Source organism: Pinus tabuliformis, chromosome 9 (genome assembly GCF_031772625.1).
Source record: "Pinus tabuliformis cultivar Carrire ecotype Pingquan chromosome 9, CPIR1, whole genome shotgun sequence".
NCBI classification, from domain to species: Eukaryota; Viridiplantae; Streptophyta; class Pinopsida; order Pinales; family Pinaceae; genus Pinus; species Pinus tabuliformis.
This window is the reverse complement of record NC_142307.1, coordinates 1874214048-1874286136: the sequence shown is the minus strand read 5'-3', so window position 1 is coordinate 1874286136 and position 72089 is coordinate 1874214048. Positions and strand designations below refer to the sequence as shown.

The following is a 72089-nucleotide window of genomic DNA, read 5'->3' as shown; positions in this document are numbered from 1 at the left end:
CCCTACATTTGGGCTATCAATTTTTCCTTACCTTAATAATCATTATTTAATATTTTCATCCCTAATTCGTTAAAACAATTTAAAATTATATTACTTTAATAATCATTATTTAATATTTTCATCCCTAATTCGTTAAAACAGTTTAAAATTATATATATATATATATATAATTTAACATTATCTTTAATGACATTTGGTTTATGAATAGTTTAAAGTTTCAGTGAAACTCAATTTAAGGTGAATGAGGATTTTTCGATTTTTTTTGTTTTTTAATTGACAGCTTAGATTGATTTTCAAGAAAATATGATTAAGATATGTTTTGTCTGAATAGTTATCAACTACTGAAATGTGACCGTAGTGCGTTAAAGAGTTTGTTAAGTTGCATTGACTTTTAATAAGGTAACTGGCTCCTTCCCATCAATTTCCTAGAAAAATTTGAAATTATTCCAATTCTAATAAATTCATATTGTAATTCATTTTTCTCAAATTAAAATTTATCTTAACCTTTTTATAATCTTTTTTTGGGTCAAATTTATACCTACTCTCTACCCATCATCTTTTTTCTATAATTTTTTTGTCAAAATTCTACTCCTGCTCTTTACACCACCGACTAAAGTTCCGCTCATTTGCTTTACCCACCTCAAGGAACCCCACCACAGTTTAATATTTCTACGTAAAAATAATATTCAATTCACTTTATAGCTCTAGTGCCCACCCACACACTTTAATATTTCTACGTAAAAATAATATTCAATTCACTTTATAGCTCTAGTGCCCACCCACTCACCGAAGCCTAGCCTAACGGTTAGCCCCGTCAGTTACGCGTTGAAAAACGAAGTTGCTGTAGACGTGGACAACGGATATCGAATATTCTTCCCGGTGAGAAGATTCGGTAGCAGTTTCGTCTTTATAAAATTAGAAATCAACTGAAAATGCGGTCACTCACCGAACCCAACACCGTAAGTCGACCGAGCGTTACAGTTCAACTTCCAGGAGCGTATGTGTCTCTGTGTGCTCACTGATGAATAACGGTCAATTTGTACCCAACTCTACCTTCATTCCAAGTTCCAACCATTTCAACACCGTCAACTTCCGACAATGAGGCCTAACCTTTTCCATTTCCAGTGACAGTTGAACTCATCATATTCTGGAGACTTATGAGGAATTGACACGTGCACACAAACATGTGGCTTTCTATTTACTGTATAATATGGCGAAAGTGGACTTGGACACAGTGTTCAAATTTGAACACATCACAGCCCTTCTGAAGCCCTCTAGCATGTCAGAGAAGTGCTCAACAAAATTTATCAGTCAAAAGAAATTTAAATTTTGATTTTTACAAGTTTAAAAAAAAATTAAAATAATATTATAAAATGCCCAATGAAGGGCTGCCTGTCCGTAGGACATTTCAAAAAATTCCAGTTCTCTCTCTGATGTAACACTCTAAAGTCTACAGGAGGTTCTCACAACACTCAAGAAAGTGCAATGGGACGTAATGGAGGTTGTTCGTCCATTCTCAGGCCATAGTCATATGGCAACACTGATAGAGTTAGCAGTGATGATATGAGGTTTATGTTCGCATTCGCTGATAACAGAGGTTTCTTTTCACATTCATTGATAGCATAGGAGAAATAGCTATGTATTGGTATCCGTGAACATGCATGTTTTGAAGGTATCAATGATTTAAAAGAAACAAATGACAAAAGACAGAATTACTGATGACTGAGGTAGATTATTCTGAGCCTGTGAATCTTGCCTGCATTGATTTTTCCAATCCCAACCTTACGACGAGTGCATCAAAAGTTTGCAAGGTATTTTAACTCTTAGTTATAATTTTCAACTTTCATTTCCCTCCCTTTCATTCAGTTCATTGATTTAGGCAGAACCGATTAAAATTATTATGTATTGAATGGTTGATTGATATTTATATAGTCATGTGTAGAACAAGTTCACAAGGTATTTTAACTCTGAGTTTTAATTTTCAACTTTCATTTCCTTGGCCTTTCATTCGATTCATTGATTTAGGCGAAACCAATTAAAATTATTATGTATGGAATGGTTGATTTATCTTTATATAGTCATGTGTAGACTCTTTATTTTTTTTATATCGTCCATCATGTCATCAATGAAGATTTTTTGGACTAAGTCTTTGAGCAAAGTTGATGGTTTTTTTCCCTTCCTGAGGAGGAAAAGATGAAATTGTTGCGAAATGAGAACCATCAAGGTTATACTCGGTATCAAGCAGAATCTCTTAATCTTTCCATTCAACTCGAAGGTTTGATGTGGATTTCTGTCTCCTTATATTTACTTCTACTTGTAATTACATCTTGCTCTACTCAACTCTGAAAAATCAATCCATTGAAGTATTTCACTTCATATTTTTTCATATATTCGTTTTTCCATGGATTGGAAGGGGAGTTATGAAGCTTCTGAAGCGTCGATAAAGGAAAGTGATTTCACGGTCCCAATCAATGGCCTTCAACAGGTATGCAGTGAAACATTTGAAACGATATTTTTCATACTTGTCCAGTGACTAAAAATAGATTAAAGTGACAGTATTGACATTTTTACATCATAACCACATACTACATTTTCTGTGGTATCTCCATTTTCTTTAATTTGTAAAATTTTATTCTTTCTTATCAACTCACCATTCACACAAGATTGTTCAATTATGAGATTACCTCATTAGACTTACTGATTCACAATTTTTTTTTTTCATCTTATAAATAACTACTACCATCTACTACATCTTCGAGGATGTTGAATATATTCAAGTACTGATCATCCTACCACTATGAAAACAACTTCCATCCTACCTTTATGAGGACATATTCATGACATTACTTTGATGTTCCACATAGATATCTTGACATAGTATAATAAGGCCGATATGGTTCCTTACATTTTCCATGAAGACATCATTACTTTGAAACTCTGATGTTCGACATGGAAATCTTGAGATAGCATAATAAGACCGATAGGGTTCTTTATTTAGGGTTTCTTTTTAGCGAAAATCGGTATATAGACAAAGTAATCTGTTTATTAATTTGAGTTCTTATTTTATAGTAATAAATGAATAATTTTTCATTTTATAGTAATAAATGAAATAAATTAGTTAAAGATGTAATTTTAGCATGTTTAAAAATAGATTAAAGTGATAATATTGACATTTTTACATCATAACCACATTTTCTGTTGTATCTTCATTTTCTTTCCTAATTTGCAACATTTTCTTTCTTTCTTGTCAAGCAACCATTAAGACAAGATTGTTCAATTTTGACAACCATTCAGACAAGATTGTTCAATTATGAAATTACCCCATTAGATGGTGGTAACTACACTTAGTGATTCAAACATTTTTTTATATTCTTGTAAATAACTACTACCATCTCTTTTCTATTTTTAGATGATTTCGTTCTTTTCTATTTTTAGATGATTCCGTGACTGACAACCATAATGCTTACAAAAGCCTAGCATTTCTTCCATTTGAACTTACTATAATAAAGCTTACTATTAAGCCTAGCATTTGTAAAATCAAACTTCATTTAAAACAGTGTATTTCTTCTCTTATCTTAAAAATCCTTTTTCTTTACTAACTCTCTAGTTTTTGAAAACATAGAAATTAATGCTATAAAAAAATTTGAGAAATAATAAGTGTGCTTCCCATAAAATTATGTAGAGTTTTGAACCGGGGAGAAGTGTTAAAATGAAACTCCAGGGCTATTTAATAACCACACAACATAAGATTGGTGTGCCTACATGGCTACAACTTAATTTTCTTTTTTCGGTTGGTCTTCCCAAAAGATATAGAATGCCAATAGTTATCCATACAACTACTATTGTGTCTCCCGCTTCATTTTCTCCATTCGACATCTAGGAAATAAGTTGTGTGTGTGGGTGTCCATGTCGGTGCTGCTATGAAGGGTTTTCAAGTTGATGTTGAAATCATAGAAAAATTTTAATGAAAAGAAACCATATTATTAGAAAAAGACATCAACGAAAAGAAACTACATTATTAGATAAAGATATCAACAAAACTTGAATTCATTGTAAGGACCAAATTTGAAAACCATTCTTAAACAACAACAAAAACGACCAACCAAGCCATACAACAACAACACTGCAGATGTGTATTACATATTATAATATTTCCCCAATTAGATGTGGAAAACTTTCCTTATAATTACATAATTTTTTGAATCTATAAAGCTTGAAGTTTTTAATGGAGATGAAAGTCTATTGATAGTATTATTTGATTGAGCAATGTTAAGAGAAAAGTTCAATTCCCTTGGTTGTTGAAGGTATATATTTATTTTTTTGGTTTGCTTTAAATTGTTTCAAGTGAACAAAACATATAGTATAAATTAGAAACAAATGAAACTATTTTTTTTTTTTCCATTGTGCAAATAGATTTATATTTTCAATGATGTAAATTCAAATATTTTTGAATTTTATCTAATGAATAGAAGAAACATATGGTTACCTTTTTTCAATATAATTTGAGAAAAATGTTTGTCTATTTACTAAATTCTATTAAGATTTATAATATTTTAATGTAGCCACTTTTTAAATTTTAAAGATTCACGACACCATTTCATTTTGACATTTTTTTTTATAAAGAGTTTATTTAATATACACTTTTTAATAGAAGTATAATTTTTTTTATAACTTTTCATCTTTGAAGGGTTAGATAAATATATGCCCTTCCAAATAAAATTAAGACCAGCCCTTCAACTTTGATCACTGCTTGGACACTGTCAAAGCTGTTCACTATTGAGCAGCTGTAACTTTTTCTTGATTGCCCAAATTCGTGCAAATGCATTATCCAGAAAGATGTTTATGGCGAATTATGTTCGATGTGGAATTGCATTTGCAGGGATCGAAGCCGCGGAGGTTCAGTGCGGAGGAGGAAAATATGGAGAGGCCGGAAGATATAAAGAAGTTGGTGCAGAAATGGTGGGACATATACAATGACCCCTCTCTCGATCACTCGGGATCATGCGACAAGTGGCTAACAATTCTTTTCTTTCCGCGATGCCCACGTCCCCCAACTCGAAGCCGGTTCTGCCAGCAGCTTAATACATTTGAAATTTTCTAAGTAATTGTTTATGAATAGGATAAGTAATTGTTTTGAATTTTTTTATGAATGGGATAAGTAATGTTTTATTATTATAATTTAAATCAAAATTATATGAAGGTAATTTAATAGAATTATTTATTTGTATTATAATAATGACATAGTTACAAAAGATCACTATGGGAGGATAATAATGCCTATACAATTTTGATTTACTCTTACATTGGAACCTAACAATTTTTTAGAGGACTACATTGCAACTATGATAATCTAGAAGAATTTATTGGAACAATACATTTCTCTCATTCACCCTAACTCTCTCCCTTAATGGTGAATTGTAATTTTTGCAACACTTAACTTGTCTTTTTACGGAACACGTGATTCTTCTTGGCAACAATGTTTATGTCTACTTCAACATAGCATCTTCACCATACTTCTATGATGTTGACATCCATATGAAGGAACAACCATCCACTGGAATGCATGGGTAAACAACCACTGCAATCGATAATCTAATAGGATTTCCTTCATGTACATGGTTCTTTCAACGATTCTTCCAGCACATGTCCTCAACCAAGTACATGTATGTGTAACTCTCCCTGAATCATCATTATTTTGGGTTTTCCTTGGTTTATTCATAACCACACTCTACCATTACAACTTGTATCTTTTGTGGATGACCCTCAACATCACACATCAAGTGGTTTTTGTTTACAACAAACATCACATTAACACAAAGTGGTTTCAACTAACTACAAACCTTCACATCAAGTTCATTCTAGTACCATAAACCTTATGGAAGTACACTTTTCCCATCAAACTCACATTTGATTCAAGTACATAAATTTCTCATACTTCGCTCATAGACATACCAAGTAAATACTCAAACTTTAAAATATAGACTTGTTTACACATACAATGTGTGACTATCACAACTCACAATATTTCAACTTTGATTGTCCATCATTATTTATTTTCCTCTGCTACCATCTCCGTTGTTGCCACAATATTTCCATGTACACATTCACGAACTTTTCTTCTTTCCTACACACATGATCATATCATTGTCTTCACTTGAGCTTTCTTTATCATTGAAATATATTATACAAACTTGCAAAGATTACTCTATCTCACATCTCCCCTAAATTCCACAACAACCTTAAATATGAATCCATTTTCCAACATTGTAACTATTCATGTGGTTGATTCCATAACTTGATGTCCCATATCTTCTATATTCAAAGGAGATACACATGCTACAGACTAATGCATGTAAGGCCGACTCAACAAGGCTTACCAAATATTTGACAAAATCACAACTTTTACAATTTGGACCAAGACTTTTGGGTGTTAGGCACAACTAATCATACACCCCTTACATCATTTTAACTTAGGTACAATAAGCTTTCAAAATTTATTACAACACAAATACTACCATCACTCCCTTATTTCAATAATATGTCCAAAATATAAACTCATACACTTCATCACCATGCGTCACTTATGCTTTACTTCTTAATCTAGAATCTTCCTACTTTTTTTTGGTTTAATATTAAAGTGAATAATTTCAAATTTTTAGAAAATATTAATTCATGAATATCACCTATTGCAGATCCATCAATTAATATAAAAAAATTGAATTTATGGTGGTTTTAACTCAAGGCTCATCAAGTGCATCAGCAACTCCTATAATTTTATTCTTATCAATATGCAATAAAAGAGCTAATATTTTGTTCTTATCAATAATATGCAATAATAGAGCTAATTTCCCATATTTTTTCTTCATAGGAGTCAACCATACCATCATTATGTTGGATAATACTATACTATTCCATTTTGCCATAAATCTTCTACTCTGTCACAAGTCAAATTTTGAGCATCATCATCATTTGACCTAGCCCCCAGAGACCAAGGTAGAGTTCCTAACAATTTAAGGAAAAATTCCTAGGCTTTGGTGAGTCAAAACCAACCAAACAGAGTGGTGTTGTAGGGTATGGAAGTATGAGTACACTTGGCTATTGTTAGCCTTCCACAATGACTCTTTTTTATATTTCTCACATAATACATAGATCATGCCCCCTCTCTCTAGACAAGCGAGAACTTGATAAAGAGAGTTTTTACACGAACATGAGCATAAACTTATTCAAAAAGCTTAAATTGATTGATCCTACATCCATTTCCATGAATTCTTCTTCTAACTCAAGCATAGCACTTCTCTAGAAATCCTTAACACTAAAAAAAATTGTGTGAGAATTAAAACCTTCAAACATATATTTCTTGGGTAGTCCAACAAACAATCACCCACCCTCATTAGATGAAAATCCATTACATAGATGAAAACTAGATTAGATAAATGGAACTCAGCACTCAAATAGGAAAAGTAATATTACAAAGAATATAATGTCTTTCTCACCACACAAGTTTATACACATCACCTCTTATCTACAACTTCAAACATGGACTTTTCTTCTACTCCATGTGACTCCCCTCCTTTCCTTGGCTAATCATGGATTTGGATATGGGGAAATGTGAGATGGATAAAACCAACCAGGTCATATGTTTTATGGTTATTTATATCCGCAAATTCTTCTTACACATAACTCTTAACCAATGTGTTTGCTATTAAATGGATATATGTGTAGGAAAAATAATATTACAAAGAATATATTGTCTTTCTCACCACACAACTTCGTACACAACATCTCTTATCTACAACTTCAAAGATGGACTTTTCTTCTACTCCATGTAACTCCCCTCCTTTCCTTAGCTAATCATGGATTTGGATATGGGGAAATGTTAGATGGATAAAACCAAGTAGGTCATATGTTTCATGGTTATTTATATCCCCAAATTATTCTTACACATAACTCTTAACCAATGTGTTTGCTATTAAATGGATATATGTGTTCATTGTCTAACATAAACTCGTTTCACTCTCCATAGATCCAGAGAAACTAAGGTAACCTTTTCCATTTGTGGGAAAGGCTTCCTTTTTCACTCTATTTTATTGTGGATGCCCCCCATAATAAGAAACTAAAAATATATCTTTTATGTTTTTTCTTTTCTCTTTAATCCTAAAAACATTTTTTAATGTACTATTCTTTTTTTGATGGATGGTATTTTCCCATGGTGTTTTTCATGGTATTTCGTTTTTTTTATAAAAAATAGTAATAATGATGTTTTTCCATGGTATTTGTTTTTTTTAATAAAAAAATAGTAATAAGGTTTTAAGATGATTGGAGAGAGAGTCTTTAAAAGGGGAGGGAGCAAGGTATTGGGACTATCTTGGATTCATTTTCATATTGATTTTTTGTAGAGAACTTGGTGTGGTTAGTTCCATCTTGATCTTCAGATGAAAACTCCGTGGTGATATCTCCTAAGTGGATCCATCCAAGGTTCACAAGTGTGCTTAAGTGTTTCAATTTTGAAAACTCTGTGGTGATATCTCCTAGGTTGATCCATCAAAAGTTCACAAGTGTACTTAAGTGTTTCAATTTAACAATTTAATGAGCAATTGTGTATGCTGTTGGAAAAAACTTCATTCTCAACTATATTGACATGTATTGTTTTCCTACCATTAATAAAATAAAATGGCTTCCCTTTTAAGTTATTTTATGTTCCGTGGTTTTGGTAAGATATGTATTTAGATGCTTTTACTGTAAATGCATGTGATGTAACATGGGGAAAATGGGGAGAATTAGTAAGTAGGGAAAATTATTGTAAAACTTAATCGGAAGAATATTCAACGAAACATTATGGTATTCCAAATATGTTCATATTTTTTTTTATTTAAGATATTATAATGGTATTAGATTTGTGCATCCTACCAGATTTATTGCAAATTGATCTAGAGTTTCCGGAAACTAGTTTTACTGGTGCTCGATAATCCATAATCGTTAATTTCACTGATTTTCGTTAATTTCACCAATTTTCGTTAGCCAACCTAGTTGGCTTATTATTAGGAAGAGTTTTCAATACTGAAGAGAAATCTATTGCAATCGCAATAATATTTTTTGGTATTTCAAGATCTGCCAGATCTAGAGACTGATTGTCTCATTCAGAAAGCTAGTTATTGTTCAAGAATATTTTATATATTTCTGAGAACTATTTTCATAGAATTGTATAGGAAGCTATAATCGATTTTCATATTTTTTGGATTTTCTAGTGTTGAAATTTCTGTGAAAAAATATGAGGTGATTTGTATTATTTTAACTAGTTTTTTAACGATTTGGTACCATGAAAAATTCATAAGGCACTTTGATTGTACCCATAAAATTTGTGATTTCAATAATTTTCTACTAAATATTAAAGAAATTAGACAAGAAAAACTCACCTAAAACACTTACAAAAAATTAGACAAAAACAACTAGATTGCTCACCAGAATTGTAACGGCCTAGAACCATACCAGCGCAAGGATTTCGTACGATGGTTGTACAGGGGTTCACCAAGACCGAGAGGCCTCATGATCGACGTGGACAAAGTTTCTAAGATCGTGGAGGGAGTTGTATCAATTGCAGCGGGATCCAACATAGTAGAGGGCGTCGTATCATTTGCAGTAGGGTTTGGGCCGGAAGGCTTCTTAAGATGTCACAAAGGGGAGCTGCTGAATAATTGCTGAAGTGTTGTCATTAGTTTAACCCATTCTATGAATTTCCAACCTGGATTTCTTGTTACATATTTGCAAGTGCTTTCTTTTCCTATGCGCTCATGTTTTTCAGTCCGATGATTTCTTGCTACATATTGGCAAGGGCTTTCTTTTCCTCTGCGCTTATGTTATTCAGTTCGTTAATGAGCATCGGATTATCAATACCATTTGAATAATGAGAGACTGCTTTGTGGGTTGTGAGAGTGTTGTTGAAACTTGACACTGTCATCCTTTGCAAATATATCCAATAAAGGATTCCACACAGATTGTGAATTTTGACCCTCATCCTCTATAACAATAGAGGATCTAGGATCTGAGACATGAACTTGTCAATTGCCACGCTCATCTTTTGTACCGAATATAGGATTCGAGAGATGAAATTGTAAATTTCGAAGACGCTATGAAGTGAAAGGGCGGATAAACAATTAAAAAGAGCTTAAGTAGTTGTGTGTAAGTTAGCTAAATCTCTTTTATTTGCAAAATACAAGGATACACTCGGCGTTTTATATATATATGAAACCTTAGAGCGGGGTACAGGTAAGACAAGTAGTCCATTTGTACCGATGGAATTGATCACGTTAATTTGAATTTCGGAAATTTGACAGGGTCATAATGGAAAGAAACTCCACAATACTAATTCTAGATTTAAGGAAGAATTTTTGTTGAACGAGTTTGATATTACTGCAGAATCACTTAAAAACTGAGAATCTGAATTAATTTATTAATCAAATACAATTACATATATACAAGAAGGTTGTCTCAAGATAGAGAGACTATTTTAGACACACAATCTGGTGGTTGAGGAAATCTCTCAACCACACACCAAACTAGGAAATGGAAGGAATTCTCTCAACCACACATCAAACTAGGAAATGGATCCTAACTACTACGAACAAACTCCTTTACTTAGTGAGAATCACAGTTAGAGACAAGTAGGAATTAGATATTCCAACACTCCCCCTTAATGAGTACTTGTCTCGATATCACTTTGCAAAATCTAGCTGTGGTCAAATATACCCAAAAAAAAAATATGTTGATGTCCATATAAAGGAGCAACCATCCACTGGAACGCATGGGTTCTAATCGCTGCAACCGCTAGTCTTGTAAGATGTCCTTTGCATACATGGTTTTTCCAACCATTATAACTGCACACATGTACTTGTAAATGTAAATCCCCCTCCATCATTGTTAACCCGGGTTTTGTCGGATTACCCGTAACCATGTTCTGGGTTTTAACAGATCACCACCAACTATGCCACCAAGGGCTCTTAGCCAGCATGGGTCAACTGAGCCACGAAGGCTCTTCATGTTAAAATGATACCATGTTAAAATGAGATACCACTAGGGCACCCCAGCCACCATGGGCCACAAACTTGCCACTAAGGCACTCCAGCCACTCTAGGCCACAAACCTGCCACCAAAGCGCTACAGCCACTCTGGACCAAGGGTTTTGTCGACGAACCCTAAACCATGTTTACAGGAATCTCTATCCCACTTCATTGTTAGATGTGGTTTCTAGCTTACCACAAACCGACACTGCAAATTCAAAGTGGTTTTTAGATTACCACGAACTGTATGGGGGTACACATACCTTATGAGGCTTACATTTCACACTCCAACTCTGGAGTTACCAGGTACACAGTTTACAAAGACCACTATAAAAAACCCTAGACTTGATTAAAATTAAATTGTGTGATATATTATAATCATCATGAGTCTATTCCACAATACACTCAAACTCATACAAACTAGATTGCCCATCATCCTCCAATCTCTAACTTTGCTGGTGCAATTCCTCTTTTGATCACATCCTAGGCATCTTTGTCTTTATCAACTAAATATTGGAACTCCATGAACCTCTAATTTGTTAGAATAGCCAATTCTAACAAAATAACTTCATATTGAGGTGGTTAATCTCAATACATATATCAATTTAAATTCCAAAAAAATACTTCACCAAAAAAAGCATTTACCCAAGTATGCACAAACAACCATGCTTTTTCCTTCAAATCTACCACAAAGTTGTTCTCCTCCTTGAATGAAGAATGCAACTGCTGGTTGGTTTCTTTCCTCAACAACAGAAACCCTTGCCTCTGCATCTTGCTCACCAGCAAAATGAGCATGTTTACTAGCACAATCGTTCACTCTCCTACACCTTCAGCTGCTCACCACGCGGAGATCGCATCACCTCTCAGATATATTACACGCAGGTTGACTCTCCAACCTTCATTAATGCCACACTCAGGCCTGCTCTACACACAAATCAACGGCTCTTCAAGGAAAATTTGATGGCTATAATTGAAACTCTGCAATGGGAATGCACTACAACCACACCCCATTACTCTTTAGCTGAAAGCACGTAAAAAAAAAACAATTCTTCAGCCACTGATCCGGATTTAAACAGGAACGCAATAAAATACAGAGATAACCATAAAGACAGATATGCAACAGAAAGAATACTTCATTTCATTACTGTAAAATACTGAAATATGCTTACAAATAGAAATAGAAATAACCCAGCTAGGGCGATGGTAGCTTATCTCTGAGAAGAGATGTGTCGGCTACATGCCTCTGAACTGTCTTACAATGAGGCTCGAAGGCCTATTTATTGTTGAGAAACAATGGAAAACCCTTAACATTCCAAAACCTAACCCTAGAAGATGAAACGCCAAACTATGGGCCCCGTCTGGGTAAATTGGTACATCAACTTCCCGGGGTCGTAACTTTGGCATACGATCTCCGTTTTACGCGCATGATAGCCCGTTGGAAAGATCTCTCTGAGGACTACAATGAAAAAGAAAATTTTTTACCTATATATTCGCAGAGCTAGATTTCCCAAAAAACGTTGTTTAGGGCCTCAAAACGGCTCCGGAAGTTTAGGACGCGAAAAACTGCTAAAAATAGTAAACTGCGCTATAATTAAGGAAACTGAAAATGTTGAGAGGAACAATGGTGGGGGTCCAGGTGGAATTGGCAGGTGGCCACCAATATCCACCTGGATCATTCCTCCCCCCTTAGGAAGCAATGGTCCCCATTGCGTTGAGTTCCTCCATGAGATGGGGAAACTTTTGCTGAACTTGGTCCCTGGTAAGCCACTTGCCATTGTGAAGGAGTTGGCCTGCTTTGACAACTCGATACAGTTGAATATTCTGTTGGTGAGTATTCTTGATCTGTGTGTCCATGATTCGATCAGTTGCAGCTTGTTCCATGCAATTTGGATTTAATTCTGTGGGTGTGAGATGTTCTGCAATGTTGGATGTATCTAGCAATGGTGGAAAGTATGGCCGCAGGCGGTCCACATTGAACACTGGGTGCAGGCCAAGGAATGGGGGAATGTTGAGTTCAAATGCATTGTCTCCCGCAACCTTAGTAATGGTGTAGGGACCATATCAGAGTGGTCTAAGTTTCCGATAGGCTCTAGTAAGGCATTCCTTTTACAAATGCAACCAGACTTTGTCGCCCACCTGAAACTTGTGTGGCACCTGATGTTGATCATGTCGCTGCTTGTACTTGGCATTTGATTTCTCCAGAATGTCATGGACCTGCTGGCGAATATGTTGGATGTGTTCAATGAAGCTGGTTGCCTTGTCTGTTTCGGACTGGACATGAGTTGAATTTGTGTGAGTAGCTGCAAGTGGCATAGCCACATCAATGGGGCATAGTGGCTGGAATCCCTAGCCCACCTGAAAAGGGCTGTGGCCAGTCGAGCTATGAAGAACTCGGTTGTAGCTATGCTGAACATAGGGGAGGCTCTCGTCCCATGTGCGTGGATGCTTTGAGTTGTACATGCGCAGAATGTGTACAATCATCCTATTGACAACCTCTGTCTGGCCATCAGTTTGAGGATGGAAAGCTGTGGATTTAGTGAGTTTGGTGTCTAGCATTGACCAGAGGCTAGACCAAAATGTACTGAGGAACCGACTGTCCCGATCTGAGATGATAGACTGTGGAATCCCAAAGTGCACCCATAGTCGTTCGAAGAAGAGTTTAGCAGTGTCTTCTGCTGTGATATTCTTCTTGCAGGCTGCCATAATGGCCATCTTCGAGAACCTGTCGACGGCCACAAAAAGACAGTCATTTCCATGCTTAGTGGAAGGAAGGCCTGACATGTAATCCATGGAGATGGATTCCCAAGGTCGACTAGGGGTAGGCAGCGGGTTATAGAGGCCTTGCTTCTTAATGGTTGGTTTGGCAATGGCACAGGCAGTACATGATCTGATATACTTCCCGACATCTTGTCGAAGATTCAGCCAATAGAAATACGTTTGCAGTACTGCCACCATTTTCTCGACCCCGAAATGCCCAGTAGTTCGACTATAGTGTGCTTCCCAAATCATCTTGGCACGATCACTTGAAGGAACACAAAGGTGACCCAGGTGGCATAACAGGGCATCCTGGAGGTGAAAATATGGAACATGCCGACCCTCCAAGAGTGTCTGGTATGTGTGGCCAAATTCTGGGTCGCTTTTGTAGAGAAGTGGCCAATCAGAAGTCTCATGCCCACAAGAGTTGAGCACAGTGGTTAACGCCATGATCGGTGGTCGACTAAGGCATTTTGCAACATTATTGGTGCTACCCTTCTTATATTTGATATTCAAATGGAACTGCTGCAGGTATGTAGACCACTTCTGATGGCGATCATTCTGAAATTTCCCTTGGGTCTGTATGAACTGGAGGGGTCAGTGGTCTGTGTGGATGACCGTTTTCTTCCCCAAAATGTAATGCTTCCATTGTCGGCAGGCCTACATAATGGAATACATCTCTTTATCATAAGTGGGATACTTCCGGACTGTGTCTGAAAGTGTTTCACTGTGATATGCCACTGGATGCCCATGTTGAGTAAGGACTGCCCCAATAGCATAGTCAGAAGCATCTGTCTCGACCTCAAATGGTTGTTGTAAATCTGGTAATGCAAGCACTGGTGCCGTGCAGAGGCGATATTTCAACTCTATGAATGCCTTCTGTTGAGATTCAAACCAAAAGAACTTTGCTTTCGCTCCTCCCTTTGTGACTTGACTCAAGGGACAAGTGATATGAGAGAAACCCAACACGAATCTGCGGTAGAAGTTGGCAAGACCTAGAAAGCTGCGGAGCTCTGTCAGAGTGGTTGGAGATGGCCAATCCCGAATGACTTGGATCTTGGCTGGATCCACATGCACCCCCTGTTCATCAATAATGTATCCTAGATATTGAACCTGGGTCATGCCAAAAGTGCATTTCTCCAAATTGGCACATAGCTTGTGTTGCCGCAGTGTTTGGAGAACCTGTCAGATGTGGTGGAGGTGCTCTTCCCAACTCTAGCTGAAGATCAGAATGTCATCCAAGTATACCACTACAAATGAGTTGGTGAATGGCCACAAGATGTCATCCATTAGCCTCATGAAGGTTGCAGGAGCATTCGTCAATCCAAAAGGCATAACCAACCATTCGAAAAGGCCCTCCTTAGCTTTGAAGACAGTCTTCCACACATCAGAGGGTTCGATTGGTACCTAGTGATATCCTGACTTTAGATTGATATTGCTAAAATATTTTGCCCCCTTTAGTTGGTCCAAGAGGTCATCAATCTGTGGGATCGGGTACCTATTACGGACAATGATCTTGTTTAGCGCCCGATAGTCAATACAGAGTCTCCAAGTCCCATCCTTCTTCTGTACCAACACGATCGGGCTCCCACAAGGCGATGAACTCGGACGGATGTGACCTTTCTGCAGCAGCTCCTGAATCTGCCTCTTGATTTCATCGTTCTCCATAATGGAGAGCCGATAAATTGGTCCATTGGGTAGCGGTGCACTTGGGGTCAGATCAATGGAGTGCTTGACCTGACAGTGCAGAGGGACTCCTGTGGGGGAGCTGAAGATGTCCTCGTATTCCTCCACGACCTTGTCCATCTGTAGTTGTCGTGCAGAAGGGCCCTGCCTGGAGGCTGTGGCCACCGTCTTCTTCTTTCCTTGAGGGCGTATCACCAGGAAAACAAATTTCCCGGTTTTGGAAATGAGATTACTGCATTGTTTTGCAGTAATCAAAGAGATGGCGGTAGATGGTGCTACCTCTGGTATCCTGTATAACTTGTTTCCCAATGTAATAATAACAACACGGGGCCTTGATTCATACACAGCATGTCACTTCCACAAGTATGGTTGCCCTAATAATACATCACAAACTTCAAGGGGAGAAATGTCACACAATACCTCATCCGTGAAGGGCTTGATGTTGTATGGAAGGCGACACCGCTAGCTCACATGAAGATCTCGTCCTTGGTGAAGCCACCCGATGGTGTATGGTTGTGGATGTGCTGTGGTTAGTAAGCCCAACCGCTTCACGACCTCTGCCAAAATGAGGTTCTTTTGGCTCCCGCTATCGACAATGAACTGTAGTGGGGAGCCCTTTACCCACATCTGGGAGTGGAAGAGACGCTCCTCCTCCTCTGGATCTTCGGGTTCATTTTTCTGGACCTTGGCGATAGCAACAGTGGCTTTGGGATCTGCATCAATGATCTGCTTCCCTTTGTCATTCCCCTTGTCGGGTTCTGACTCAGAGTCGGAACATGCATCTGATTCTGAAACCTTTAGCTCAGCCACCAGTGACTGCTTGGCCCGACACTCACTTGTGTTGTGAGTGGAGCTCTTATGGAACTCACACCATTTTCCCGTGTCCTTTTTCGGCTTCGCGACACTGTTCTTTGCTTGCATCTTTGGCAGGTTGTCATGGGCTACCCCGCCTTGGCTTTGTCCTTTGTTCTGTGGTTTAGGGGTACCTTTCCCTTGCTTCTGATTCGCAGATCCAAAGTCTCGCTTCCTTTGTTTAAACTTCTGCTCGATCTTAACGACATATCGATATGTTGTGCCAAGCGAGGAGATGTTCAGGAATTCTATTTCTTCCTGGATGTACTTATGCAGGCAGCCGCGATATTTGAGTATCAAATGCTGCTCTGTATCCTTGATTCCCAACTTTGTGTGAACGATATGGAAAAGATTGGTCAACTCCGGCACGTCTTGGTCCCTTCCCTGCCGTAGCGTGGTCCACTTTATGTATTCATCCTCATAGCTTCCGACAGGGTAGTACTGCTTCTTGATGGCATCTCGGAATGAATTCCAGGTGGGTGCAGCTGAAAATAGTGAGCCGGTATTTTCATCCTTCTGTTCGCAGTAGGTTTCCCACCAGTCTTTGACGTGGGGGGCTGCTTTGAGAAGAGCAAAAACAATCTTTTCCCAACTCGAAAATTCATGAACAGAAAAATAACCCTCTAGCAGATTTAACCATTTATCTACGGCATCCGTGTCTATCTGACCCTCGAATATGGGGATTTCAGAATTAACTTGTACCTTAAAGGGCGTGGCGTTTCCAGAGTAGCTGCTAGAAGCCGATGCGTCGCCTCTAGGTAGCCGCTGAAGGATCTGGGCAAAACTATCCATCATCGCGTTCCATTGTTGCTTGAGGGCTTCTTCGAGAAAGATTTTGATAGGATCTCCTACCCCCTCATCTTTCTTCTCATCCGCCATGGGAGGTCGTCGAGATTTGCGAGGCTGGTCTCGCAAAGGTTTGACCAGTTCAAGCCCTAACTCCTTATATCCCGACCTCGTTGGGGACATGCAAAGAAAAACAGAGAAAAAACAGACTGCTCTGATACCACTGATCCGGATTTAAACAAGAACGCAATAAAATACAGAGATAACCATAAAGACAGATATGCAGTGGATAGAATACTTCATTTCATTACTGTAAAATACTGAAATATGCTTACAAATAGAAATAGAAATAACCCAGCTAGGGCGATGGTAGCTTATCTCTGAGAAGAGATGTGTCGGCTACATGCCTCTGAACTATCTTACAATGAGGCTCGAAGGCCTATTTATTGTTGAGAAACAATGGAAAACCCTTAACATTCCAAAACCTAACCCTAGAAGATGAAACGCCAAACTATGGGCCCCGTTTGGGTAAATTGGTACATCAACTTCCCGGGGTCGTAACTTTGGCATACGATCTCCGTTTTACGCGCATGATAGCATGTTGGAAAGATCTCTCTAAGGACTACAACGGAAAATACGATCTTTTATCTAAAAGATCGCAGAGCTAGATTTCCCAAAAAACGTCGTTTATGGCCTCAAAATGGCTCCGGAAGTTTAGGACCTGAAAAACTGTTAAAAATAGTAAACTGCGCTATAATTAAGGAAACTGAAAATTTTGAGAGGAACAATGGTGGGGGTCCAGGTGGACTTGGTAGGTGGCCACCAATATCCACCTGGATCAGCCACGCCATTTTCCGTTCTTTAGAACAGGCACTCCAAAACCCAACAATAAACACTACCAGCAGCAACATCAGTCACACATAGTTCTTACATGCTCCATGAACAAAATCATGCACCTGACTTCTGCCGATTTAAAGACGTTGGTTGGCTCTGAGTATGACTTATACTGCTGCTGTTTGCTAACACAGATGCCTGTGTTGCTACCGGCATGCTCTCAGTCCCCTGCATCACAATCTTTGGAGGATATGCAGCTTTTCCAGTCCGATCATCCGCAAACACCAGCCACACTTCCACTTCTGCTCCCATCACTGCGGTCATCACCGCCGCTACCCCTTGTTGAGTTATTGAACTCAATCCAGAATAGGCCGTGTAGGGGTAATCCTCCTCGCTGTCAAGTCCACCATTGTTTATGAAATTGATCAGACTGAATAGCATGTTGATAATAACCAATACTGTAATATTCCATTAGTCTAGCGAAGGGAAAAAAAAAAACACAAAAAAATGGATTGGCAAACCAAGTTGTTTATTTCGTTGACCCGAGAGGGGCCAAGCCCACAAGGGGCAGGCCCTCAGGGGCTCTGATACCAACTTAAAAACTGAGAATCTGAATTAATTTATTAATCAAATACAATTACATATATACAAGAATGTTGTCTCATTATAGAGAGACTATTTTAGACACACAATCTATTGGTTGAGGAAATCTCTCAACCACACACCAAACTAAGAAATGGATCCTAACTACTAGGAACAGACTCCTTTACTTAGTGAGAATCACAACTAAAGACAAGTAGGAGTTAGATATTCCAACAGAATCTTATTCAAATATTGGAAAAAATAAAAATCATTAATGTTGGGTGAACTTATTATCGGGGAAATATGCAATGAGAAATAGTTTGGGCATTAAAATAATGATTGAGGAATTTGTTGGGAAAATATCTAGTAAGGGATATCATAGTATTTTTATATATTTCTTTTCTTTGGTATGTGGAAAGATGGGTTTTGAAGAGTCTCTGGAAAATACCAAAAAAAAATTTGGTGATCTAAAGCAAATATGGGGTCTTTTAGGCAACAATAGCCCTCATATCAAACAAAAAAAAATGGTGATCTAAAGCAAATATGGGGTCTTTTAGGCAAAAATAGCCCCTCATACCAAAGAAAAAGTCATAGCAGCAAATCTTTCTCGAAAAGAGTAAATGCCATTCTGCAAGAGAAGCACCTGTGGGAGGTGAGGAAAGGATAGGGAAGAGAATCTAAGATCTTCACACTTTAATCTGAGTTACAACAAACAAAGTCGGTGAGGAAAGGATTGGGAAGAGAATCTAAGATCTTCACACTTTGATCTGAGTTACAACAAACAAAGTCAGTAATAGTCCTTCACAAGTTGGATGAATTAGACACATGCTTATCCATGGTGGGGAAACCAAAATGGAAGAAACTCAATTGGGCTCTCAAGTCGTCCATGCTTGCTGTCATACAATCCAAATTCTAGGAGCATCCTTGTGAAGAGGTCAAGCTCACAGTCACCTCTTGTCTTAGTAAGATGATAGCTTTAACATCACCTCTACCACCTTAAAATAATGATATCATGAGAGAGACATTACGGATGATAGTAGAAAACCTTCAAGGGTTAGAAAACATCATGCATCCTACCTTTAAGAAGAGGCACAAAATTTTAGAACTCATGGCAAAGTTCAATTTTAGAATATTCACGTTGAATCTAGAATGTGAGGACTTAATCTTTCAGATGATCTAGTGCTTTTGCACCAACATTACAATAACTCATCCAGAAAGTGTAAAACAAGCATGCAAAATATCGTGACCTTGTTCTTAGGTGGATATGTTGACATCTGCAAAACACTAGATCCAAATTGTTGGCCATTTAAAGAAAGAAAATAAGTGAATCACCAACAACCTATGAATTAGTTGAGAACATAAAACTTCTCAAAAGGGAGCTAACCAAAAAGGAGCTAAAAAGGATTGATGGAGAAAACAAAAACAAAGGAGTAAAATGAACACCAATAATGAGTTAAGAATGAAAGGATTATTCTTTGTCTACAAGGGACCTTCGGAACCTAATCATTCATGCCTAGAAGTTACAAGGGAGACAACGAGGGCATAATTGGAGGAGTTTCCTTATGACCATTAGGATTCTTCTATAGTTGGGGCCATTGACTTTCAGGAGAGTGTCCATGAAGAATATGAGCATTCAAGTGTAGATAGAAATCCACCAGTGCATCCATGTTCAACAACCAAAAGGGATGAACACTAAATTATCTCCACGAGTGAGAAGGCGAGAAAAAAGACATTCAAGAAGACTTGAATGAGGAACCTGTAGTAGTGAACAAACATAGTGAGCATGACCATGAGGGGGAGCATGACAACCATAATGTGCAAGAAGAAGCATATCCAGAGGCCCAGTGAGAGGTTCAAGTTCGAGTTGTGATAGTTGGGCATCCAGTGTAGAGAAATACAAAGACATTCAGCAGAACACCAAAATTTTCAGAGGACTTCTAAGAAAAGATTAAGAATTTTAAGATAAATATTATGATGTTGAAACAAAGAATCCAAATTGGTCAAGGTTTTGTCTTATAGCAGAACATGAAAATTGAGGAGCTCATAGGGGTATGTGCTAAATCAACGGCCAAACTGTCTAGTGTTGAGGAACAACTCAAATCCCTAGCAATTCAATAAGAGGAATATTCTTGGGAGTCAGATAATATCCCTCTACAGTGATACATCGACAGGGATTATAGCTCTATCATCCTACCATTTTGTATTAGAGGAAAAGGGGCACATTTCTCCAAGTGGATCTTATGGGAGCCCTCTATGGGTTTTATAGGTGAGCCAAGACTGAGCAACACTCTGACTAGTTAGGAACATCCCATTTAGAATCATAGTCATGTAGAATTAACATGGTGGAACTATTTCTCGTATGGATATGTACACACAAGAGATTATGAGTTGGTACCTGACTTATGAGATGATTCTTGGGAAGACATTCTTAGCGGGGGTTATGATATTGTTAGATCTATGGTGCATGGGATATGAAGTTTGGTGGCATTGGGATCTATGAGGATTTGTTGATGGTGAGTTAAGTCAGCAATTGGATTAGGATTTAGGTGGTAGTTCACATGCTAGTGGATTTTTTGGTGAACAGATGATTCAAAGGTTGATTTGGGATCCAGGCGTCAAGAAATCTATCCTTTATTGGGTGATACAGTGAAATGTAGTGATGATTCAAACATTCATATGGGACCTTGGCATTGGTACTCAACTGCTTTGGATAACCAGACTGGTAGACGAATGGGAATTTCATGAGGGCAAGAAATCTTGTGGCTGGATGATTTGTAATATTCCTTTTCTAATGGATGGTATTTTCCCATGGTATTTTCCTTCCTTTTTATAAAAAAATAATAAAAGGGCTTCTAGAAGATTGGAGAGAGAGTCCATAAAGACTTTAAAAGGAGAGAGGAGCAAGGCATTGGGACCATCCTGGATTTGTTTTTCATATTGATGTTTTGTAGAGAAATTGGCGTGGTTACTTCCAACTTGATCTCAGGACGAAAACCCCGCGGTGATATCTCCTTGGTGGATCCATCCAGGGTACAAAAATGTGCTTCACTGTTTCAGTTTAACAATTATTGAGCAGTCGTGCATTCCATTGGCAAGGGTTTCATTGTTAACGTTATTGACATGTATTTTTTTCTTACTATTAATAGAATAAAGTTGCTGCCATTTTGGGGTATTTTATGTTTCGTGTTTTTGGTAAAAATGGTATTTAGATGTTTTCACCATGAATGCATGTGTTGTAACAAGGGTGTGGAAATTTTTGTGAAGTTTTCTAGCGAGAATATTTAGTGGAACATTATAGTGTTCTAGATCCCTTTAGATTTTTCGTGTTTGGGATATTACATTTTTTAGTTGATCATAGAATTTCTTCTCAATTGTTGCAAAAACAACAAATATTAAATGCTTTGAGGTGGCTCCCTTCACATACATAAAATCTTCTCCTTATCAAAAAATTAAAATATTACAAATTGTAGCAACATTCACAAACGTTTGCATCATTTTTATTGTTAAGCTTTCACATAACTAGATCTTTTATGTAAAATAGGAATCACACAGTCCATTCAAGCCGTATTCTCTCAGACAAACTAGGAAACACTAACACACTAATTTTCTCTCATGATGTTCCTAATCCCTCTAGGGATCTACTCTCTTAAAGGAGTCAGAGTAGAAGACCTGCTTTGAAACCAAAATAGAAAAAAATACAACACTATTTTGTTAAATCTGATTTTTGTTTGAAACACATGAGAATATCATATTTATAGTAATGGAATTGTTACAAAATATAACTACAAGAATATGGAGGATAGTGATGCATATGTAGCTCCATCTCACTCTTATGTTGGAAGCTAACAACTTTCTAGAAGACTACATTGGAACTACAATAATCTAGAATAATGTATTGGAACAGTAAATTTCTCAAATTACCTTGAACATCTCATACATCTCACCTCTTATTGTGTTCAGTTTTATTTATAAACGGTAACTCTAAATAAAATTGAATGAGTATACATAGATGGTATCGTTTCATTATTACAATTTATATAAAAAAATATATGGAGATGAATAATAGGACCATTTACTTCCACTTTATAAAGGAATTATATAGATGAAATTCAATTGGAATGATACCTTACATAGCCTATATAGTTATCATATGGAGGGAATTGAATCAAACTATATACTTCTATTATATTGGGTTTTATAATGAAAGCCTTATTTCTTAAATAGTAATTAATCCAGATATTTAAGCAATTCCAATGCCTTTTTTAAAGGTAATAAAAGCATAGTAAAGTCAATTATTTAAAATGTCAAACAACAAAAGCTTTCACGAAAGAAATATAACTTATAAAAATATTTTTCCATAAAAATTATAGTTCTAATGATTGGTCCACATGTAAATTATGATGCAGAACACAATTTGTAAAGAAGGTAAAATACCATTAATTTTTGTTAAAAAAGTGAATGTTTAAATTAATATTTTTTTTTAAACCATGGTAATCATTGGAATAATGTGAGCAAGGCCTAGGATTAAATCTACTGGATACTACTACTACAATTATAAGACCAAGAGTATATCCAACAACCCTCACGCTAGATATATCAATAACCTATGACTTAGTAAGAGTTGCCAATCCAAATCATGGGGGGCTACTCTATGAGCATTATTTTATTTAGTATTGAATTTTTTATGATAAGGAATCAAACATAAGTTGAATCAATTTTGATTCCTAGTGTCCATTGTCATATCTTCATATTAAGTAGGCATAAAGGAGACATGTAAGTAATATTCATAAATCCAAGTAGGTGGAGCAAGTAGTAGATGCAAGCAAGCGGGATAGGTAAGAGATAGAAGCAAGTGGAGTAACAATAAAAATGTACCATTTAGCAAGTGAAGCGATAAGTAGGTACCATTTGTAAATCTTACCACCAAGTGAATGGGGAGTTGATTAGAATTGTAAATGTTTATCTTCTATAAGTAGTAAAAAGATTCATCACAATTAAAGCATTTGACTTTTAATTTCCACAACTAAAATGTAATTTCAATAAATAAATGATCCATACACAAACTCCATAACATTAAGATTTTATGATATAAAAATAATGAAATTTATTTTTTTCAATTATCAGAAAAAGAATTAACATTTTTTGTTTTTTAATAATAATAATAATAATATATTAAAAATTATTTACACTTCATTTGAAATTAAAATATCAATTTTATTTTAAATTTAAAAAAAAAAATCTTACTTTTTAATGAAAATTAATTTTATATTATTTTATAACAGTGACAAAAGCAAAAGGAAATAATGACTTCTTGACTTCAATTTTAAACTATGATGGGTACTCCCTAATTTCTAGGGCATCATAAAGATGATTTAATTGTTTAATTCAATATACATTCATAAATGATAAATATTAGAAGCTTGTAATGTGATGTAACAAAATATTGGGATAATATAAAATTTTACAAAATGTTGAACGGAAAAATTAGTATGAACTCAACACTACTGATTCTCCTTAAAAAAAAAAAAATCTATCCACTGTCACTGGGAATAAAAAAAATCTACCCACTGTCATGACACTGGCTATAAAAAAAAATCTACCCACTGTCATGACACTGGCAATTTTATATAATTCTTATAAAAGGAATTTATAATTTCCCATTAAAATTTCAAAACAAAATATTAAGATAATATAAAATTAGTTTAAACTCAACATATTTGATTCTTCTTTTAAAAAAAAAAAAACTTCTACTCCACTGTCATGAGACTCGCCATTTTCTATATTTCTTGTAAAAAAGATTTATCATTTCCCATTAAAACTTCAAAACAAAATATTACGATAATATAAAATTTACAAAATATTGAGTGGGAAAATTAGCTTGAACTCAACACCTCTAATTCTTCTTAAAAAAAAGGTTTCTATCCCCACTGTCATGACACTTGCCATTTTATATATTTCTTGTAAAAAAGATTTATCATTTCCCATTAAAACTTCAAAACAAAAGGCAAAGAACTGCAAAAGTTCGTAACCATTACCCTTTGGAAAGCTCGGGTATATATATATATATATAAAATTGGTCAGAAGGCAAATTTGTTCGGAGGCATATCATATCCAGCAACTGCAAAAGTTCGTAACAATTATCTTTTGGAAAGCTCGAGTAAGGATAAGATATATATCTATATTTATATATAAATTATAAGGCAAATTTGTTCGGATGAATTTCGTAGAATAAAATTTATGCAGTAGTATTTATCCAGCAGTTAAACAAAATGTTTAAGGTGATATTTTTGTCAAAATTTTAATAATATATTAAAAAAAAAAAAAAAAAAAATCGTATTAAAAATATGATAAATAAATAAATAAAAATATTATAAACAAAAGTGTGTTATAAAGTAGATTATTTTTATTAATTTTAATTTTATAAAATAAATTAACAATATTAAAATTAGAATTTTTTAATAAAAATCACAATAAAAAACAAATAAAAAAATTCATTTAACATATCAAGTAACTAATAACTAAAAATTGTTATTTAAAAATAAAAATAAAAAACACAATTTATTTAATATATAAAATCATTAATCAAAATAGTTATAAATAAGATAGTCAATTTCTATTGAATGACTCAATTGACAACATTTATAAATTGAAGATTGTTTTTGAAAAAATTAAACAATTTATATTATTAATGATAATTTTTAAATATCTAAATAAATATTTTTAACTTTTCTTTGATTAGTAAACCTAATAACCATAAATGTGGACATTTTCCATAGAGTATCATCTAATTAATGTTTTGAGACAAAAATAGAATTTATAAAGAATATTAAATGAGAATTAAACTTGACATTTATCTTTAAAATAGATACATAAAATTTGAGAGTTGTCTATTCAAAGGAATTGCTAGGATGGCTAAAAATGCTTGGAATCAAGGCAAAAATATTTCAAAAAATCTACAAAATAATATATAAAAACTCAAACATTAATTTTATTTTAAATTTTACCAATATTGTTTAATTTTATTTTTTAATGAAAATTAATTTTATATTATTTTATAACCATAAGAAACTTTAAAGACAATAATGACTTCCTGACCTTAATTTTAAACCAGTCACTTCAATTTTAAACTCTGATTCATACTCCTAATTGTTTAATTCAATACACATATATAAATAATAAATATCAGAAGTTTATAATGTGATGTAACAAAACATTACATAATATAAAATTCTACAAAATATTGAGCGGGAAAGTTGTTCGAACTCAACACTACTGATTCTTCCTTAAAAAAAAGTCTCAATTTCATGACACTGCCCATTTTATATATTCCTTTTGTAAAATATAGCTACAAAAGTTCGTAACAATTACCCTTTGGAAAGCTCGAGTAGGGATAAGATCATTGTAATATATATATATATATATATATAATTTGTCAGAAGGCATGTCGTATGATAGAATTTATCCCGTGTTTAAAATGTTTAAAGTGATATTTTTATAATCAAATTTTTAATAATGGCTACAAAAATAAAATAAAATTTTATAATTGTGTAGTATTAAAAATATAATAAGTAAAGTAAAAAAATATTATAATCAAAAAAGTGTTATAAAGTAGATTATTTTTTATTAATCTTTAATTTTATAAAAAAAAATTAACAATTTTAAAACTAAAAATAATTAATAAAAATCACAGAAAAAACAAATAAATTAAAAAAACTCATTTAACATATCAACTAACTAATAACTAAAAATTGTTACTAAAAATAAAAATAAAAAGCACAATTTATTTAATATATAAAATCATTAAAATAGAGATTTAACTTATCAACTAACTAAAAATTGTTATTAAAGAAAACACAATTTATTTAATATATAAATCATTAATCAAAATATTTATAAATAAGATAGCCAATTTCTATTAAATGCCTCAATTGGCAACATTTATAAATTGAAGATTTTTTTTTGAAAAAACAAAATTAATTAAACCATTTATTAATGATAATGTTTAAATATCTAAATAAACATTTTAAACTTTTCTTTAATTGATAAACCTAAGAGATAGAGTATCATCTAATAAAATGTTTTAAGATAAAAATAGAATTCATATAGGATATTAAATGAGAATTAAACTTGATGTTTATTTTTAAAATGCATACATAAAAGTTGGGAGTCATCTCACGAAAGGAATTGCTGGAAATAGATTCAGCACCATCAAAAACTTTTGAGGCATCCAAAATCTTGAAGTTTAACAACTATAACCTGGATTTACAAAAATCATTATGGGATTTTATCAAAATAATGCCGAAATTTCCACGATTTTCTCGGAAAAAAAAAATCTGATTAGACTACGGCTAAAGTTATCATTGATATTTTAATATAAAATTTAAAAATATTTCTTTATAGTAAAATTTTTTTTTTTTGAAAAAAAACATAAAATTGTTTATGAAATAAACAATATAATAAATAAAATTTTATTCTTTTATTGAAATAATTTAAATGAAATTTAATATTATAAAAAAATAGATTATTCTTTATATAACATTAAATTAATGAATAGAGATCAATAACTTATAAAAAGATAAATAAAATAAATCTATAGATAAATAAAATAAAATTTGGAAACTAGCCCCAACATGGGAATTTTGTGACGAGAGACATTACTTACTGCCTCCCATTACAAAAACCCGATACATCAAGATAATGGACTATTAATTCTGTAATTAATTTTAACGCTCTAATAAACTTCAAACACTTTTACTAATCAAATTCTTAAAAACCACTACTTTTATAAAAGCAGTTTTCTTCATTATAGTCCAATTATTTTTATTATACTAAAAGAAATATATCTCTATTTTATTATATTAGACAAACAAATTTAAAATTAAAAACACCATCATAGCAAAGTCAAGAGCAATTCTATTTCTGATGAAAAAAAAAAAAATTCGAGCAATCCTACTCCTATACACCTGTTCCCAATGTCCTCTCTATTTCTCGACTGAAATATGCCCCCACTCCCACTAGCCTTGCCCTGTAAAATAAGAAACCTGACTTTCAATGTAACTTTTAATATAAGAAACCTCCTCCTCCTCCTATGTAACTTTTAATATAAAGCAATGTCCTCAACGTCAAACACTCTCGTCCGATCACTCTCTACTCCACGTACTCACACACCAACCGGCGCAGTTAGTGCCGTTCGTGACGCCTTGAAATGCATTGTTACAATGTCCACTTAAATATTGACAGCCAAGTCTCCACTAAATGTCCAATTTCGAATATTCCATTCAATAACCAGATTCTATGGCAGTTTCACCAAACCAAGAACGTAACTCGACCGGCCATTGCTTTGGGTAAACTTCCCCGAAAGTCTGCGTTTGTGTGTGTGTCGCGGGTGAATACCAACCATTCCACTGTGCCCTTTTTTGGACTATGAAGTTTCGGAGAAGCAGAGGGACGTACCGAATTCCGCTCCTTACCCCTGAATCTATCATAGACCATGGAGGAAATGACACGTATATGCTATGCTGTCAGCTTTCTATTTGCTATTGCATTTGGATATTGTTGTGTTCGACCTACTTTATCCGTTACAGCCGACCCTTTTTGCCTATAAAACACACGCTCCCATTTAGGCAAAACACACACTACATTCTTGTTCTGCAAATTCGTTCCTCTACTTTCCAACAGATTATTGAATTCCGACTTGCACAATATCTATTCTCCGTCTTTCACCATGAATCCAGAAGTTTCTGCTGTAGATCAGCTCTTCGGTGCAAAGGCTGCGGCGGCCAAGAAGAAGTGCATGAGAGCGTACGTGACTTTCTTGGCTGGATCCGGCGACTATGTGAAAGGTGTCATCGGTCTTGCAAAGGGTCTCCGCAAGGTGAAGAGCGCATATCCTCTTGTCGTTGCTGTGCTGCCCGATGTTCCAGAGGATCATCGCCTCCAATTGCGAAGACAGGGTTGTATTGTTCGCCAGATTCAACCCATCCATCCCCCCGAGAATCAAGTGCAATTTTCAATGCCTTACTATGTCCTCAACTACTCCAAACTCCGTATTTGGGAGGTATTTTCATTTCTTGCAAATTTTAACAACAATATCTTTCTTAAATATAACCCTTATATAGTTAGTTATTAACATCTTGTTTTGTTTTGAGTGATGGACAGTTTGGGCAAGAGCTAACCAGCCATACATAGGGTATTAAATGCCCTATGCAGGCTGGCCCATCCATGTATGTCAACAACCCATACTTTACTTCATGTTATACATACCATCTACGCAAAGGGATTTTCCGGCGACTACACCGCACCGGCTGCAGCATGGTTCACTGCTCAGACTTCCCGCTCTCCGATGTAGTTAATGACGTGTACCCACATGTATTTAATGTCAAATTCTGTGTGGAGGAGTTCAAACTCCACAGTTGGGCGCGCAAATTTCATATCAAATTGCACAGATGGGCGCGAACATTTTTTGAATTGGCCCACCTGATACCAGAAAATCCAAACCTCCCTCTCGAGTGTGGTTATGGTGAATGTAGCATAAGCAACGACACTATGTCGTATGCAAAATATACGCTGCAGAGTGTGCGTAGAGGATGTTATGAAGTAGAATTGGTAGGTGATCATCGACTGGTTCTGAAATGGGGTTCCACCCCTTTGGTGTGGCTGTCTTCGTGGAAATCAACCTCAACATCATCCTGCATATAGCAGCAAGGTAGAGCTATATCAACGAATCCGTCACCACAGTTTGGTTATTTGGATGTGGACCTTCAACTCTGTCTTATTCCCACAGTCAAAAAAATCGCCATGTACGTAATTCTTCTGGAAATATATGTTGTGTTTTGGAAACTTAATTTGCAAGATTGAACAGTTTCTAAAGAATATACAAAAGTACGACGTGGGTATATCTGATGAAGCATTCATAGATAGAAATTCTTAAATTGAGACGTATGTTTTGGTATTTGTGATTAAAATCCAGGATATAGGTAAGAGTGGTTTTGTATTTAAATAAGCATCAAGGAAACGAAAGAGGGAGCTACAATGGAGATAGGGAAGGAAAGAGGGAGCTACAATGAAGATATTCTAGTTACGGAGGGAATTGCTTAAGATGTAATGTCATAAATATATTAAAAATATATAGTTTAGATGCTGTTTTTTTATTTAGAGTTTGAGGATGATGAGATGAGGGAAAAAATAATTCAGTTATATATATATATATATATATATATTTTATATTTTATTGCCTAAGTTAAATATTTGATTGAGCAGATTGTTATATTTTTGCATTTGATATTAAATCTATTTATGTTACAGTGTCAATTTTAAGTTTATATGGACTTTGTTCCTGTTTGTGCAAAGAAGCCAAGAGAATTGCTATTTTTTCCTTGAATGATTTGGTTACATTGAACATTTCAGCTGCATGACTACTGGTTGTAATTTAATTTTAACTTCATAATTAATATATGTATTTTATCATTCTATCTGGAATTATTTCCATATTATTATTTTTATTTTTTAGTTGCATGCAGGTTAGATTAGTTGTGTGCTGTGAATAGTTTTACATTTTCAGAAATTAAGATATAAATAAATGAGATTAATAGCAATTTGTATAGATTAAAGATTTAGAAAACTAAATTTAAAATTAAAAAAAAAATAAAATTATTTCATTATAATAAAATTCTCCTACCAAAATAAGATACATATTCAAAATAAATAAATTTAAAAATAATTGAAACCATTGTAAATCTTCTTCTCTTGGTTAGATGAAGATGGTTTAAAACTAAATGAACGGTTTGAAGCTAGAAAAAGAAAGTTACATATAGGTAAAATTCTGGGGGTTGTAAAACACAAATTTTAGTCACAAAAGAGTTTTTACTAAAAATATTATACTTCTATATGTGAAATGTTTCGGGTCCAATGCCTATGACATGATTAATGGCGTTCAAGAGGGAGCTTAAAAAATTAAAAATCTTAAATTAACAATTTTTTTTAATGATGTAATAGTGGCCTACAACATAGTGCTAAGTAATTTAATTATTAAAAATATGATAAAATTAATATATTTAAGATGTGAAATGTGATATAAAATGTATACAAATGTATAATTGTATTGCAATATGCTTTTTAACTTAGTATAAAAGAGATGTTGTAAATTCATGTAATGTAATGTATTGTTGGATAAATAACTAAAATTATAAAAATGAAAAAATAAAATTAATAATTATAATTATAATTATTAATTATTAATATCTACTAGATAATCAAAATTAAGAATTAAAAATTAAAGTTGTAGATGTCAAATTATTTAAAATAATATCAAAAAGCTATAACAAACTAATGCTTATAAATATTGTTATGGTAATTGAAGCAAAATTGACCTCATAGAGCCAATTTTAAGTTTTGACAACACATGATTTTTCTAATGGTACTACAATATAGTATAGCATGTTTAAAGGCATCGAGACTCCTTTGTAATTTTCCTTTGGGATATGAATGATACTTGAAATAAAATGGTGTCATTGACCAAGAAAAATATTTGTGTGTGTGTGTGTTTAAACTAGCCTAGATCCATTTTAACTTTGGATCTATCAAACACTGATAGAAGATTTTTATTTTTAATTTTTTTATATAAAAAATATTTTTTTAAAAATAGAATGTAATGATACATGAATAAGTTAATGAAGTTTAATATTATTAAGAAAAAAATATTGTTTTTAAAACAAAATTATTACACGGATAAAAGAAAAATTGCAGAGAGGTGGGTTCTTGACATATTTATCCAAGTTATGTGACAAAATAATGATAGATCATTCAGAAATATCTCTCTCGAAGTAACTTCTTAACTATTTTGAAAACTTAAGAAAGGGAAATGGGAAACGAGATCACATAATTTACCCACATATTTATCCAAGTTAAATGAAAAAATAAGATAGATCATTCATAAATTTCTCTATAGATTTAATTTTTTAACCTTTTTGAAAATTAAGAATGAAAAATGGGACAATAGGTAACATAACTTGAACATAAAGTTGTAGGTGGTCCTCATTAATGTGCATGTGCATCTAGAAGATATTGCTTTAACATTCTAGAGATCTCATTCCCACTCCAAGCACTTGTATCTCATACTACAAAACATGGAGTTACTCCATATTTATCCTTGCAAGCAAAGATATGATTAAATATTTACTAAATCTAGCCTAGATTAGTCAAGATAATTCAAATCCATTTAATATATGCAATGAAGAATATGAAATAGAGAAGAAATAATGAAATATATATTGAAAAAAAAAAATTATACAATTTTTAATTTTGGGTGTATGAATATCCTTAGTGGCTCCTTAGCTATAACTCCTTGGTTTACGCTCATAAGTATGGAAACCTTATAACAATAAGGAGGATCTCTGAGAATTTAAACAACATATACTTAAATATTTTTCTCTTTTCTTTTCTCCCTTAGGAATGGATTCATTAAGAAGAGTTGTTAAGGAAAAGAGAATATGAATATAGACCCCAAGGTCCTAGAGCATTAAGAGTTTGGAGCAAATTCCTACACCATTAGATGAGGCAATTCAAACCCTCTCAAACTAATCTTCTCATGAATGAGTGAATCTGGAAGCCTAGATAGGTCATCTCTTTGTGCTAAGGGGTGACAAAAGATTATGTTCACTTGTAGTGGGACAAGATGTAATGTTTCACTTCTTTCCATTATGCAAGGAGCAATGAAGCTACTAGTTATTGACTCGCAAGGTAGAAAACTAATGTTTGACCATAGTAGGTGAATGGGTGTCCAAAGATAGTAACGAAGGTTGAATATAAGACTGTAAAAAATTCCCCCTAATGTATGATATTAGAAGAGAAACTAATGGTTGAAACAAATAATATCAAACAATACAACTCACAAACTGAATAGACATAGTATATGTCCTCCTCAAGCCCTCCAAGCCTCCTATTTCCTTGTGCAGTTTTTCTTGGGGTCCAGTGAAGCCACATGTGTGAACTGGCCTCATAACACTCACAAAACCTGAAGAAGTAACTGCGCAATCCTCAAGGAAATAATTCCTTCTGCATGCAAGGAATATTCGCAATGGAATATTCTAGCAACTGATAGTAAACTGCCCCTCCATCTGATCTCAACTGGGTCTCTGTCTGAACTGACATGCATGAGTTATTTATAAGAGAATACTCAGTTATCGGAAGTGCAGTAGTTACATGCATGCAAACATTAACTAATTGAACTTACATTAATTCAACAAACTGTTTATTACTATTACAACTCTCATGGTGGCAGAAGGAAGGAGCCAAATCATAACAAACTAATCAAAGCTTGCAACACTCTTGAACCAATCATATAGATCATCGCTGAGGTAGGCATACCAATTCTCGATAAAAGAGATAATAAAGCATGGCCACCAACAAAATACATTGCATATCCATGATGTGAAATGCAAAGACATGGCCATGAATGAATACATTGTGGATCCATGTTATCAATAAGAGATTATGGCCATGAGAAAATACAATATATCACAATATACACCCGAAAGACATTAGACATGAATAAGAATGCCCCAAGTGGTCTTCAAAGTACATAATATAAGGAAATACCCCATCAATCTCTGAAGGGGTAACATGAATAAGTGAGATACCCATAAGCCCATGGACATTGTCACAAACCTAATATTATGAATCTGCATCATGCAAATAGATGTCTTGATGTCAAGAATGGTATAAACTATTTAATTACTATTTATTGAGGTATACCATTAATTGATGTGAGGAGACATGCCAATGTGGAAAATGGACTCCAAGGTACCTAGTATAATCTACTATGTGTGAATAGAGTATTTGAAGTAAAAAAATTGTAGATTTGATTAATCACAACTCATGAGTAAATTAAGTAAAGCCACTATTATACACTAGGAAACCTACCATTGATGACTACAAATTATAGGGTACTAAATAGTTTCTAGGTGGACTTCCTAGATATTGAGTTAACATAGATATGAATACATCCTTTGAAGGAGGGCCTTGACTTAGACATACTAATCAAAATGAAACATACATCAATTGATGATGTGAAGGGATCGATTCACGTAGTATAATTAATATAGGGATGGCTGACATGGAATGTTAACGAAATTGCAAATGGTCGACTCAAGATTAGACTACCCTTGAACATTTTTGGCATGACACAAGAATGTGTCAACAAAATTAACGCAAGTGAACCATGCAATATTGTGTAAAAACTCATTAGGAACTTAATCATGCTCCATAATGGCTCTAAGTGTAATCAACTGTAGGGATAAATAACACATATATGGTAGAATCTATTGACGATGCTGAAAATTCATCAACCAAGGGGATCTCCACAATGTGAAGTCCCAATAAGACCTCACACAATTCGGTGTAGGAGTCTCATCCAGTATAAAGGCCTGGTTTGTGAATCGTTAAATATTTCCTTGGCTCTAGCTTTCATCACAGGAGAGTGATGTAATGGTATATCCGAAAAGCAAGGTGAGTGTGCCTTGTGAGTGTGCAACACAACTGTGTCTAGTTTCTCCTACTACAAAAGGGGGGAGAAAAGTGACCCTGTAAGTGGGAGGTAATAGTACCACCTAGGAAGATACACACATGTGAACTAGAAGGACTTCTCTAGCATCCAACGGAATAGTCCATAGTGGACGCAACAATCATTACAACCAACAAACAAGGGAAGGTCCATCTAACATCTAGCGGAATAGTCCATGATGGATGTGACAGTCGTTATAACCAATAAGTAAAGCAAGATATGTCTAGTGTCCTACCAAATAGTCCACAAGGATGGGTGTTGGGCAATTTATTGGACTTAAATTGCTGCATTAAATATCGACCAGGGAAACTCGTAAGCTTTTGATGATGCCAGCACTATATGTGCAGGAGTAGGCGAATAATTCTATGTCTAATTAAATTACCTACGATTCAATATAATATGCAAGGGAAGAGGCTCCTAACTAAGGAGATCCTGGTTGTCCTTCCCTATAGTATCATAGAGAAATAATAAAACTAGAAACTTAAAATGCAAACGAGAGGATGAACTTTAATTGTTGTTTAGATTCAAAGAGAGAAAGACTAACTTAGTCTCTTGATTGTCCTCTCTTGTACTAATCCAGACTAGACTAAAATTCATCCATAAGCGTAAGCTAAATGAAATGACTTGAAACACAAAAGAATGAATTTCAATTACCATATAAATCATTGGAGAGAGAGCCTAACTTAGACTCTTGGTATCTCCTCATATGATACTTGAAACATAAAAGCAAAAGAATGAATTCCAATTATCATGCAAATCAAATAGAGAGAGAGAGCCTAACTTAGACCCTTAGTTGTCCTCTCATATGTTGATTAGATTCTAATTTAAAACTCATCCACCAATCACAAACAAATCCTTAAACAAGTAAATGAAATAAGATCTAATATGAAATAACATGTTTCTCTCATCCTTTTAGAGTGAGCTCAATTCTCTTAAGAACAAGACAAATTATTCCATATACTTCTTAAGGAAAATTAAATCTAAAACTACATAATGGAAATAAAACTACATAATGGAAATATATGCAAAATGAAGCTTTATTCTATGCCATCATAAGTTGGATACAATGCTCTAAGAGTCCTCCCTTTGGAATGGAGGAGGTACTCCTATTTATACAATGAGAGGAGATAACAAACTCATAATGATGATCCATTAATCTCTCTTTTAGTTCCATACATTTCTCAACCATCTAGACACATAACCCTATCCTCCATGATTTCCTCCATGAGGTCCATGATCTTCTCCATGATCTTTTCCATGAGGTTTATCTTATCAAATTCGAATTTGATCATTCAAGGCCACATAAAGGTGTCTTGGAAGCTTCCTTGCAACCTACACATGTCACCAAAACAACCCACTTTCCATATATAAAGTAAAATATATTATTTTCTAATATTTAATCAAGAATTTCTCTCAAAAATGCTTAAAAATAAACAATATTTGGAAAATATGAATGAGACCCATTAATGGTGAATAGTAGGAAAAATGGAGTGACAAGGTGATGAATAGTGAGTGAAATAATGGAAGCATAGGTGAAAAATGTATGGCAATGAGTGCCATTTTTGGAGCCCAACAATGGGACAACAACAAAAACCATTATAACACATTCTCGACAAGAGAAACACTAAAATAACTGAAATACTTAAACTATCTTAATACATGTGAAAGAAAATATGAAATACAAATGTCCACAGAAAGGTCTTACAAACATTCATAAGTCATGCATGAAGAACATGCTCTTCTTCAAAGGCTTATGATATTAAGAAAAATTTCCAATACACATATTTAGATTTTACATAACTAGCCCGAATAGTGGGGCACTGGAGCTATTCCTTGTTCCTCAAAGAACTAGCTAGTCTCTCTAATGCCTTGTGGGAGGAGCCAAGGTGAAAATTTCTTTTCTCATACAATGAAGGGGTATATATAACCAAGGGGTGATGCTTACCCCTTGTGACTCTTTGACTCCCCTCATGACTATTCAACTTCCTATGGATTTTCAACTTACATGACTCTTCATATTCATGTTTTTCCATTGGACTTACACTTTACAATACATTTGATTTACAATGTACCTAGCCCACAACAATGATGTGGTGTATGAAAACTCATGACACGGCTTTACATGACACTATTGACATGAGTTTTCATACACCACATCATTGTTGTGGGCTAGGTACATTGTAAATCAAATGTATTGTAAAGTGTAAGTCCAATGGAAAAACATGAATATGAAGAGTCATGTAAGTTGAAAATCCATAGGAAGTTGAATAGTCATGAGGGGAGTCAAAGAGTCACAAGGGGTAAGCATCACCCCTTGGTTATATATACCCCTTCATTGTATGAGAAAAGAAATTTTCACCTTGGCTCCTCCCACAAGGCATTAGAGAGACTAGCTAGTTCTTTGAGGAACAAGGAATAGCTCCAGTGCCCCACTATTCAGGCTAGTTATGTAAAATCTAAATATGTGTATTGGAAATTTTTCTTAATATCATAAGACTTTGAAGAAGAGCATGTTCTTCATGCATGACTTATGAATGTTTGTAAGACCTTTCTGTGGACATTTGTATTTCATATTTTCTTTCACATGTATTAAGATAGTTTAAGTATTTCAGTTATTTTAGTGTTTCTCTTGTCGAGAATGTGTTATAATGGTTTTTGTTGTTGTCCCATTGTTGGGCTCCAAAAATGGCACTCATTACCATACATTTTTCACCTATGCTTCCATTATTTCACTCACTATTCATCACCTTGTCACTCCATTTTTCCTACTATTCACCATTAATGGGTCTCATTCATATTTTCCAAATATTGTTTATTTTTAAGCATTTTTGAGAGAAATTCTTGATTAAATATTAGAAAATAATATATTTTACTTTATATATGGAAAGTGGGTTGTTTTGGTGACATGTGTAGGTTGCAAGGAAGCTTCCAAGACACCTTTATGTGGCCTTGAATGATCAAATTCGAATTTGATAAGATAAACCTCATGGAAAAGATCATGGAGAAGATCATGGACCTCATGGAGGAAATCATGGAGGATAGGGTTATGTGTCTAGATGGTTGAGAAATGTATGGAACTAAAAGAGAGATTAATGGATCATCATTATGAGTTTGTTATCTCCTCTCATTGTATAAATAGGAGTACCTCCTCCATTCCAAAGGGAGGACTCTTAGAGCATTGTATCCAACTTATGATGGCATAGAATAAAGCTTCATTTTGCATATATTTCCATTATGTAGTTTTATTTCCATTATGTAGTTTTAGATTTAATTTTCCTTAAGAAGTATATGGAATAATTTGTCTTGTTCTTAAGAGAATTGAGCTCACTCTAAAAGGATGAGAGAAACATGTTATTTCATATTAGATCTTATTTCATTTACTTGTTTAGATGTTTGAGGATTTGTTTGTGATTGGTGGATGAGTTTTAAATTAGAATCTAATCAACATATGAGAGGACAACTAAGGGTCTAAGTTAGGCTCTCTCTTTCTATTTGATTTGTATGATAATTGAAATTCATTCTTTTGCTTTTATGTTTCAAGTATCATATGAGGAGATACCAAGAGTCTAAGTTAGGCTCTCTCTCCAATGACTTATATGGTAATTGAAATTCATTCTTTTGTTTCAAGTCATTTGATTTCTTACGCTTATGGATGAATTTTAGTCTAGTCTGGATTAGTACAAGAGAGGACAATCAAGAGACTAAGTTAGTCTTTCTCTCTTTGAATCTAAACAACAATTAAAGTTCATCCTCTCGTTTGCATTTTAAGTTTCTAGTTTTATTATTTCTCTATGATACTATAGGGAAGGACAACCAGGATCTCCTTATTTAGGAGCCTCTTCCCTTGCATATTATATTGAATCGTAGGTAATTTAATTAGACATAGAATTATTCGCCTACTCCTGCACATATAGTGCTGGCATCATCAAAAGCTTACGAGTTTCCCTGGTCGATATTTAATGCAGCAATTTAAGTCCAATAAATTGCCCAACACCCATCCTTGTGGACTATTTGGTAGGACACTAGACATATCTTGCTTTACTTATTGGTTATAACGACTGTCACATCCATCATGGACTATTCCGCTAGATGTTAGATGGACCTTCCCTTGTTTGTTGGTTGTAATGATTGTTGCGTCCACTATGGACTATTCCGTTGGATGCTAGAGAAGTCCTTCTAGTTCACATGTGTGTATCTTCCTAGGTGGTACTATTACCTCCCACTTATAGGGTCACTTTTCTCCCCTTTTGTAGTAGGAGAAACTAGACACAGTTGTGTTGCACACTCACAAGACACACTCACCTTGCTTTTCGGATATACCATTACATCACTCTCTTGTGATGAAAGCTAGAGCCAAGGAAATATTTAACGATTCGCAAACCAGGCCTTTATACTGGATGGGACTCCTACACCGAATTGTGTGAGGTCTTATTGGGACTTCACATTGTGGAGATCCCCTTGGTTGATGAATTTTCAGCATCGTCAATAGATTCTACCATATATATGTGTTATTTATCCCTACAGTTGATTACACTTAGAGCCATTATGGAGCATGATTAAGTTCCTAATGAGTTTTTACACAATATTGCATGGTTCACTTGCGTTAATTTTGTTGACACATTCTTGTGTCATGCCAAAAATGTTCAAGGGTAGTCTAATCTTGAGTCGACCATTTGCAATTTCGTTAACATTCCATGTCAGCCATCCCTATATTAATTATACTACGTGAATCGATCCCTTCACATCATCAATTGATGTATGTTTCATTTTGATTAGTATGTCTAAGTCAAGGCCCTCCTTCAAAGGATGTATTCATATCTATGTTAACTCAATATCTAGGAAGTCCACCTAGAAACTATTTAGTACCCTATAATTTGTAGTCATCAATGGTAGGTTTCCTAGTGTATAATAGTGGCTTTACTTAATTTACTCATGAGTTGTGATTAATCAAATCTACAATTTTTTTACTTCAAATACTCTATTCACACATAGTAGATTATACTAGGTACCTTGGAGTCCATTTTCCACATTGGCATGTCTCCTCACATCAATTAATGGTATACCTCAATAAATAGTAATTAAATAGTTTATACCATTCTTGACATCAAGACATCTATTTGCATGATGTAGATTCATAATATTAGGTTTGTGACAATGTCCATGGGCTTATGGGTATCTCACTTATTCATGTTACCCCTTCAGAGATTGATGGGGTATTTCCTTATATTATGTACTTTGAAGACCACTTGGGGCATTCTTATTCATGTCTAATGTCTTTCGGGTGTATATTGTGATATATTGTATTTTCTCATGGCCATAATCTCTTATTGATAACATGGATCCACAATGTATTCATTCATGGCCATGTCTTTGCATTTCACATCATGGATATGCAATGTATTTTGTTGGTGGCCATGCTTTATTATCTCTTTTATCGAGAATTGGTATGCCTACCTCAGCGATGATCTATATGATTGGTTCAAGAGTGTTGCAAGCTTTGATTAGTTTGTTATGATTTGGCTCCTTCCTTCTGCCACCATGAGAGTTGTAATAGTAATAAACAGTTTGTTGAATTAATGTAAGTTCAATTAGTTAATGTTTGCATGCATGTAACTACTGCACTTCCGATAACTGAGTATTCTCTTATAAATAACTCATGCATGTCAGTTCAGACAGAGACCCAGTTGAGATCAGATGGAGGGGCAGTTTACTATCAGTTGCTAGAATATTCCATTGCGAATATTCCTTGCATGTAGAAGGAATTATTTCCTTGAGGATTGCGCAGTTACTTCTTCAGGTTTTGTGAGTGTTATGAGGCCAGTTCACACATGTGGCTTCACTGGACCCCAAGAAAAACTGCACAAGGAAATAGGAGGCTTGGAGGGGTTGAGGAGGACATATACTATGTCTATTCAGTTTGTGAGTTGTATTGTTTGATATTATTTGTTTCAACCATTAGTTTCTCTTCTAATATCATACATTAGGGGGAATTTTTTACAGTCTTATATTCAACCTTCGTTACTATCTTTGGACACCCATTCACCTACTATGGTCAAACATTAGTTTTCTACCTTGCGAGTCAATAACTAGTAGCTTCATTGCTCCTTGCATAATGGAAAGAAGTGAAACATTACATCTTGTCCCACTACAAGTGAACATAATCTTTTGTCACCCCTTAGCACAAAGAGATGACCTATCTAGGCTTCTAGATTCACTCATTCATGAGAAGATTAGTTTGAGAGGGTTTGAATTGCCTCATCTAATGGTGTAGGAATTTGCTCCAAACTCTTAATGCTCTAGGACCTTGGGGTCTATATTCATATTCTCTTTTCCTTAACAACTCTTCTTAATGAATCCATTCCTAAGGGAGAAAAGAAAAGAGAAAAATATTTAAGTATATGTTGTTTAAATTCTCAGAGATCCTCCTTATTGTTATAAGGTTTCCATACTTATGAGCGTAAACCAAGGAGTTATAGCTAAGGAGCCACTAAGGATATTCATACACCCAAAATTAAAAATTGTATAATTTTTTTTTTCAATATATATTTCATTATTTCTTCTCTATTTCATATTCTTCATTGCATATATTAAATGGATTTGAATTATCTTGACTAATCTAGGCTAGATTTAGTAAATATTTAATCATATCTTTGCTTGCAAGGATAAATATGGAGTAACTCCATGTTTTGTAGTATGAGATACAAGTGCTTGGAGTGGGAATGAGATCTCTAGAATGTTAAAGCAATATCTTCTAGATGCACATGCACATTAATGAGGACCACCTACAACTTTATGTTCAAGTTATGTTACCTATTGTCCCATTTTTCATTCTTAATTTTCAAAAAGGTTAAAAAATTAAATCTATAGAGAAATTTATGAATGATCTATCTTATTTTTTCATTTAACTTGGATAAATATGTGGGTAAATTATGTGATCTCGTTTCCCATTTCCCTTTCTTAAGTTTTCAAAATAGTTAAGAAGTTACTTCGAGAGAGATATTTCTGAATGATCTATCATTATTTTGTCACATAACTTGGATAAATATGTCAAGAACCCACCTCTCTGCAATTTTTCTTTTATCCGTGTAATAATTTTGTTTTAAAAACAATATTTTTTTCTTAATAATATTAAACTTCATTAACTTATTCATGTATCATTACATTCTATTTTTTAAAAAATATTTTTTATATAAAAAAATTAAAAATAAAAATCGTCTATGAGTGTTTGATAGATCCAAAGTTAAAATGGATCTAGGCTAGTTTAAACACACACACACACAAATATTTTTCTTGGTCAATGACACCATTTTATTTCAAGTATCATTCATATCCCAAAGGAAAATTACAAAGGAGTCTCGATGCCTTTAAACATGCTATACTATATTGTAGTACCATTAGAAAAATCATGTGTTGTCAAAACTTAAAATTGGCTCTATGAGGTCAATTTTGCTTCAATTACCATAACAATATTTATAAGCATTAGTTTGTTATAGCATTTTGATATTATTTTAAATAATTTGACATCTACAACTTTAATTTTTAATTCTTAATTTTGATTATCTAGTAGATATTAATAATTAATAATTATAATTATAATTATTAATTTTATTTTTTCATTTTTATAATTTTAGTTATTTATCCAACAATACATTACATTACATGAATTTACAACATCTCTTTTATACTAAGTTAAAAAGCATATTGCAATACAATTATACATTTGTATACATTTTATATCACATTTCACATCTTAAATATATTAATTTTATCATATTTTTAATAATTAAATTACTTACGCTAATATATCCAAAATAAAAATTATACTACACCAATTTTAGCACTATGTTGTAGGCCACTATTACATCATTAAAAAAAATTGTTAATTTAAGATTTTTAATTTTTTAAGCTCCCTCTTGAACGCCATTAATCATGTCATAGGCATTGGACCCGAAACATTTCACATATAGAAGTATAATATTTTTAGTAAAAACTCTTTTGTGACTAAAATTTGTGTTTTACAACTCCCAGAATTTTACCTATATGTAACTTTCTTTTTCAACGGTTCATTTAGTTTTAAACCATCTTCATCTAACCAAGAGAAGAAGATTTACAATGGTTTCAATTATTTTTAAAGGTTTATATATATATTTATTTATTTTGAATATGTATCTTATTTTGGTAGGAGAATTTTATTATAATGAAATAATTATTAATTTTTTTTTTTTTTTTTAATTTTAAATTTAGTTTTCTAAATCTTTAATCTATACAAATTGCTATTAATCTCATTTATTTATATCTTAATTTCTGAAAATGTAAAACTATTCACAGCACACAACTAATCTAACCTGCATGCAACTAAAAAATAAAAATAATAATATGGAAATAATTCCAGATAGAATGATAAAATACATATATTAATTATGAAGTTAAAATTAAATTACAACCAGTAGTCATGCAGCTGAAATGTTCAATGTAACCAAATCATTCAAGGAAAAAATAGCAATTCTCTTGGCTTCTTTGCACAAACAGGAACAAAGTCCATATAAACTTAAAATTGACACTGTAACATAAATAGATTTAATATCAAATGCAAAAATATAACAATCTGCTCAATCAAATATTTAACTTAGGCAATAAAATATAAAATCTATATATATATATATAAAACTGAATTATTTTTTCCCTCATCTCATCATCCTCAAACTCTAAATAAAAAAACAGCATCTAAACTATATATTTTTAATATATTTATGACATTACATCTTAAGCAATTCCCTCCGTAACTAGAATATCTTCATTGTAGCTCCCTCTTTCCTTCCCTATCTCCATTGTAGCTCCCTCTTTCGTTTCCTTGATGCTTATTTAAATACAAAACCACTCTTACCTATATCCTGGATTTTAATCACAAATACCAAAACATACGTCTCAATTTAAGAATTTCTATCTATGAATGCTTCATCAGATATACCCACGTCGTACTTTTGTATATTCTTTAGAAACTGTTCAATCTTGCAAATTATGTTTCCAAAACACAACATATATTTCCAGAAGAATTACGTACATGGCGATTTTTTTGACTGTGGGAATAAGACAGAGTTGAAGGTCCACATCCAAATAACCAAACTGTGGTGACGGATTCGTTGATATAGCTCTACCTTGCTGCTATATGCAGGATGATGTTGAGGTTGATTTCCACGAAGACAGCCACACCAAAGGGGTGGAACCCCATTTCAGAACCAGTCGATGATCACCTACCAATTCTACTTCATAACATCCTCTACGCACACTCTGCAGCGTATATTTTGCATACGACATAGTGTCGTTGCTTATGCTACATTCACCATAACCACACTCGAGAGGGAGGTTTGGATTTTCTGGTATCAGGTGGGCCAATTCAAAAAATGTTCGCGCCCATCTGTGCAATTTGATATGAAATTTGCGCGCCCAACTGTGGAGTTTGAACTCCTCCACACAGAATTTGACATTAAATACATGTGGGTACACGTCATTAACTACATCGGAGAGCGGGAAGTCTGAGCAGTGAACCATGCTGCAGCCGGTGCGGTGTAGTCGCCGGAAAATCCCTTTGCGTAGATGGTATGTATAACATGAAGTAAAGTATGGGTTGTTGACATACATGGATGGGCCAGCCTGCATAGGGCATTTAATACCCTATGTATGGCTGGTTAGCTCTTGCCGACAGTTTGAGGAGTACAGCAAGATGGTATATCTGGACGCAGACATCCAAGTCTTTGACAACATTGACCATCTCTTTGAGATGCGGGATGGATATTTCTATGCCGTCATGGATTGCTTCTGCGAGAAGACATGGAGTCACACTCCGCAGTACAACATCGGATACTGCCAGCAGTGCCCGGAGAAGGTGTCGTGGCCCGTGGAATTAGGGCAACGTCCCTCTCAATACTTCAATGCTGGAATGTTCGTTTTTGAGCCGAGTCAGCTGACCTTCGACTGCCTTTTGGAAACTCTGATGGCCACTGTGCCAACGCCCTTCGCAGAACAGGTCTGCATCTGCTCTAAATTTTGTTTGGTTTAGTGGACTCCGTTTATGACTTAATCGTACTATATGTATATTGTTTTGTAGGATTTCTTGAACATGTTTTTTGAGAAGGTATACAAGCCCATCCCCTTGGTGTACAATCTGGTTCTGGCCATGCTGTGGCGACATCCCCAGAACGTGGACTTGGACACTGTCAAAGTTGTCCACTATTGTGCTGCTGTAAGCTTTCTTTTCCCTCCTCAAAATTTCTGCAATTGCATTTTCGATAGAAACAATATGGAAGACGAGATCGGTGTTCTGAGCATGCAGGGTATCATGTGCAGGGGTCGAAGCCGTGGAGGTACAGAGGGAAGGAGGAAAATATGGAGCGAGAAGATATAAAGATGTTGGTGCAGAAATGGTGGGATATATACAATGACCCCTCTCTTGACCACTCGGGATCAGGAGATATTATTACGATTCCAGATCCAACTTCAGAGGCGGACGGAAAATCCAATGATCTGGAACGAGTGGCTGCCAATTCATTCCTTGCTGTGATGCCAACAAACCCCAACTTAATGCCTGCACCGCCTGCAGCTTAAGAGATTTCAAATTTCCAAAAGTCGTGTGTAGTACTGTATAGATTATAATCCATTGGCACAGGCGGGGGCAATTTTTTTTATATGATACGGTAGATCATACTGTATATTGACGGTTTTGCCGTTTCGGTGACGGTTATTGATTGTAAATTAATTCAATTAATATTTGTAAATAGACAAATTGACATTTGTATGATTCGATGCCCATGGTTATTCTGATTATGAATTATTATAAAACTTACAAAACCTGGGATACTACTGATGTTTTTTTAGCGTGTGATGCAAAGTCATATTTGATGATTAGCCGTCTCGTTTTTCTTTTGAAAATGATTTACGAGTTGCAAAAAGGTTCTCACTTTTGTTCCCACAATTTCTTCCGAAAATGATTTACCAGTTGCAAAAAAGATTCTCATTACGATAGCACATTTCTTCCCACATTAAGTCTTTTTACCGACCAGATAAGGAAAATGGTTTTTCTCACTTCATCCAAATTATGTATTGAAATTTTATGTCAAATTAGGTAATTAATTACATACGTAATGTAATGTGAAAATTTTAGGCAAATTATGTAACACAATGCTATGTCAAATTTTGTAATGTAATGTTATGGCAAATTATGTAATGTAATTAAAATTAAAAATTAAATTTTTGTAAGACAAGTTTGATTTACCTATTTCATGGGTTTATTTATAGGTCTATGTATTGCTTAACTTATAGTATTTTTTATGGTGAAGCTTATTTGAAGGTTTGACGAAATTCATTATGGAATGAAAGAGTACTAATTTAGATCTATATTAACTCTAGAACTCTAGACTTGATCCCTCTAAGTGCACTTGATCGATCTATATTTAATATGAAACTTTGGACTTATCTTTGATTCCTCTAGGTGACCTTGGTAGATCCACACACACAATTTAATCTTGTTGACAAAAAATGAAAAGATAATTCACTATTTGTCTACTTAATATTCTCTTGTCAAACATATTACTATCTATACCTATGAATGTAGCCTTGTTGTTATCACTATTTATATAAGAATCTAACAAAGAAAAGCATCTACTTATATGGCGAATAAAATTGAATGGTGTTAAGGTAAGCATCCTCTTCTTCAGAGGTTGACAATTATAGGTTTGCTAACTTCTTTACCATTATGCAGACTCTATATCCAATCCCCACCTTCCTCCTCCACTTCAACATAAGTAATAATTTTTCTTTCTTCGTAGCCTCCCTCTCATCCTCTCAAATCTCTACCCTAATTTCAGGAGTGAAGTGCAAAAAAATAGTTATTGAATGTTTGATAGTGCATTGGGCTCGTGAGATGGAGGGAAGAGAGTCATTTATTCTTCCCCTCCAACTTCCAAGGTGGACTGGTCTGACCATGTAAGACGGAGAAAAAGAATAATCTATAAGATTAGGCCTTGAAAAACACTCAAAGATGAAGGAAAATCTGTAAAGTTGAAGAAAGGCTTGACCTATTCAGGGAAATCCAAGAACTCCTCCTAACGAGAGACTAAGACCAAAATTTACACAATCAAAAGTAGTGAAAGACTACCATTGAGGAGAGATAAACCAAGAGTGAGTGGGAGAAGTATATACATAAAAGGTGAAAGCCTTAAATATAACACCCTCCACCAAAAACGACAAGAATACAGTTGTAAAAGGAAAAATAAAGAAGAGACTTCACAAGAATAAAGATGAAAAGATGAGGACCTGCCTAGAACTAAAATTTTGTAGGATGGTGTACTACCACTTTGGAACTTGATGCCAAAATAAAACTACCTGTTATCACCTAGAATTTCAGTCCATGTACTACAGTCCATGTATTACAGTCCATGTACATAATGTTTTCCCAAACAAAAAAATTTCCATTGTCATGTGTGGTGAATGGTTATGGTCTTGTGTGTGTTACTTAGGGATCATGTTTTAAAAAGGTATTGATGTGAATCATTACAAAAAACCATTGGTCATCTTCCATCATAATTCTTTAAGGCATGTCATGTCCTGTTTGCGTCATTGGTCCTTTGCGCAATTTCGCAGCGCAGTATGATTGGCCAATTTGGCAGCGTAATGATGTTTCCTCCTTTTCGTAGCGTGTGATTTATCAGCCATTTCGTAGCGAATTCTGTCCATTTATAGCTGTTTGCGCTACGGAATCGGGGATTCGGGGTTTCTGCAGCGCGTTTTTTTTTTAAATGTCAAGTATGGGGGGATGAGTCATTAGTTCCGTCCATATGTTGTCAGTTGATGTCCTCTCCAGGTCATTATGGGTCATCATTCCGCTATGAGGTTCAAAACCACGCACATAAATATCATTCAAAGTGATTTTATGATGTATGGTTGTATCATGATATTTGTTATTAGTGCGTGAACTGACTTGTTTGTATGACAAGATTATTGAAGCGAAAAGGAGCCCGAGTTTTCATTTAAAGGAGCTGATTGCAAGCGAGCCTGCATTCCAAAGTTTGAAGTTGCATTCTGAATTGAAGCCGCTGTTAGTTTTCTGTTCGAAAGTTTTCAAAGTAAAATGGAGAAAAGGGAACATCGATCCGGTAGGTGCCAAAGAACAGAACCAGTGGGGCTTGATATTACGTTAAAGGATGAAGGTGTAGCAAGAGCTTTTAAAAACGCTGGTTGCTGGAGGTTTTGTGAGAAGTTGCAAGGAGGGCACGCAGAGGTAACAAAAGATTTTGCATTGAATTTTACTGTTTTAAACTCTAAGGTGTCAATGCTAGAATTCCCTGTATCCCCAGAAGCCATTTCTAGTGTGACTGAGATTCCTAGAGGCGGACATGAATGGTTCAAAAATTTTAAATTCGACATGAGCCCTTGTAAGGAATTCTTGAAGGAGCCTTATGTAAATGAAGACCTCACAAAGGCTGTGCCAAGGAGTTACGTGAAGGAACATTTTGCCCCGCTCCTCACATGCATCCAAAAATATTTAACATGCGAAGGGAGGTATAATAAAGTTTATTCATACCATTTTAAACTTTTGTTACATTTCACAGGCAAATCATCAATTGATATCCCTTTCTACTTGTTCAGAAGCCTAAGTAAAATGTGTGATAAAATTCAGTTGAAAAAAGATGACTGTGAAACATCACTGTTCCATCATGGTTTGGTGAAGTTGTTAGTGTTAGATGGTTTGCAGAAGATTGGTAAAGATTGGGACTCCTTTATTTTTATGGCTGGTTTTCAGAGCAAGACGGGTCTTACTTCATTGCCTGTTAGGGAAAGGGAGAAAACAATTGAAGAACCTACTCTTGCTGAGATCAGAAAGGAGGTGAAAGATCTAAAGAAGTCCAAAACCAAGTTGAAGAAACCAGTGAAGCCTGTGGTGATCAAGGAGACACCTAAATCATCATCAAAAGAGAAGGTCAAACAGAAGAAGGATGCACCTGCACCAAGTGAAGTTGAAAAGGTATCAAGAGTAAAAACCAGAGGTCAGTTAAGCAAGGAGAAGGGTAAGTCAATTGCTGTTGAAGAAAGTCCTATGTCAAAAGCTAGTTTAACTGATTTACTTGAAGCAATTGAACTTGAACAAGATCAGTCAGTGCAGATTGAGCCAATGGAGTTTGAGCAGGACCAGCCAGTGCAACCAATGCACATTGACTTAACCCAATCTTCACCAGAGAGCCTGAAGAAATCAAAGGCTTCAAAAAGGTTACGGTTTGAGGAGCCTAGTGAAGAGTATGTGTTCAAGCCACGAAGGCCAATTACAAGAAGACAAATGAAAGAGGCCGAGAAAGTGCATAAAGAGGAGGCAGCTGTAAAAATTCCTAGTACAGAGCTTATTGAAGTTTTGACTAAAACAGTGCATGCAGCCAAGAGTAAAGACAAGAGTAAAAAGGTTATTATCAGCCAAGGAGGGAATGTCATAGCTATTAAGAACCAGGTAGGAAAAACCCAGGAAGAGGTGGCTCAGATAAGGATTTTTTCTAGAGAACGTGCAATGAGATATGCTAGTTATAGAAGGGCTGTATTAAAAGGCAGCACAAGTCTACTGAGGCAAGCTGGCTCAGTGTCTGATGTATTTTCATGGATGATACCAGCACTTAAGCAAGCAAAACACGTAATAAAGCTGAACATGTGTCTGAGATCAGAAAATAAGGCTTTGAAGGAAGAGGTTAGCAGTTTGAAGAAGAAGCTAGGTAAACTAGCTCACTGATTTAAGAAGAAAGGTGCTTTTCAAATTTTGATAAATTTTGGTTCAAGTTCTATCATTTTGAAACTATTTAAGGTCCCTAACACCTGTACAAAATATCTGAAGAAATCATGAGTTTAAGCAGAAAGGGCTGCAAGATAAATATGTTTTGTTTTGACAAAAACAGTAGTTTCGTAGCGCGCTACGAAACTACTGTAGAACGCTGTTTTATAAGAAAACAATGAAATTTGATGATGAGGTCAGCGAATTTTGAAAGGAATGCCTCGAGGACAGGAGGGAGATTATACATGGATATCATAGCAGCTCAAATAATGACAGGTGTGAGTTTTGAAGAAAAAGTGAAATATTTTGTTTTTTGCTAAAGTTTTCTTAAAGGCACTTTATGACCGAATTACTAGGGTTCTGGTAGGGTTACCGAGATTTTTGGTTAGCACACCTGTTCAGTCCACAAGGCATCCAGATCATGAGGCATATGGTGTTATGCGTTGTTATTGAAGGATTAAAGAGTTTGGAGCGTGGTCTTTAAATGGTGAAGAAGAATGGAAGACAGGGACCGTGAAAATAGGGTGTTCATGTTTACTCATTAATGAGCCCTCTACACAGCTAGCACCCGAAGGCCAGCTCGTTCAGTGAATGTTCCTCAACATATCTCAGCCACAACAGAAATTGTACAACTGTCAAGGATCCAAGAAGAATCATGCATACGAGGAGATAGAGTTGGACTTTCAATGTATTAAGACTCTATGTATTTACAACACAATACCTTATGTATTTAATAAGTTTGTTTAGAAATAGATAAGTTTAATTAATGGTAGATCATCGAGCTCTCCCCTCATGCTTGTTGAGGAGACTCAAGATAGTTTTAGTTTTGGTTTTCCTATATATAGTGAAAACTCTGATGTAAGTAGGGTTGGAGATTTATGAAAAAACAGAGTTTTTATCAGCTCATGTAAAAGACTTTGACAGTAATATAAAGATTACTTTTTCTTCCCAAGATTCATCATGTGTTCAATGCTCAGAATATGTGTGGTTTTGTCATTATCCTTTATATATTTTACAGCTCACTAAATGTGCAATCACTCTGAATTCACCTAGTGCTCAGACTTCCTGTGTATATTTATGGGTTGTGTTTCTTTTTGAGAAATGTTTTGAGTGTTAAACATTATATGCCTTGGCTTCCATGATTGAGTGATTAATAGTTTACTACAGAAGTGTTTGACTCCATGAGCCCAATGGAAGAGGTGTTATTTTGTTGTTCCAACCAGCTTTATTTTCATGAACTGTATGAAGAGTTAGCCATCTGTTCTTGTAATTGATTCTTATCAAAAAATCTGTGAGAGAGCCCTCTCTGACTAAGGAGGCTAAGCCTTAGTCTAAAGCCAGGTTGAAATAGTTACATGAGATCTTGCTAGGTAGCAGCCCTTAGTACTGATTTTGTGATAACACTACCAAAGACTTCAACTAATTTTTTTTCCAAATATGCCACCCAAACTTTCTTTATGTGTGACTTGAACACCATCCAAGGGCTTGTACGATAACCAAATCCATCATAGTAGAAGGCTACATCACTCCCACCTCTAAGAGCCTCACCAAAGAAGTAAAATCACCATATAAATGAACTATAACAAAGTTGATAAGTCGAAGAGATTCTTATTCCTACAAGCCCTCAAAAATATAAACACATTTTTCTTATAACCCAGCATCCACGAAAGTTCCATAGATTCCAATACACTTCCTACAATTTTCCATCAAAGCACTTCCAGTTCTCATAAAACCTTCGCAGTGATATTTCAATACTAGATCGATTATTATTTGAGACCACCATACTACAATTACAGACTAATTCCTTGGGTGATTGCATGTCGACCCATGATTAAACCTTCTTCACTAAGTCATGCGTGCCATAGATCTCCACCAAGCCCAGGCGCCTCATCCCATCATTTTTTTCATATGTGAACCATGGTTACCTATCACGTGGGGAATGGTCCTACAATGCAATGTGGAGGCATTGTTACTTGATATATTATTCAATATTATCATTCCATTAGGAGTTTAGAGGAATGTTACAAAAATTCATCCCTCATTATTAGCCAACCTATCATCCAACTTCTTTTGTGTCCATTTTAAATGCTCCAATATAATTGTTGGTAATTCTAGAAGTAGATATTTCATTTTTTTTAATCCTTATATAAACCCAATGTTAACCCAAAACCCCCTTATGAAGCCATATAATGAGTAATTACATTTCAATTGTTATATTTTTATGTATGCTAGAACCCTTCATGGTCCCATTTATTATAATTGTGCCCTTTGTCTCCTATATATATACTAAAAATATCTAGTTTTAGGATCATAAAAAGTTGTCTTGTTCATTGTATTTAGCGTAAGAGGAGGTTTTTCCTTCAAATTGTACTGTAAATATTGATTTCTTATATTTTTTAAGGCGCAAGGATCATAACATTTGTTATCATAGATCTTGATCCTAGAGTTTTATTGCTTCAAACAAGCCTTTGTGGAATTTTCACTATAACATTTCTTTTATAGGTTTCACATGGTGAAGCCCAACGAAGATTGAAAAGACATCTCAAATAATATTTGGTTTAAGTTTCAGATCTTTGTTTGCTATATTTTTGGAGATATGGTCCAAGGAAGTTAGAGTTTCTAAATGCTCATAAATTTTGTCGTGGCCCTATGTCAGTTCAACATTTTCACTATAACTTATTTTTAACGCTTTGGGCTGTGAAACTTTGTATACGTTGGAGAAAATTTGTGGTGAACATTTGGTCCAATTTAGAATCTTCATTCACTATATTTTCAAGATTATGCTCCAAGTAAGTTAGGGTTTCTTTATGCTCCAAAAATCAGTCTCAAATAGGTTAGTTGGAATTAATGGTACAATTTTTTTTTTGTAAGGCTTCATAAAGTGAAACTTGGACTGTACTAAGGAGAAATCTTGGGAAATAGTTGTTTCCATTTTCAAAAGTTGGTTCGTTATACTTTTGGATTTATATTTTATGGAAGTTAGGGTTTGTGAAGAGTCATGAAATAAATTTTAAACATAACAACTTGGTATATTTTTTATATATTCTTGTATATAAGTTTTCAGACTATGAAATATTTGGAATTTCTAGAGATGTATAGAATTACCTCAGATACAAATTTTGTAGTTATATTTCAAGAATTGGACACATGGCATGTTATACAAGTTTGCTCATGGGAAGAGGTCAAAAAATAAGTAAGTTTTGGGAAAGTTACTATAACTTTCAGTTGATACATCAAATTTAGTTCACACCTATGGAATTAAAAGATCTACATATCAGAGTATTACAAAAAAAAAATCAAATCCAAAATGCCTCAAATACCATTATAGATATATCAATAAAGATTCATCCATTCTGATATCCTCCAAATTAAGGTACGTAACTTACTAGTGACAGAATTGTTCATTAGAAGGTTCCCTTTTGAGGAGGGATATTATTATTTTCCAGCATGCCTCAAAGTAAATCTACTACACCAATTAAATCTATTGAAGTCCCATCCTTGATTCATAAAGAATGTGAAGACTTAGAATTTAGGTTATCTCAATTAGAGAAGAAAGTTAATGAAGTAGATAGTAGTATGTTGAAAAAGGTGAATTTCTTAGGTTCTTGAGAAAAGCCTAAAAGAGAAATGGAAAAGAAGACGAATGAAGATAAGGAAGGAATAGAAAATAAGTTGAATTAAAATAAGGAAGGAATAGAACAGAAGTTGACTGAAAATAAGGAAAAAATACAAAAATCCATGATTTCCATAGAAAATATTCTTTTGGAGAGACCTCCTAAAAGGGATGTGGATATGCAAGGAAATCACGATTATAAGGAGAAACATGTTGTTGAGAACCAATCTCATATGGGGAGTATGCTATCACAATTACAGAGCACAAATTTTGAATCGCAGAACCATGATCATGAATTTTCAGTCCAAGATCCACATCATCAAGGCTTCAAGTTAGTACCAAGGAACTACTACATTTTAAAGATTGATATGAAGAAATTTTAATGGAATGATCCCGTAACTTGGATATTTCAGATGGAGCAATACTTTTATGTACACCAAATGACATCCTTATTGTTCCAGGAGGATCTGTCAATCCAATTGCACAGATATTCAAAGTGTCGTCATCAGTATTCAGTGTCGTCGTTGCCTCAGTTATGGGTGTCATTCATTTTCGACAGTGTTGGTCATGATCAGGTTGTTTAGTTCTACCAGGATTGGTCGACGACATGTGTTTTGTCATTCGACTTTGCAGGTTTGATGTGTCGAGATGGGTGTCGTACGTGGCATAGGTTCATCGTTCGGGTTTTTGTTGCAAATATAGTTAGAGTGAACGATGTGTGTGAGCTATTATCATAGCAAAGGATCAATACCGCAGTGTCGACGATAAGCAGGTGCTTTTATGTCACATTGTGATGAAATATTGTAAAAGGGTTTTTAAAATTCTAGACCTAAAACCCTAAATCCTTCACATAAGTCCTATGTACAAATCCTACACAATTCCCTAAGCAACATCCATGTATTAATACCATGTGTCAAATGCTATACTAAACACTTTTCCTAGCAATAAACCATGTAATAGTCCTAAACCTATTTCCTATGCTAAACCCTAACCTAAAAACCTATTGCATATCCCTATGTATTAATACATTACAACCCTAACTCTAACCCTCAGCCTTTGAAAATATGTTAAAAACATTACAAAACATAATAAAACTTTATGGTAGGTCCCTAACCGCGGAGTGTAGACTGCGTCGGAACCATGCCATATGAGTGGGTATGATATGGGAGTGATCTTGATGCAAAGAGGAAGGTTTGTATGCTGCCATCATGAAGTATTTCATTGGGAAGTTCTTAACTACCCTACATATGACAAGGATCTCTATGCCCTAGTGCAAGCTATAAATAAGTGGAAGCACTATTTGATGGTAAATAGTGCTTGCAGGCCCAAAGTAAGTTACAATAGACTAGGCATTACAAGTGGGTGGAGTTTCTACAGTAGTTTCATTTAGTGATCAAGTGTAAGGACATCATAAACAAGTCAACCAACATGCTTTTAAGGCCACTCACATCAAACATAATAGCTTTGGAAACTCTAATGCATATGAAACCTTTCACTCACGATGTATAAAGAGAAGTATATTCAGAGAATGAGGACTTCAAGGAGGTGTTTCAATAGTTCCACCTCCATACTCATGTGCACAATGGTGACAACATAGTTGACTACCATCTCTATTTATGGTTATTTCATTCAAGCACATATGAAAAGAAGTACAATGGAGATAAACTCATGTTGAACACACATTAGAAGTACAGGGGAGATCAACTCAACACTTCTCTATAATCTTAAATGTCATAGGAAAAATACATGTAATTTGTTTTCCTCATATGAGGAGTGTTGATAGTGCACCAAATATTTACCTTGGAAATTAGTACCTTGATACAACCCTAGTGGGAGGAGCTTTTTGGGTTCAATGAGTCTTTTATGAAATGTTAATGGTGAAATTGATAATATGGTTACCCGTATTATCATGACAACTTTTACAAAGGTTATAATTAGGAACATGTTATATTTGAACAAGGGATTTCTCCAAGCTTGAGTCTATGCAATTTAAATACAAATAGGGTTAACTCATTAAAATGGTTTCCACAAGGTTCTAGAAGGCGAGGGAATTTTAGAAACTCGACTAAGTTGTGAATAGATAAATGGATGAAAACAAGGTGGAGGAGGAACATGAAGACCAAGTCATCTTTGTAATTCATTAATGGAAATAAATATGTCTTAAGTGGAATTTTAGGAAATTCATGATATAAAATGAGGGTTTGAACATCTTGTCATGCTTACAAGAACCTCCCACTCCAAAGCTTAAAAAAATATATCTAGCTTATGTTGACAATTACGAAATTATGTACTTGAAACAAGTGTATGTGTTTGTTCGTTTTAAACTATTTAAGTGCTTTAAATTGATTTTTTTCTTCTAATATTAAACACATATATCAGACATATAATGCAACAAATAAACATCACACATAACATCAAATTTAATAGGGATTTCACCTCGATCTCGTGGGCTACGTCTCTGTGAGCTCTTGTTAATTTGACTTGACTCTTTGGGATTATGGCTTGAATTCTTTTACAAGTTCCACACTCAACTCTAGAGGCTACTGAACTATACCAATGGGCTTATAAAACCATCTATATCCCTATCATGGCTATCCTTATTGTGCAAGCAAATCTAGGCTCCCTTGGACTTGATTCGTTCAGCAGGTGCACTGAGCTTCCCCGAGCTTCTTAATGGCTCAAACTCCTTCATAATGCTTCAAATGTATCTGAAACCTCTGCCACTGTCTCCAAAACATATCTAACACCAAAAAATGATTGGTCATTTTCTCAAAACGAGCACCACATCCCCGATCTAGGCCTTCCTCCACAATTGGCTCTAAGCTGCCTGAAACTTCCCTTCCGCATCTCAACCTTTAGAAGTCTCCAAATGCTTCTGAAAATACCTTAATTGGATTCAAAAGGTTCATTAAAGTCAAGAATGATTGTTTGTTAGTTGAGAATGGATACGAGTAGCTCCCGCAACAGCCTCCAACCCCTGGTGGCCTTGAGCTCCAAAATCTCCCTGGATGAAAATATCCTTGAAGATGGCTTCTTCAACTTCTCTGGATTGTTCCAATGGCTTCAGAAGGCCCAAATTACCCTAGGTAGACTCTGGTTTCACTCTCTTAGGTCGAAAATTGACTCTTCAGTTCATTTAATCAATTTCTCCTAGTTTTCCTCCACCAAATTTGGAACTGGCAATTTAACTAGAGTTAAATTTGGCAAGCTACGCCAAATTCGGAAGTCTACCAAGCTAAAACACCGGTTGATCGTAACCGTCGGCAGAAACATCTAGAAGGCGCGCACATGGGGGGGTTTATCCAGCGACGGTTATTTTAATGCGTTGAGGGTGGAGTAACCATTAGTGGAAATGGTGGCGTGTGAATAGACTTCCAGACTGCTCATGGTTGGCAATTAACAATAACCATCAAAGCAGACGGCGGCATGTGACCTCGCTTTCGGGACTGCTGGCAGGTAAGACCACTGGCGATCTATTCCCAAACCACAAACCATTACAGTTTAAATACAATTGCAAACCATACATTGTTAAGAAACAACCTGTAGCGGAGATGGTTAGAGTGCTTGTTTTCCCGCGAGAGGTCACGGGTTCGATCTCGCTTGACCCAAAATATATTTTGCCATAACAATTCAGGGCCACATCGTGGCCTCTGGGCTTGCCACATGTCAGCTCTTGAGTGTTTCATCCAAAAGGAATATTCCAGTGAATATTCTGGAGAATATTCGTCGAAATATCCTTTTTTTAATATTTCCAAAAATCAAATTATTCTTGAAAATCAGAGTTTACTGGACATTTTTTAAATGCGATAACTCCTCCATACGGTGTCTTTTTTTTGAACCGTTCACGATGCCGGAATCAGGAAGACGAGATCTATCTGGTCATTTAGGTTCGACACTCTTTCAAACACTTTGAAATTTGAGCTATCATCAAGGTCCTGGATCAATATCTGATCACTCCTCCCCATTGGGAATATTTTGGACCCCAAAAGACCGATATACTGATCTGAATAGTAGATGAGAGTACAGTACCCTCTTCTTCCAACCTTCATACACTTTCCTGCATGGCGGGTGCCTTTGAACCAAAACTTGAAGGTAATTGACACTTCCCTTCCTAGATGCACTTGTCCTCCTGTCAAGAACTGACTGCCTTAAACTCATTCAAAATTTACAGAAGGTAGTTGAACATCGCTTCCAAACCACTTCCATGAAAAAGTCACAAATGTAACCATGGTGACTTTTGCTACTGCAAATCTTCTTCTATAGACGATGTCGAAAGAAGAAAACAAACTTGATGAAATAAATTCTTGTTTCAACAAAAGAAACAACTTTCACATCATGTGAATCATCATCATGTATTTACATCTCGTTTACAAATGATCGACTAAATCACAAGTCGACAAAAATCATGCCTTTTAAACATTTGACCTTTCAAGTCAAGCATGTACAAAAAGAATTTAAACGATGCTTTTACAAAGATGAAACACTTCATCATTATCTCCCTTTTACAATCTTGGAGATTAAATCAACTCTTCCAAGTCAACATGACATTACATGCATGTTTAATCAAAACAATATGATGGTCAATATATTTCCATCAGGACAATTACATACATGTTTAAATACAATGAAATCATTAACATCCCCGGGTTCATACATTCCATTCTCATGCATGTATTCGATTCTTCAACTTTTTATTAAGCACAATCATAAGTACAAGATCCTCGATCACATGTACATGTACTTTAAAAGCTAAAATGAATAAAATTTTGTTGCAATAAAGTGAGTCTCATACTCAACTTTTCCATCCTACAACTTGCATTCCATTAGAAAATAAATGCATATAATCAAAAGACATGCAACCTTAATTGGATAAGAATTCTAACCACCTCTTACCAATCCATTTCAAAGGCGCTTCCTTTAACTGCACATTGACATCAACATGTGGATCATCCTAACACATATCAATGATGGAAACTTCCTTCCCATTCTTGTCATACTCTTTCTCCACTTTCTGCAAATTTCGTGGAAGCATTGTTGGATTCAAAGTCCAACACCTTTCAGCAATATTTCCTTGCTTATGGAAATAAGTACAACACATGTGCATCTTCCTGACAGCATGATTTGCATTGTTCAATGGAAATTTGGCTTCTTGCCTCCTTTCCTTCAAAATTTTCCTGTATGGGGTCATTCTTTTCCAACATCTAGAAACACTATGGTTAAACAAACCACAAAAAGAACATGCAATTCTTTTCCAATGCTTATGTGGAAATTTACCATGCTTTACATTATCAAAAGAAGTGTGATGGAAATCAGATTTATACCTTTCTCTTTCACCTTCATTACCTTTATGAGGAGGTGAATCAAATGAAGAATCAACACCCTTTGTAACACCATCAATCCCTTCAATGGTTTTAGAGCTTTCACTTTTGTTCAAATGCATGCTTATGCACATCTTCTTCCTGCAAAGTATGTTTCAAACTATTCCATTCTCCATGAATACAATATTTACAACCTTGAGGTAGAGAACCTAAAATGAAACTTCTTCTAGGAATTGTTTCAATTGCCTTCATCGCAGCGTTGGAACTTTCTCCATAAGATTATCCATAGCCAAGACCCAAATACTTAGGCCTTTCCTCAACCATTATTGGCTCAACAATGCCCTGTGCATTTTTGCCCAATCCTTTTCCTTCATAGCCCATTTTTGACATCAACTTGGACCCTATGCCTCTTGTATATTTTTCAAAAGAACTAACATAAACATTCTTAAAAGAATTTGAAGACAAACTAGGATTGTTTACCTCTTCTTCAAGCTAATACTTGACTCAAGCTTCTTTGGCAGCAAGGAGCCGTGTATCCAACTCATGCATCCTTTCCAGGTTCATATTTGCAATATGAAGTTGGCTCTCCATTTCCTACAATTTTTCAGAAAGAAATTGCTTCTCTTCCTTAATGGAATTCAAATACTCTTGAAGTTTAGTGCTCTTCCTTTCATCCTCGTACATTTCTCTCACCATATTCATCAGGACGAAAAATTCTTACTTCAAGCCTTCATCAAAGAATCTTGTGAAAGAGGAGGATTTGGCAAACTCACTTGTAGAAGTTTTCATTATAAAAATGAACAAAATAACTTCAACAAAATTCAGAATATATTAACAAATTTCTGAACCAAATGACTACACAGTCAATCTCTTATTCAAACAACCCTTTTGCAAACAAACCTCTTATGCTTCAAGGATTGCCTTGAGGTCCTTGGGGTAAGGAAAATGCCTTCAGCCCTTCTTCGTTCTTGTCCTCTCCTAGACTTAGCTAACAATAGCTTTCCCTTCACCTTTGCAAACTCAAACAATAGTCAGTTTACAAACAATCAATCAATAGAATTTGACTGTCTTTCTCAAACACCTTTCAAGTCAAACAAGCAAATAGATTGCTTTGTCAATCAAGCAACCTACTCTTATACCATATGATCTAAAATGAGGGTTTGAACATCTTGTCATGCTTACAAGAACCTCCCACTCCAAAGCTTAAAAAATAAGATCTAGCTTATGTTGACAATTGCGGAATTATGTACTTGAAACACGTGTATGTGTTTGTTTGTTTTAAACTGTTTAAGTGCTTTAACTTGATTTGTTTCTTCTAATTTTAAATACATATATCATACATATAATGCATCAAATAAACATCACACATAATAGCAAATTTAATAAGGAGTTCACCCCGATCTCATGAGCTACGTCTCCATGAGCTCTTGTCAATTTGACTTGGCTCTTTGGGATTATGGCTTGAATTCTTGTACAAGTTCCACACTCAACTCCATAGGTTATTGAACTGAACCAATGGGCTTAGAAAACCATCTATATCCCTGTCATGGCTGTCCTCATTGTGCAAGCAAAGCTAGGCTCCCTTGGACTTGATTCCTTCAGCAGGTGCACTAAGCTTCCTTGAGCTTCTTAATGGCACAAACTCCTTCATAATGCTTCAAATGTCTCTAAAATATCTACAAATGTCTCCAAAACAACAAATGACTGTTCATTTTCTCAAAACGAGCACTACATCCCTGATCTAGGCCTTCCTCCACAGTTGGCTCTAGGCTGCCTGAAACTTCCCTTTAGCATATCGACCTTTAGAAGTCTCCAAATGCTTTTGAAAACACCTTCATGGATTCAGAAGGTTCATTATAGTCAGGAACCATTGTTTGTTTGCTGAGAATGGATACGGGTAGCTCCTGCAACAGCCTCCAACCCCTGGTGGCCCTGAGCTCCAAAATCTCGTTGGATGAAAATCTCCTTGAAAATGTCTTCTTCAGCTTCTCTGGATTGTTCTAGTGGCTTTAGAAGGCCCAAATTAGCCTAGGTAGACTCTTGTTTCACTCTCTTAGGTCGAAAATTGACTCTTCAGTTCATTTAATCAATTTCTCCTAGTTTTCCTCCACCAAATCTGGAACTGGCAGTTTAACTGGACTTAAATTTGGCAAATTGCACCAAATTTGGAAGTCCGCCAAGCTAAACTGCCAGCTGACCATAGCCATCGGCAGAAACATCTAGAAGGCGTACACATGGGGGGGGTTTCTCCGGGCAGCGGTTATGTTAATGTGTTGACGGTGGAGTAACCATTAGTGGAAACGGTGGCGTGTGAACAGACTTCAGGACTGCTGGCAGTTGACAGTTAATCATAACCATTGGAGCAGACAACGACATGCGACCTCGCTTCTAAAACTGCTGGCGGGTAAGACCACTGGCGGTCTATTCCCAAACTGCAAACCATTACAGTTTAAATATAACCGCGGACCATAGATTGTTAAGAAACAACCTGTGGCGAAGACAGTTAGAGTGCTTGTTTGCCCATGAGAGGTCACAGATTCAATCCCGCTTGACCCAAAATATATTTTCCCATAACAATTCAGGGCCACATGGCGGCCTCCAAGCTTGCCACATGTCGGATCCTGATTGGTCCATCTAGAAGGAATATTCTAGCGAATATTCTGGGGAATATTCCTCAAAATATTCTTTTTTTAATATTTTCAAAAATCAAATTATTCTTGAAAATTGCAATTTACTAGACATTTTTAAAATGCGATAACTCCTACATATGGTGTCCATTTTTCAAACCGTCTGTGGCACCAAAATCAGGAAGACGAGATCTATTGGGTCGTTCAGGTTTGACACTCTTTTGAACACTTTGAAATTTGAGCTATCATCAAGGTCCTGGATAATATATGATCACTTCACTAAGTTGTCAATAGATAAATGGATGAAAAGGAGGTTGAGGAGGAAGACCAAGTCATCATTGTAGTTTATTAATGGAACTAAGAATGTGTTAGGATTTTCAAATTTTCCATATGGATTTTGTTTGGGTTGATAGTGTCATTTCTTAGTTTAAACTTTCATTAAACTTTGTTATGTTTTCTTCACATCTAACTTTTAGTAAAAGATTTAGTTAAATAGTTAATGGTCTTTTTGTATAAAAAACTTTAATTAATTTATATGTTTATATGAAAAAATGATGGAGGAAGAGAAACTCACCATTGTAATTTATTAATGGAGCTAAGAATGTGTTAGGATTTTTGGATTTTCCATATGGATTTTATTTGGGTTGATAGTGTCATTTCTTAGTTTAAACTTTGGTATTTTTTTTCATATTTAACTTTTAATTAAAAAAATCTTTAAATAATTAATGATCTTGTTGTATAAAAAACATTAATTAATTGATATGTTTATATGAAAAAATCTCTCCAAACATTTTGAACAAATTTGTATGTCACAATTTTAAAATAAAATTGAATTTGCCCAAATAATTCAAAAATCCTTTCCCAAAATAATTCTATACGTCTAAAATTGAATTTGCGTTAATAATTTAACAATACTTTCCTAAAATAGTTAAATAATTCTATGAAATAAAGTATGTTACACAAGAGTGTGTGTATAAATTATATATATACTAATTTAAGTGTGAATTGTTGATATAAGAGATTATAAAAGATAGTAATTAGTGTTTATTATATTGGTTATATTTTATTATAGTTTTAATATAAGATTTTTTATATAATAAATTTAGAGGATTAGCTCTTAGTTTACATGTATTTTTCAAAAGACAATACATGGATTTTTCTGTAAATATGTTTTTTAGAATTAAATGAATTAATAAAAAAATTTAAAATAATTAGAATTTTAAAAACATTTTTTTAATCCAAACTTGAGTGTATTGTTATTATTATTTTCCATTCTAATTTGAGTAAAAATGGTTTTTTTAACAAAAATGACAATTTCCTCTGAGGTTGCTTAATACTTTCTTAATATGTCTAAATGGAATCCTAATTTCAAATAGAGGATCATAATTCATAAAATAAAAATGTGTGAGAAATGTTTTGTGATATAAATGATATATTTAATGAAAAATCTTTTCCATTTTTTTAATATATTTAATAAATATGAATGGAAAAATATAATAATTTTATGACAAAATTAAATTAAACTTTTTGTTTTGAAGATAAAAACACCTCATTCATTTCAAGAAAACAAGATAATAGTAAGTAATAGAAATTAGAGAATGATGGGAGATCGTTGCTCGCTGTTTGAATCTATAGGTTGAGCCTGTGGTTCTGCTGATGTATTTTTGTGTTGCTCTATCATCTATTCCTTGCACTTTCTCCATAATGACACATTTGCTTTTGGTGCTTCTTCTAATTGGTCAAGTATTATCCTGCAAGCTGTAATCCTGTTGTAAGTGGGCTTGTCAATAAATGGAGTCTCTACCATGCAGAGAAACTTAAAATCTTTTTTCAAGAAATTCACTATGCTAGCTCCCTTTCACACTGCTGTCCTAAATTACAAATTTAATTTATAACAATACATCAAATTTAATTTATAAAGAAATATCAATAATTTAAAAATATCATTATTTTAAAAAATATCTTTTAATTACAATTTTTTTCACAATTTCACTTCTTAACTTAATTCTACCGATTATATTATTATTATCCATTAACTTTGAGATTCTTGTCGGTGCAAAAAAATATCAATCGTGTACGAAAAAACCATGATAAAAGTATTCAAATTAAAAAATGAAAGAGTTGGAAAAAAAAAAATTTACTCTACATTTCGCCTATCAAATTTTTCTTACCTTAATAATCATTATTTAATATTTTCATCCCTAATTCGTTAAAACAGTTTAAAATTATATATATCAAATTTAACATTATCTTTAATGACATTTGGTTTATGAATAGTTATCAAATTTTTCCATACTTTAATAATTATTATTTAATATTTTCATCCATAATTCCTTAAAACAATTTAGATTTTATATATATAATTTAATATTATCTTTAATGACATCTGGTTTATGAATAGTTTAAAGTTTCAGTGAAACTCAATTTAAGGTGAATGAGGATTTCTCGATTTTTTTTGTTTTTTTAATTGACAGCTTAGATTGATTTTCAAAAAAATATGGTTAAGATATGTTTTGTCTGAATAGTTATCAACTACTGAAATGTTTTTTTAATTGACAGCTTAGATTGATTTTCAAAAAAATATGCTTAAGATATGTTTTGTCTGAATAGTTATCAACTACTGAAATGTGACGGTAGTGCGTTAAAGAGTTTGTTAAGTTGCATTGACTTTTAATAAGATAGGTGGCTCCTTCCCACGAATTTCCTAGAAAAATTTCAGATTATTCCAATTCTAATAAATTCATATTGTAATTCATTTTTCTCAAATTAAAATTTATCTTTAACCTTTTTAGAATTTTTTTTGGGTCAAATTTCTACTACTCTCTACACATCATCTTTTTTCTATAAATTTTTGTCAAAATTCTACTCCTGCTCTTTACACCACCGACTAAAGTTCCGCTCATTTGCTTTACCCACCTCAAGGAACCCCACCACACTTTAATATTTCTACGTAAAAATAATATTCAATTCATTTTATAGCTCTAGTGCCCACCAGTGATCAAATTTGAAGGGCAGGTCTTAATTTCATTTAGAAGGGCACATATTCAGGTCGCACTTCTATAATGAAAAGCATAAAAAAAGAGAGCAATTCAATTGACAACAGTAAATTATTTTCAAATTTCTTTTTATTTTTCACAAGAGAATGGTGGAACAACAACCCCATGGATGTTGTGTATAAGGCAGGTCTGATATGAGCTGCAACTAATGTATCAGATGCATTTACCATTAATGGATAAATAGGAGACCTATATTCCTGCTCCAGTTCAGATAAGGATTAATTTTGTAGGAAATTTTTGTGACCAGAACGTTCAAGCCAATATACAAGTAGCTCAATCAAATTTAAGTTTATTGCATGAATGAAAAAATTCAGTAAAATTCTAAACAGGTTTAGGATTCAACAAAAGAGTGTATAAAGGTGTATATGTTTTTGGTATCTCCTTTTTTAATATGAAAACATACCAGGAATTGGGAATCTGCAAACAAATCAAATCCAGTATGTTAGGAAGCATGTTGAATGCGCTCCTCTCCAAACATAAATCGTGCTTAAACCTTTTTTCAGGATGAAAAAGCTGAATATTATATTATATGAGAGATATAAGAGTTCAAATATTTACATCTGAAAAAGACCCATTGAATTTAGTCAAAATGGGATTAGCATGGGAGAAATCTAGCTATATGATAAGATATCAAGCTGTGACAAAATGATCTGGGGGATCTCCTATGAATAAAAACCAGTTGACCATAGAGAACATGAAACATAAGCATGTTCAATAGCATCATAACACCACCCATATACACAAGATATGCAAAAGCAGCCGCATATGATCGTAACGCGCCAAGGGAAACCTGTGAAGAACAAAAATGTACCTTGAAATCCAGCAGATTAAACTCCTGGATATGATAGCTTTCCCCCTTAGAGAAAATCTGCAAAAACCATAAACCTGTAGCAGCATGAAGACCCATTTTAGACAGTGAATCAACCTGAATATTCTTGTCCCTACGGATATAGTGAATAGAACCTCCGACCATAGAGTCCCAGAAGAAATTGGTCCTATCCATCCAGCCAATCAAATGTGGCACTGAAATATGATTTTTTCTTGAGATGAAGTCAACCATAACCTTCGAATCTCCAAATATCGAAACATGTTGAAGATCAAGGAAGAGGCAAAATTTTAATAACCCAGCGAGAGCCATGGCCTCCGCTTTACTATTGGAACCTCTCCCCCTGTTCCAGTGAATGACGAACTGTGTATTTTCATTTATCATGATCAGGATCCCACAGCCGCATGTGCCTTGCTGTTCAACATCGTCAAAGAACGCCTTAGGGAAGGGAGAGCACTCCATAGATTGGTCAGAGGAATCGACCCTTTTATGATTGATAGATTTCTGTGGGAGGGCTTCGAAAGCAACGACTATTTTAAAGATGATTTCTGAGCTGGATATTTTTGTACCATTGAAAATGACGCTGTTACGTCATTTCCAAATGTTCCAAGGGAAAGGATGAAGAACCTTCTCCAAGTTAACTTCTATACGCTGCACCAAACGATCATTTCATTAATTGAAGCATGCACCTTGAGTTGGACTCCTTAGCAGTTCTCCAGAGTCTGCCAAATTTGTTGAGATCTAAAGCAATTTAAAAACAGGTGAACATTATTTTCCCCTTCTGATCTGCATAGTGGACATAAGCCCGGTCCGTGCCATCCTCGCTTCATCAAATTCTCCCAGGTTAAATTCCTATTATGAAAGGTAAGCCATGCAAAATGAATCATTTTCGATGGGCAGCCATCCTTCCAGTAAACTAGTGGGAAGATAGGATTGTGTGGAGATTGCTTTGAGTCAACAATGTGTTGATATACTTCTTTGACTCTTATTACATTCATCTCCTTCGAGTGGTTCCATATTAGGTAGTCGGAGTCCACAGTGCGAAATATACCACAGTTTCTAAGGCCCGCCCTTATACAATCCCACTAAAATGCGATCTTCTGAGGCATCTGTAGTGTGGTTGCGTCTTTCCACAGAGGAATAGGTCCTTGCCAATCATCTATCAGCTTATCCCAATAGAAATATCCTCTTCTGTGAAGGAAATTCAAAAGAGGTTCAAGGATATTAATCTCCTCGATGTTACTCTTAAACTGGTCCTTACCAATAAGAATATTGTTACCATTTTGAAAATGCCAGATTAAGTTCTTCAGAAAATAAGCTTCAATCTTACGAAGGCTAAGCCAAATTGAGGAACCATATGAAGCCCTGATCATTCCTTTTCTGTGCCAGAAAGTTAAGCTCTTCCTTCTTAAGTATTTCGTCTGCATCATGTTACTCCATGGACCTTCACCATGAACAGCTCTCCATAGCGATTTACACAACAGGGCCCTTTCGAAAGAGTGCATATCAAGTAAACCCCAACCCCCCATGCTCATTGGTAAAGAGATACTGGCTAACTTTGTGAGATGGAATTTCCTCTTGTCTGCTTTTCCTCCGCAGATGAAATTAGCTGACAGTCTATTCATGCTTTTAATAATACTTGCAGGTATAGAAAATAAATGTGCCCAGTAAACCGTGAGTTGGTTCAATACTGATTGCACAAGAACCACTCTTCCCGCCAGGGATAGACACCTGAATTCCCAAGCTGATATCCTCCTGTAAAATCTGTCCAGGATCCAACCCCAATCAGATTTTGAGTAACCATTAGCTTTGATCTGGAAACCCAAATACTTCATACCACAGCTGATAGATTGCACTTTTATTACAAAAAGATCAATAACCATTCAACAGCTTCTTGATTTGTTTCATTGTGATAGATTGCAGATTTCTCATTGTTAACTATCAAACCCGTAGCCATCTGGATGTTTTTTATGATTTCATAGTAGCATATCCAGGTGACCCTGCAAAGCAAGCCAAATAATATGATATCATCAACAAATAAATTGTGTGAGATTGAAATGTTTTTGCATATTTTAAGGGGGCGACACATGTTTTCATTGACAACCTTATTGATGTGCAGGCTAAGAGAATTCATTGCCAAAATAAATAGCAGCAGGGAGAGTGAACATCCATGACAAAGACCCCTTTCTGCACGGAAGAATGGGGATGGAATCCCGTTGATGATAATTGCATAGTCCACTGGCTCAACACATGCCATGATCCAGTTGATCATATTGGAATTCAGACCGATATTTGCCAACAAACACCTAATGAAGCCCCAATCCAAGCAATTGTATGCCTTCCAGAGGTCGATTTTGAGAATAACCGCATCACATTTTTTTGAATGAATGGCGTACAGACCCTCTTGAGTACTTGCCACAACGTCATGTATGTTTCTTCCTTTCAGGAAACCATGCTGCTCCTTTGTTAAAAACTCTGATAAAATGCCTTTGATCCTCTCAGCTATAAGCTTCGAAACAATCTTGTAAGAAATATTACATAGCGAGATCGGTCTAAAGTCCTTAAAAGTTTGAGCATCCCCCTTCTTGGGAATAAGCGCTATGTAGGTAGAGGTGAGTTTTTGATTAATACTGCCCGCCATTCTGGTGCCCTCGACCATCTGCAACAGATCAACTTTTATGATGACGAAGAAATGAATGAGGAATTCTACCGTCCAGCCGTTTGGACCAAGACTCTTGTCCTTTTTGAAGGATTTCATAGTAGTAAGCAACTCATCCTCTGAAACTGGCTTGAATATTTGCTCGTTTGAAACCTCATCAAACATGCAAGGGAATAGTTCAATTCCCCATAAAATGTCCTGGATTTTGCATTTTTCCGATCTTTTATACTGGTTTTTGAAGTAAGCCACCGCCTTGTCTGTTATATCCTGTTGAGAATAAAGAAAGCCCCCTTTACCATCGCTGAATTTCCATATCGAAATTTTTTCCCTTCTGAAATTGGCATAGCATTTGCTGAATGATGAATCTATGCTACTCTCCAGCTTAAATCGTCGCCAAACCTTGCTTTGGGCAGCCTTCAGGCACAACCCAGTGAAATTATAGACCTAATACATGGCCCATATTGACATCTAGTCGCTCTCAATTGAAACTACCAAATGTAATGGTATCAAAGGGTAATTGTGACATAATAATTAATAAGAACTTCCAACATATGCAAAATTAGAAAAAAGAACTCAAAAAGAAACTGTTTTTTGAAATGGGAGCAACTGAGAAACTGCCAAATGTAATGGTATCAAAAGGTAATTGTGACATAATAATTAATAAGAACTTGCATCATATGCACAATTAAAAAAAACAACTCAAAAGGAAACTGTTGTTTTTGAAATGGGAGTTTCTGAAATGGGATTTAAGTTTTAACATGAAAAGAAATTAACAAATTGAACATTCCTAAAATTCTAATTTCAGAAAAAATGAAATTTAAAAAAAAAAGTTGACAATTTGAGAGCACTTCTTAAAAAATTTTAAGATATTATTCCAATTTTTTTTTTAAATGACAAAAATCAAATTTTAAATTTTTTTTGATTGGTAAAATTTTCTTCCTACTTCTCTGACGTGCCAGAAACTCTTTGAAGGGCTCTGATGTGTTCAATTTTGATCCCTGGTGCCCACGTAAAAATAATATTCAATTCACTTTATACCTCTAGTGCCCACCCACTCACCGAAGCCTAGCCTAACGGTTAGCCCCGTCAGTTACGCGTTGAAAAACAAAGTTGCTGTAGACGTGGACAACGGATTTCGAATATTCTTCCCGGCGAGAAGATTCGGTAGCAGTTTCGTCTTTATAAAATTAGAAATCAACTGAAAATGCGGTCACTGACCGAACCCAACACCGTAAGTCGACCGAGCGTTACAGTTCAACTTCCAGGAGCGTATGTGTCTCTGTGTGCTCACTGATGAATAATGGTCAATTTGTACCATCTCTACCTTCATTCCAAGTTCCAACCATTTCAACACCGTCAACTTTCCTGTGTATCTTCCGATAATGAGGCCTAACCTTTTCCATTTCCAGTGACAGTTGAATTCATCATATTCCGGAGACTTATGAGGAATTGACACGTGCACACAAACATGTGGCTTTCTATTTTCTATTGGACACTGTATAATATGGCGACATCCACAGAAAGTGGACTTGGACACTGTAAAAGCTGTTCACTATTGAGCAGCTGTAACTTTTTCTTTATTACCCAAATTCGTGCAAATGCATTATCCAGAAAGATGTTTATGGCGAATTATGTTCATGGATAGATGTGGAATTGCATTTGCAGGGATCGAAGCCGCGGAGGTTCAGTGGGGAGGAGGAAAATATGGAGAGGGCGGAAGATATAAAGAAGTTGGTGCAGAAATGGTGGGACATATACAATGACCCCTCTCTCAATCACTCGGGATCATGCGACAAGTGGCTAACAATTCTTTTCTTTCCGCGATGCCAACGTCCCCCAACTCGAAGCCGGTTCCGCCAGCAGCTTAATACATTTGAAATTTTCTAATTGTTTATGAATGGGATAAGTAATTGTTTTGAAATTTTGTATGAATGGGATAAGTAATGTTTTATTATTATAATTTACTTATAGACTGTATTGTTTTATTATTATAATTTAAATAAAATTTATATGAAGGTAATTTAATAGAATTATTTATTTGTATTATAATAATGACATAGTTACAAAAGATCATTACTGGAGGATAATAATGTCTATATAATTTTAACTTACTCTTACATTGGAACCTAACAACTTTTGAGAGGACTACATTGCAACTATGATAATCTAGAAGAATTTATTGGAACAATACATTTCTCTCATTCACCCTAACTCTCTCCCTTAATGGCGAATTCTAATTTTTGCAACACTTAACTTGTCTTTTTATGGAACACGTGATTCTTCTTGGCAACAATGTTTATGTCTACTTCAACATAGCATCTTCACCATACTTCTATGATGTTGACATCCATATGAAGGAACAACCATCCACTGGAATGCATGGGTAAACAACCACTGCAATCGATAATCTAATAGGATTTCCTTCATGTGCATGGTTCTTTCAACGATTCTTCCATCACATGTCTTCAACCAAGTACATGTATGTGTAACTCTCCCTAAATCATCATTATTTTGGGTTTTCCTTGGTTTATTCATAACCACACTCTAGCATTACAACTTGTATCTTTTGTGGATGACCCTCAACATCACACCTCAAGTGGTTTTTGTTTACAACAAACATCACATTAACACAAAGTGGTTTCAACTAACTACAAACCTTCACATCAATTTCATTCTAGTACCATAAACTTTATGGAAGTACACTTTTCCCATCAAACTCACATTTGATTCAAGTACATAAATTTCTCATACTTCGCTCATAGACATACCAAGTAAATACTCAAACTTTAAAATATAGACTTGCTTACACATACAATGTGCGACTATCACAACTCACAATCTTTCAACTTTGATTGTATCATTATTTATTTTCCACTGCTACCATCTTCGTTGTTGCCACAATATTTCCATGTACACATTCACGAACTTTTCTTCTTTCCTACATACATGATCATATCATTGTCTTCACTTGAGCTTTCATTATCACTGAAATATATTCTACAAACTTGCAAAGATTACTCTATCTCACATCTCCCCTAAATTCCACAACAACCTTAAATATGAATCCATTTTCCAACATTGTAACTATTCATGTGGTTGATTCCATAACTTGATGTCCCATATCTTTTATATTCAAAGGAGATACACATGCTACAAACTAATGCATGTAAGGCCGACTCAACATGGCTTACCAAATATTTGACAAAATCAAAACTTTTACAATTTGGACCAAGACTTTTGGGTGTTAGGCACAACTAATCATACACCCCTTACATCATTTTAACTTAGGTACAATAAGCTTTCAAAATTTATTACAACACAAAGACTACCATCACTCCCTTATTTCAATAATATGTCCAAAATATAAACTCATACACTTCATCACCATGCGTCACTTATGCTTTACTTCTTAATCTAGAATCTTCCTACTTTTTTTTTTGTTTAATATTAAAGTGAATAATTTCAACTTTTTAGAAAATCTTAATTCATGAATATCACCTATTGCAGATCCATCAATTAATATAAAAAAATTGAATTTATGGTGGTTTTAACTCAAGGCTAATCAAGTACATCGTCAACTCCTATAATTTTGTTCTTATCAATATGCAATAAAAGAGCTAATATTTTGTTCTTATCAATATGCAATAATAGAGCTAATTTCCCATATTTTTTCTTCATAGGAGTCAACCATACCATCATTATGTTGGATAATACTATACTATTCCATTTTGCCATAAATCTTCTACTCTGTCGCAAGTCAAATTTTGAGCATCATCATCATTTGAGCTAGCCCCCAGAGACCAAGGTAGAGTTCCTAACTATTTAAGGAAAAATTCATAGGCTTTGGTGAGTCAAAACTAGCCAAACAGAGTGGTGTTGTAGGGTATGGAAGTATGAGTACACTTGGCTATTGCTAGCCTTCCACAATAACTCTTTTTTATATTTCTCACATAATACATAGATCATGCCCCCTCTCTCTAGACAAGCGAGAACATGATAAAGAGAGTTTTTACACGAACATGAGCATAAACTTATTCAAAAAGCTTAAATTGACTGATCCTACATCCATTTCCATGAATTCTTCTTCTAACTCAAGCATAGCACTTCTCTAGAAATCCTTAACACTAAAAAAAATTGTGTGAGAATTAAAACCTTCAAACATATATTGCTTGGGTAGTCCAAAAAACAATAACCCACCCTCATTAGATGAAAATCCATTACATAGATGAAAATTAGATTAGATAAATGGAACTCAACACTCAAATAGGAAAAATAATATTACAAAGAATATAATGTCTTTCTCACTACACAAGTTTATACACAACATCCCTTATCTACAACTTCAAACATGGACTTTTCTTCTACTACATGTGACTCCCCTCCATTCCTTGGCTAATCATGGATTTGGATATGGGGAAATGTGAGATGGATAAAACCAACCAAGTCATATGTTTTATGGTTATTTATATCCGCAAATTCTTCTTACACATAACTCTTAACCAATGTGTTTACTATTAAATGGATATATGTGTAGGAAAAAGAATATTACAAAGAATATAATGTCTTTCTCACCACACAACTTGGTACACAACATCTCTTATCTACAACTTCAAACATGGACTTTTCTTCTACTCCATGTGACTCCCCTCCTTTCCTTAGCTAATCATGGATTTGGATATGGGGAAATGTTAGATGGATAAAACCAAGCAGGTCATATGTTTTATGGTTATTTATATCCCCAAACTATTCTTACACATAACTCTTAACCAATGTGTTTACTATTAAATGGATATATGTGTTCATTGTCTAACATAAACTCGTTTCACTCTCCATAGATCCAGAGAAAACAAGGTAACCTTTTCCATTTCTGGGAAAGGCTTCTTTTTCATTTTATTTTATTGTGGATGCCCCCCATAATAAGAAACTAAAAATATATCTTTTATGTCTTTTCTTTTCTCTTTAATCCTAAAAACACTTTTTAATGTACTATCCTTTTTTCGATGGATGGTATTTTCCCATGGTTTTTTCATGGTATTTGGTTTTTTTATTAAAAAAATAGTAATAAGGTTTTAAGATGATT

General features: G+C 34.7%; 2 protein-coding genes across 2 annotated transcripts; one reads left to right on the top strand and one right to left on the bottom strand.

Annotated features, from left to right (window-relative positions):
* Positions 1-28263: 28263 nt before the first annotated feature.
* On the top strand, positions 28264-44722 carry LOC149156367 (galactinol synthase 4-like). Its single transcript, XM_089443590.1, has 4 exons — positions 28264-28605; positions 43811-44131; positions 44213-44347; positions 44452-44722. The coding sequence occupies exons 1-4, from the start codon at positions 28273-28275 to the stop codon at positions 44707-44709; spliced, it is 1047 nt and encodes a 348-aa protein (XP_089299716.1). The 5' UTR covers positions 28264-28272; the 3' UTR covers positions 44710-44722.
* A 20713-nt stretch (positions 44723-65435) lies between these two features.
* Positions 65436-67108, bottom strand: LOC149156366 (uncharacterized). Its single transcript, XM_089444742.1, has 2 exons — positions 66455-67108; positions 65436-66164 (listed from the first exon to the last, which is right to left on the bottom strand). Exons 1-2 carry the CDS (start codon positions 67106-67108, stop codon positions 65436-65438), a joined length of 1383 nt encoding a protein of 460 aa, XP_089300868.1.
* Positions 67109-72089: the final 4981 nt, after the last annotated feature.

Bases quoted from the DNA above. Each gene is read 5' to 3' on its own strand.
- LOC149156367 (XM_089443590.1), top strand. From the start codon at position 28,273: ATGAATCCAGAAGTTTCTGCTGTAGATCAGCTCTTCGGTGCAAAGGCT. The intron at 44,132-44,212 runs GTCTGCATCTGC...ATTGTTTTGTAG, and splicing joins CAACGCCCTTCGCAGAACAG to GATTTCTTGAACATGTTTTT. The intron at 44,348-44,451 runs GTAAGCTTTCTT...TATCATGTGCAG, and splicing joins TTGTCCACTATTGTGCTGCT to GGGTCGAAGCCGTGGAGGTA.
- LOC149156366 (XM_089444742.1), bottom strand. From the start codon at position 67,108: ATGAAATCCTTCAAAAAGGACAAGAGTCTTGGTCCAAACGGCTGGACG. The intron at 66,165-66,454 runs GTTGTCAATGAA...TTGGGTTTCCAG, and splicing joins TTAGCCTGCACATCAATAAG to ATCAAAGCTAATGGTTACTC.